The sequence below is a fragment of the Lathyrus oleraceus genome, chromosome 7 (genome assembly GCF_024323335.1).
Source record: "Lathyrus oleraceus cultivar Zhongwan6 chromosome 7, CAAS_Psat_ZW6_1.0, whole genome shotgun sequence".
NCBI lineage: Eukaryota > Viridiplantae > Streptophyta > Magnoliopsida > Fabales > Fabaceae > Lathyrus > Lathyrus oleraceus.
Genome location: NC_066585.1, coordinates 505483016 through 505555104, shown reverse-complemented (window position 1 = coordinate 505555104; position 72089 = coordinate 505483016). Strand labels below are relative to the sequence as shown.

Sequence of the window (72089 nt, the reverse complement as noted above, 5' to 3'; positions counted from 1 at the left end):
TATAATTAAATTATTATACAATTAGAAAAAAATAAAGAAATAATAACTATTTTGGGAGTTGTCAGTGAACGTGAAAAGTTGGAGAAAGAGTCTTGGAGAGCTAGGGCTAGGAAGAGAAGACCTTAGAGGCTGATTTCTTGTGTTTTTTCTTAATTCATAAGGTAAGACGGGAGATTATTCATTTAAGAGTGTCTTAATCATGAAAGGGTAGAGATGTTTCCCTTAACCTCCAATAGGATATTTCTTCCTTTCCTTTGATTTTGTCGTCGACGAATTATATGAAATGCAATGTTGTTTTATGATGTGATTTGATTGCAAATTCGTGATCTATAATTGTGGTGATTGTTGCATATGTTAATTATTCATAAACACGAAGTTTGATGTGAAATTAAGGGTTTTAAAGCATTAATGATATTCTGAATTTTATGATGAATTAATGAAATAAACATGTTAGATTAATATGAAAAAAACATGCTTATACATATTAATCACGTAAGTATCAATTCTAGATAGTTTGAGAATGTTTGGGATTGAATTGAAGGGATTTTGGAGGTTCTGCAGAGGCAAAATCAGGTTTTAATTTTTACAGGTCTGAATGATCTCGCTTAGCGAGGATGAGTTTGCTTAACGAGTTACTATGTTCGCTGAAGCGAGCGTGACATGGTGAGAGTTCTGGGTTTTGTGAGTCTCGCTTAGCGAGCGATTCGTCTCTCAGCAAGCAGAGGCCTTGCTTAGTAAGATTGACAGTGCATAAAAGTATTCATTTGATACTCCCTTTGGCACGACGTCCTTTTCGTTCCCGGTTGAATAAATTTACTTGTTCGATCATAGTTTAGAAATATCACTATCACTATCACCAATCATGTTGTGTTCGTAGCTTAAGACTTTTTTATCAATAAATAACCTCGTCATCTCTATCACAATGTCCGCATGACTTGATGATGAAGATTTTGAATCAGTTTCACTACAAAGTGAAGAAATGTCGCCATAAACTTCCTAACGGATTTGATCGAATTCTACTTGACCCAGATGGCCCTCACATTATTTCATGCATTCGTCCTAGAGCTTACTTCTCTTTCAGGTCTTGAGGGAAATTGCTACATTTCCCGAATCATCTCACTCACATATTATAACTATAGTAAAAGAAATAAGTAGGACCAAGTAGAGCAAAGAAGCAATACCCGAGATTCGTGCTTGCAAGTAACTAGTAGAAAGCACAAAAAGATAGACAAAAATCTTAAAGAAAATGAGGGTCGAGAATGATTAACAGAGAAACAACGAAATTTGGGGTTTTATGGAAAGAAATTTTAAACAATTCGGAAACCTTATTTTCAAGACTCGTGATGGCAATTAGTTTCCCCATAGAAGTCATCATGACAAGGAGAGAGAAGGGATATGATAAGACAGACATCATCATTACTCTTAAAAACTCACTACCGTATGCTAAACATTTCACAAGGTAACTGTTGGATTAAGCCAATCTAGATGGAAGTAATACCATTCAATAAGAGAGGATTTCGAGTTCTCTGTACGAACACTTCACCTATTTTGGGTCTTGTTATCAGGGGCTTATGTAAACCCCAAAAATTCTAAAAAGATGAGTTATCAGTCATTATGATTGATTTTCTATACCGATATTTATGAAAAGTAAATTATTATCAAGTTGTTACATGTGATACAAATAGGAGCTCGAGTTGTATGGTTCCTAGAGGGACAATGATGTGTGTGGTTGGCGTAACGACTATGGGGCAGTTCCATGGTTGCAAGGATGTTACAGAAGGTGATAAAGAATACGTACATGACAATGATGATGATGACGGGAGTTATCATCATCATTTAATGAGGAAAGTTGTAAGGATACTGTCGCATCCGCGAAAAACAACCGGCGGGCTGAAACAAAAACAACACAGAGCCGCCACCGTGCGTTATTTATCCCAAAGAGGGAAAGGAAACGCTCGAAGTAAACCTGGGAAAAGCATGGTCTCGCGACCAAAGAGAATGGGATCCGGAGTCGGTTATGCGTAGGGAAGGTATTAGCACCCCTACGCATCCGTCGTACTCGACGGGATCCACGCTCAAAAGATAGGTTAAGGTTGCTAAAACAAACATCACACACACACACTGAAGACAACACAGGTGGAGGAAAAGGGGAGAGGGCTCGCTAGGACATCGCATCTTATGCCTACGTATCTCGTCTGGAACGAGAATCAGAGCTGCCGTAGTTCGGCTCACGCACGCCAAACAAGACACACACAAACACGGGCAAACATGGAACCCGAACGCCAATCGCTGGACTTACATCGGCTTCCGAATCAAACAAACACACTCAGGATACAGACAGCCAATCGCTGGTCTTACATCCATATCCCGACACACAAGAGGGAACAAGCAAACAAGTTACTAAGGAGTCAGGCACTCGAGCCTAGCAACTGTCAAGCAAACACACACAAAAAGGAAAAAAAGAGCCCAGAGAGACCTCGCACGGTCTCCTGCCTACGTACCTCATCTGGTATGAGGATCAGGGCGACGTAGTTCCCCTGAACGGGAAAGAAATTCTAACCAGATACAAAGGGAGACACACTACTAGGGAGTTGGACTCGAGCCTAGATGTTATCATGCATCATTGCCCTATATTATGGTTTCTATCCTAACTTGCACAGGCAGCAAGATAATCCTAAACAGGCAAAGCAATCAAAGCAAACAATCACAAATAGCACACACTATATCCAAACAGAGGTGGCTCAAACAAGGGTTAGACTGGCAAAGCAAGTCAACTGTATCAGGGTGATGTTAGCTCTTAACCCTGACATTGAGAGTCAGGGTGAAGCCAGATGAAAGGTGAGTGAGGGGTGTGCCTCACAGCTCTTATCCCTGGCCAGGGAGAGCTTCAGACAAAGGAAGTGTGGGTCCAGAAAGTGGGAACCCTTCTACACTTATGACACTGACTCAACTGTACAACTGTACATGGATCTTGGGTTAGGGTCCACAAGGCATCAACATGTAATGTGAGCCAAGGGACGACTCAACAGATTAGCAGGAGGTGGATTACACACCTCTTGTGTCTGCCAATTGCCTTAACAAAGGTCTTTTCCTGCTTGGGGACAAAAATAAACAAGCACAAACATTGCCTCTTAAGGAGGACTTCAGACAAGTGCTTGGCCAAGTAACAGGCCAGGTCTTCCAGACTACATGGAGAAAAGCAATTCTACCTCAATTGGTTTATACAACCAGGCAACAGCACAAAGCGAGTTCACAAAGAACTATAGCAACTAAGGTACCTGAAATCAATCTAATATAGTCAGTACTCAGCTCAAACAGTCGAACAAACAATTACAAGTTAAACAGTTAACTGTACACGAGCAATGCATCAAGCAAAGCATAAGCCAATGCTCAACACAAATGAATTAGAAACCACCTACAAAACAAAATTAATGTTAATCAACATCATTCACATGAGCAACTCAAACCAAGTGCATTAATTCCTCCATGCCATTTGCCTTTTGTCCTGAAAACACAACTCAATCATGAGAAGCAAACCCCTAGGACAAAGCCTAGGGTCCAACAGGGATCAAAAATTCAAAACAGGACATGAAAATTATCAAAAATCAAGTTCAATCAATTTAGAATCATGTCCAATTGGTCTCATGTTCAAATCATCAATCATTATCATTTCATGAAAGAAATAGTGCAAAGCATGTCACTTAGAAGCTCATTGGACCAAACAGAATGCATCAATCCAAACTCAATCCAAAACAATTCAATAAATCTCCAAAAAATGCACAGCTAAACAGCATTCATTACATGTCAATCACACCAAATTTCAGATCAATTGGACAATGGGAAGAAAGTCAATTAAATTCATCAAGTTAAAGCATGCTCATGCAAGTCCAAACAAGGCACAATATCATGTATCAACTTCAAACAAGCATAAAACAGTGTAGGAACATGATAAATGCACCAAACCAAAACCATGACAAACTTTAATGTGTCTATAATCACTCCACAAAATTTCAAGTCCATCCAATGCATATCCAGAATTTCACAAAACATTTAAAAACATGACTCACAAAAGGTCCACATTTGGTTAAACAGAAAGGAAATTCTCAATCAAATTGAAAACACATCCTAAAATTCCAGAAATATTCACATGTGAACCTAACATCCAGAAGTATCCTCATGCAAAATTTCAGCTCATTTCAAGTCCATATGGCATGGTAACAAAATTCATGAAGTCCAGCAAAACATGGTGTGACACAAATTGTCACACCTCTAATGATCATGTCATATCTCTCAATCCAGGAACTCAAAAATCACAAACCATACACCAAAATGTCCATTAAGGTCTCTAGAATAAGAATGAAAAATTTCAAGAATTTCTAATTAGGCATCATCATTTCATGAGCAAAATACCAAGCAAGGTGCAAGCAAACACATGTTCATATAAACCCTAGGCCATTCCAGAAATTACACGTGCACAATTTCCACAAAAATCACAAAAAAAACTAGAGATTACCAGGATCATGGCACAAAAAATTTCATGCAATTTGGACAATTATTGAATGAGTTATGAATTTATTAACATGGAAAAAAATTAAAAAAATGATGAACAAGGCAAGGTGGAACAAGTAAGCATGTGGAAATAAAATACAAATGCCAAAATGGAGATGTCTCCATCCGGAATCGAAGCCAGGTCCATTTTAAACATCCTGCGCGCGCTAACACGCTGCCTCATGAACAGTAAACGAAATTTGGATCTAACTCATGTTTTTGGCAATTTTTCAAGTGTTCTTCATGTTCTTCATGTGTTCATAGGCTCAAGAACAAATGTTCACCAAATTGGACAAACTTTATATCAACGGAAAAGTCTTTCAACATACATCATGAATCCATAATTATTTTGTCCTAATTCTCACTAAATAAAAAAAATCAAATCAAAACATAAACATGCATGAAACTTCAAATCAACATAACTCTCTCATTTCTCAACCAAATTTAGTGAAACGAATTGCAGAATTTTCTACTAAGAAAGATCTATCCAAATCATCAATCAATTTCAAGAATTATTGGATTCGAAAAATCACCTTAATTTGAGGACAGTTGCTAAATCGCGCGTTTTAGGCCTTGAAATGCCAAAACAGATCTTCTATGATGCTTGTATAGGTGAATGGAACAAGTCTTGTTGCTCAATTACGCACGATCTTGATGAAATCTTGAATTGCCATTGTTGCACCTCACTTTAACAGTCCAAAATTTGGCTTGGAAATGAAGAAATCTTGCTTCAATTAGCTTCAATAATGCATGTAGATGATGAAACAATGAAGATCTAAGCAAAGTTTTTGAAGAAATTGCAAAAAAAATGAAGATGAAAAGTTGAGAGAATTGTGCAATTTTGGATCTAGATCTGAAATTCTGTTATGGTTATGGTGAAAACAATTACAATTATCCTTTTATATGTGATGTTAATCATGATTCTAATCCTAATTAGTGCTAATGAAATGGATTAGTGAAAATGCATTTTCATGCTAAATGGCAATTTGGTCAATTCACCCACACAAGTGCAATGCAATGTAACAGTGGAATTTCTTTGTTGCAGCAAATTTCAAATGGCATTTGTGAGCTAGTGCAAAAGGAATCATGTGAAAACAAGACTTATTTCTCAAAATGCACTTTTTCCCTCCATTTTTCAAAATTGGTTCACTTGAAAAATGGACTTTTTATGTGATGAGTTTTGATGAAATGTAATGATGGATTATGATAGCTCATGTCAAATGAATTTTGCTCAAAGAAACTTCACTCAATTTGGCCTTGTGAATCAAAAGTTATGCCACTTTGAAATTCCACTTTTTTGGACAATAATCAATCCATAACTTGCCAACCACACATGAGAAATTCATGTTCTTGGACTTTTTGGAAAGGTGAGAGCAAGATCTACAACTTTAATGTTGAACAAATTTTCATTTGAAACATTTTTGGACACGTAATTTTGAGGAGAAAAACTTTCCATTTTTAGCAATTTTCAATTACAAGTCACTTTCTATTTTTGGAAAGTTTCCATCTGACTTTATTTTCTTCATTCTTGATGTTTGAAATGTCAAATGAAACTTGTTTAGACATGAATGAAGTGTCTCTAACCCTCTCCCACCTCCAAATCCATCAGTTCAGGCACAGTTGACCACAGTTGACTTTTTTTGACTGATAGATGAATTTCAGCTTGACTGATCAAATTGAACCTCAAACTCCTGATGAAATGGCTCAATGATGAAACCCTAGATTCCATAAGCTCAATATAATCATATGATGATCCCCATATCCATTAAAAACCTCATCTTCTTCACAAGCCCTGATTGGCACAATGCAGATGATTAGGGTTGACCAGAGGTCAAAACCCTAATCTCAAGGTATCTGATCAAGCAATGAATCTCCTGGTGATGACAAAACCATGATGATGATGATGTACCATTTCAACCAAGATGAAGCTCAATCTCCTTGACAACCAAGAAACCCTAATTTGAATCATACATCCTCAGATGATTAATGATCAGTCCATGAAACCTTAGCTTGCATCTTAACCTCTTTATCTTCTGATCAAGACTTAGGAGGATGACTTGCTCAATGTTGCCATATGATATGCAAATATGCAATGCCTAATGACCTACAAAATGATATGCAATATGCTCAGCTGGTCCCAAGAGAGGAGGGCAAATTTTGAGGTGTTACAGATACTTCTTAAATGATCTTTGGAAATGAGACATATATAAAAAGGACTCCCCAGTAAGGAGAAAAGATAGCGAAGAACACCAAATTGACAGTATATTTGTGGTCTCACCTGACTAGCCTCGGGGAGACTATCCAAAAAGTGTTTATCGGGAATAAGAAAGTTTGATACCTAGAACAGTGTCTCCCTCGTGGGACGCCTTTAAGCATTTCTCATTGTCTTCATTGAAATACGATTATTTTAGATTTCTCCCCGAGGTTTGGTCTTTCTCATCCTATTCTTTGTTCAACATGTTGAAGCAACTTTTTTTGGTCGTTCTTTGAACAAAAGGATCCTTCATTTGAGGTTGAATCTTCCAAAGATCGTTCAACTATTGAATATGTTATTTTTAAGGATTGTGTAGGAGTTGCATAATAGGAGTAAGATGAGTATGATGGTTCTTCAATTTGGATTCCTTCATCTTTTGAGTAGTTGAACTGGTTCATTCATCTTCTATATAATTTCCTTCTTTATTGATTTTTCCTGAAATTTATGAAGGCTCCTATCTATTTATTTAAGAGTTGGATTGAACTTCCAATTCTTAATTCTAAGATATTTGTTAGTAACATGGTTTCCAACAAACTTTCCAATGCTTGTAAAATTTGAAAAATAACCAATATTATCTTCTTTGCCATGTATGTTTATCTTCTCTTGTTTAATACTTGGAGAATATCCATATATCAGTTTAAGAGTATCCCTCATTTCCTTGGCGGTTTTGCAAAGATGAACATAGTGAGAAATTGTGTTATTTAAAAACATAAATCATTTGAAAAATATTTCAAATTACCTCTTTCCCTCTTTGGTCCAAAGAAAATTGGGTTTATCTACTATTTCATCATTTATTTGATTGTTGTTCTTATTGGATTAACCCTTTCGATTGACTTCATTTTAGAAAAACAACAACTTGGAGAAGTGTCCAAGTATTCAAGATTGGTCTAGCTTGCTAAAGCTGTATAAAGCTATATAAAGGACACATGTTAGGCACCATGCTCCAGCATGTTGGTACAACATCTGGGCCTTATGCAACAAGCGCCAAAATTTTATGTTTTAGAGTGTGTTCTATAGAATATTTGTTAAAGATTTTATTGTTATTGATTTAACAATATGTCTGGGTGATCTGTTTGACAACTGGATGAAGTTTAATTCAGATTTATATGAATATTTAAATTTGAATTTGAATTAAAATAAATCATATCTTGTTTGAGATATTCAATGAGAAAGTCAAATATCCAACATACTTTGCATTAATTCTAGACTAATTCAAAGATATTATCCAAGGAGAAAAGCCCAAAGTTAAATTGCTATATAACAAGCTCAAACCTACATTGGAAAGTAAGCACTCCCATTAAAGATCTTAGAGTATTAGGTTTTGTGACGTGTATACATGCTAATACCCTAATAGGATTAATGTAGGATATTTATATACACCTCTATGTTTTAGTAACATGACATAGAAGGTTTGTCTAGTTGATTTGTAATCAATTTTTTTATGTAAACCTCTATGTTTCAGTAACTTGGCATAAAAGGTTTATCTAGTTGAGTTGTATTATTCAAAATTCTTTCATATTGTGAAAATTGAAGTTGATCAGTAGGGTTTAATGGTTGTTTTTCCCTGTCATTGGAATTGTGGCAGAGAAGAAAGTGAGTAGGTTCTCATATTTAAGGGGAGACTCTAAATAGAAAGTCATTGGGTAGTGTTAGGAAGAGGAATTGAATAACATAGGGTTTCTTGTTGCTTGTAAGTCTAACTATACTAAACTACTAATAATGAATTTCTTTTCTTGGGTTATGGACTTAGCCCCTCCTGCATAGGTGTAGTTTCACCGAACTGGGTAAATAATTGATTGTGTTCTTTATTGCTTTTCTGATTCATCATATATTCCTTGTTAGCATAATGGTTCTGGTGTAACTTTTGAACCTGTTGTCGAAGCATCGAGTTCGACATTTGTACCCTGAGGAACATAATTTTAATTTGATGAGTAGGGAAAACCAGACCATTGACTAATGTTTTCCAAAATTCATGATTTTAATTTTTGAAGAAACCTTTTGAATCTAGTTTGTCAAAAATTAAAACTGCTATTTTCAAAAAGTGGCGATGTTTAAAATATCTCTTGTTGGAAGTCATCTTTCTCTTGAGACGATTAGTCCTTAAACAGAAGTTAGACTTTGATGGCACTTGTTGGACTTGATACTTCACACACAAGAGATGGGGTGAATTGTATGGCTTGAAAAAAAATTAGTTTTGAAAATCTTTGTGAAATAAAATTAAAGTTTAAACTATTTAAAAAACTAAGTCGCGGAAAATAAAGTGCGGAAAATAAATTTTGGAAATAAAAGGAGTTGCGGGAAAAGAGAAACACCAAAGTTATAGAGGTCCGGTAAAAAAAAGACCTATTCTTATCCCCAAGAATTCATCTTGAGAGTTTCCATTAAAAATTGAGAGCTTTTAGTAGGAAAGAATCACAAACCTCCTTATATAAGGAAATGGTGATTGATCTTCAATCACAGTATACAAGACGATGGATGTGGGCGTTTGCATCTTTTTTTCATAGTAAGCTTGAGACTAAAGGGGTCAATCTTCCTTCCCAAACAGTGAATTGAAGAGGTTAGTCTTCTATCCATAAACACAAACCTTGGATTGGTTAGTCTACAAGTTTTATAACTTTTGAGCTTAATACCTCGGTTTTAATCGGGCTAACAAAAAACCGATGAGATTTTAACATCGGGCTGATCTCGAACCTGTGGAGCTTTTAGATACTAGGCCACGCTTCAATATATCTTGATTTAATACCGGGATGACCAAAAACTTAGGAGATTTTAACACAGACTAGTCTCCAACCTAAACTAGGACTGACATACTCAATTCCAAACAAAAGCATTTTATGGGTTTAGATTTAATCCATACAAATCCCTAATTGGACAGTATTCAAACAATGTATACAGAAAAGGTTCCCTTGATGAATTTTACAATTGTACCCATTTCAGAATTACAAAATAATCTCACTCACAAAAGAACTTTTCTCACAAAAACACTTAGGCTAAAAACAAAGTGAGAGAAAGTTAAAGAAATTTTTAGAGAGGGTGTGTGAGAGATGAAAGCATCAAAACACAATACTGAATGCTTTGAAATAAAAAATAGAACCTCTATTTATAGTTATGAGATTGGCTCAAAAAGGAATTTGAAATAAATGCATTTTGTTGTTATCTAGTCGATTAACATTTATTTCTAATCGATTAGAAGTTGAAAATACTTGTTTGAAATTCTCAAAAAGTAAGTTTAAGATATCTAGTCGTTACATAGAATTTAGGCACCTCGAAGATAGCTTGTGCCTTAAGTTTGCGCATTTCTAATCGATTAGACAAATGTTCTAATTGATTAGAAAAGTAAAAACTTCGTCTCTAGCTATTTTGGATGCTCTTGATTCATCTGACATAACTTCCACATGTTTTTCAAAGTATTTTCCTTTGGTAAAGTATTTTGAAAAGGATTTAGTGTGTGTGTGTGTGTGTGCGCGCGTGTGCGTGCTTAAGCCTCATACTTTTACGAAAAAGTCCTTTTGCTTTTACAAATGTTCACTCATTACTAAAATAGGAGATCACTAATGCTAAGTTAGGAGATAATCAAATATTGCTTTAAGCCTTTGTGAGATACTTCTCTGTATATTGGCACATGCTTGAGTGGCTTTAAGACGAGCCTTTAGATTATTCTTTGTTTGCCATCATCAGATCGTCAAGTTTATCAAACCCTAAAGATAAGTTTTCATCTTTATCTATTTAATCATTCATGCTTGACTTATCATAATACTTTAGTTGTCATAATCAAAAGTTGATATCCTTGTTAAAAGCATATCACCTACAAAATAAGGTTCCACAAAGTCGACCACCCAACAATACAATATAAAACAGGGTGTTAAAAGTTGGATTTTACAGTTGAGATCTCTTGGGATCGTAAGGATGACAATCTTCAATTATTAAAAACATTCTGAAAGAAGTGGGACTCCTTCTTGATTGTTGGGCTGGGTAGATATGGTGTACCAATAAAGATCAGGGATTGATCTAGTCGCCTGAAAGAGTTTATATAAAAAAAAACAACAAAATTTAGAAACAGTGTTTAAAAAAATAAATGAAATGAATTTTTATATGTTTATGAATGAATAAAGATATTATAGAATCCATTAGGGGTGGCAAAACAGGTCGTGGTCCACTGGGCTAGCCCGCGCACACGCCAAAGAATGGCGGATTGGGTTAGAGTTTTGTGTCTGCCTACCTGCTCAGTTCACCCCGCTTTAAGCACGTCCCGCCTTAAGTCCGCCCAAAAAAGGGACAGGTTGGCCCACCAGCCCGCTAACCTAGTTATCAAGCACTCAAAATATTTATTTTGATTGGTTGGAGGTTAATACTTAAACTATAGTTTTGAAATACTTGTTGGTGATTCTATTTTATATATTTATTTAGAAATATATGCAATATTTTTTAAAGTAAAATTTGTTAAAAAGATGCTTTATAAAAAATTGCTCTGAAAAATCTTATTGAAATTTAAAATTAAGCATATTAATCTATTAAAAGAATGAAGAATAAAAATAGGCAGGAAAGCTCGTTGCCGCCAACGCGCCATCTTAGCGGAGCATATTAGATTTTAAAGCTCAATTTCATTTGACAGGCTTGTCCGCCCCGCCTCCTTTTCTGACAGATTTAATGTAGGATGGGACGGGCAACCCATTTTGCCACCCTTAAAATCCATATTACCCAAAATTTAAATAATAAAATTCTCAATATATTCGATTTGTCATAATATTTAGATTTCTTTTTAAAATTACCACATTTTTCAATTAAAATTCTAAAATAACTTATTTTTTAAAAAAATTACGGAAATAACCACATTTCAGGAAGCATGCTCCAGTTGGACTGGCGCATCTGTTTTTCATTGAACATAAGCGTTGATGGCTTGGGCACATGCATGTGAAGGCGCCACATGCAATGACTCGTGCATGTGAAAGCGCCACATGCAATGACACATGCAGGTATAGCCATGTATGTACGCCACAAGCAATGGCACATGCATGTAGCCATGTGTGTACGCCAATGCTCCATCACTCATCTATTATAAATACATCATCTTGTTGTACCCCAAATTTTCCCTCCACTTTTTCATATTCCCATCCAACCACTTGACTTGGAGAACAATTGTATACATTAGCAACTCATTTATATGCATCATTCATTAGTGGATCATCATAGATTCAAAACTCTTGGCTTGTGGAGCTAGGATTTGTCTGTGGAATCATTTCAAAAATGTGACTTGGACTTGCATTAAAGTTTAGGGAATATAAAACCCTAATTTCTTGATGATGGAGGTATAGATTCAACAAGGTGTTGTCTCATCAATCTTCAGGGGTATCCAAAACCCTAATCATTGGTGATATGGAGAGAGGATCCTTTAAAGCTTCTTTGGGCCTTGTGTAGGCTATTTAGACCCTAGTAAGGGCTTATATACTGAAAGACTTGTTTGTGAAGCATCTGGTTGGATTCAAAAGGGCTTGATTGGGGAAGTAGGCCTTACCAAAAACCTAATCAAGGAAGGATTAATCTTGATGGACTTTATGGCTTGACTTTCCATCTGGTGATATCTGAAACCCTAACTCCATCCACCTTTCACCCATTGAATGATTAGTGCCCACCTTGATCCTTGTCCTTTTATCTTGGCTCAAGCCTTGGTGTCACAGTTCCCATGCTTGACTCCATCCATTCCATTTCATCTGGTCACCTCAAGTACTTGGCCCATCCTTGGCTTGTTTGCATTTTTGGTCATTAGTCTTGAATTTAATCTATGTTTTGTTGGTGGTGCATTCATGGCCTTGTCTATTCAAAACACTAAAGCCTATTGTATTACAATCCAAATGGTGATCAAGTCTATGGATTCATGTTCAAACCTTAGTCTTATTTCATCAAGTCACAGCTAAGTTCTTGAGCGATGTAATATGATCATGCCATGTTACAAGTCATGTCATGTTCATGTTATGTCAAAAGCAAGCATACATGTACGAAAAGAAAACCATTTTCAATCCATCTCAAACTAATTTGAAATCAATTTCAATCCACTTTAGGTCATTACAATCCATCACATTAGTCGTTACATGAAAATACTCATTTTTAAAACTTTGACTAAGGGTTGACTTTGGTCAACAATTGACTTTTTGGTCAACTTTGACCAAAGTCAACTCAACCCCTTTTTCCCTAAGGGTCCTAAAAATATAAATCCATATCCTAATTACATTCCTAATCTTGAATTTTTGATCTTTGATCTTGGAGTTTGCCTTTTGCACATGATAATTCAAATTCAAATTTTGATGTCTTGTTGCCTTGTCCAACCACACTCCATGTGCACATGACCTACAAGAAAAGGTATTAAGCCATGACCAAGAAACTTAGCAAAACATGAATCAAAACCATGACTTACATGAACTAAAGGCAAAGTCAAAGCAAGGCATAATAATGGACATAAACAAGTCAGAATTCAAGGCAATAAACCAAAGCCAGAGTTGCAAAAAATTTACCTACAGCAGAATAAGAAATGCAAATCTGCTACATCAGTCAGGAACAAGCAATGCACATCTTTCATCATGTTGTAATACACAAGCTAATGAACCATGATTCCATGCTGCTTAAGCCAAGATCACAATCAGAATGGATGCCATGAACCATATCCAATTCAAAATTGCATATGGATATGAGTACACCTCACCCTACAACAACATTGCAGCAACCACACAAGCAATTCATGAGCCAAAACAAATCACCTAAGTCAGGACTCATATAAGCCATTATGCAGTATGCAAACAAGGCAGTAAACCATGCAGCAAGCCATAAACAGGGCTCATGACAAACTAAGCCAAAATAATGCTGAACCGTAGGCAGAATGAATCCATGCTCACCTGTTGCACAAGTCATGATAGTACACAATGCTACACTATGAGGTATAATATGTCAGACTGCATACTTATTGCTGGTTGCATACCTGGTGCAAAACAAGGCCATGAGCAAATATCAGGGCATGAAAAACCAAGTCAGAACCCATAACATATTATGCCAAGTCAGAATTGCAAGGAGCAGGAGACAAGCTAATGAATATACCCGCATCAATCTTATTCACCAATTAACTATCTTAACCAATAACATTGACCTAATAACAATCAGCACCAAGCAACTTACATTGCAAGCAAGTACTCAACAAGGCAATGGCAGTATGATGTCTGCAGTATGTAGCAACCCATATGAGTTACATGAACATTATCACATTGCCTATTTTCTAAAATGGCAAACCCCTACAACCATTCTGCAAGGCACATGAGGCAGCATCCTGGCAAAAGCACAAGAGTACAACCTGCAGCAATTTGGACAGACTGCAATCAATGGGGAACATGCTATTCAAACTGCCATGACAGCATCACCAGGACAACAGTTAGCATCACAAATCGAATAATCAAACACCATTGTTCAGTTATGATAATAATTAGAATCCAAACATCATCTTGACATGAGTACTAAGCAATATTCAATATACATATTCCAAGATAACTTCAAGTGCATGACTCAATTCTTGGCATTACTAATCCAAACAGATGGCAGTGCACGATTCATAAGACAACAAATGACTAACAAGTGCAAGCAGAACATGTCATAGTTCAAGCTTTCCATAGTTTCATGTGTTAAATATGGTAGAGGCAATGCATATTAGTATTCCCTAATATCATGATCAGGTAACACCATGATAACACTTGGATTCCTATTTTCACTTTCCTAACATCCTATCTCATTCATGGTCCATTAACCCCATAATTCATAACAACATGTCAAAAAGTTGCAGTGCATAAAAATAATTCATAAGCATTAACACAATTCAATCATTTCATAGCATTATCAATCACAACATCCAGGACATTTAAAGGAGACATAGCACAAGAGCAAGGGCATAATCCAAACACATGCATCATGAACATACCTTAGCCATGCCATGACAATTCAATGTGAGTATCAAAGAAACAATTCAAACACATCCACAAATAAGCCTTAGCATATAAAGAACTCAAACCAAACCCAATTGCCAGTGTCATTCATTGCTTATGACAGTTGGTTCCATCACATTTACCAATCACTTTGTAACTAATTTTCCAATCACCTTAACTAACTAACTGAAGTGTAAACTTAAAAAAACAGAAATTTCAACTAATATCAACTAAAACTATTGGTTAACCCTAACTAACTTGCAAGCTAACATTAACTGAATTGGGTAGCTGACCTAACTCTAACTAAGCTACCCAATCTTCCCAAGTTAGTTACGATTCTAAAACTATATAAATCACATTGGTGCATCTCCATTCTTCACCAACAATCATTTGGCAAATAAAACTCAGCAACCAACTTCATCTTACTGCACTCTCTTAGCTCAATCTCTCTCCCTCTCTCACTCAGAACTCTTCTCAAACTCCATTGAAGCTTCAAGAAGAGTGAGCTTAACCTTGCATTACTCACAATTCAACGGTATCACCAAAATTCAAAAGAAGAAGTTTGATTAGAAGAAGCAGTGAAGGCATAAAAAGGGAGATACAAGGTTGTACCTTTTGATCAAGTGATTTTCCTCCATTTATTTTGTCTTCCCCGGTTCAACATCTTGCCAGAGCGATCCTCAGCTTCGGAGGTAGGTTCTTTTTCACCCTCTCGCTACAACCGTGTTATCATTTTGAAGCATAACTTAAGGCAACTCAAAGCCCTAACAATTAGGACTTTGAATCCTATACATCACTGTTTAATTTGCATTCATGCCTATAGGGTTCTTGAATCCTAGAGTTAGATTTGTAATGATGGACTTGGTTCTGATCGAATTAGAGAATGGATTCGGTTTGAGGAGGTGGAGGTGATTCGGTTGGAGTATTTGGTTCGTGTTTTGGTGTCCACCACCGTCGGAAGCGATGTCCGGCGCGGTGGTCTGCGGTGGTCTGCGACGACCTTTGGTCGGAGATGGTGGGAAATGAAGGCGCGCATTCAAAAGCGTTCAAATCCAATTTTTGTTAAAGGCGCGTTTTGGAGTCTTTCAGGCAATGGTGTTTGGGCTTGCAATTCAGGCCTAACCAACTCTTCCTTTCAGCATCACCCCAGCGAATCCATACACCCCCAGCTGCTGCATACATTGGACTTTTTTTGTTTGTTGGCAGGAAGGTTCTTGGGCCTAAGGCCCATTCGCTAACCACACATCCAGTTCCAGAACTACACCCCTAATACTTATGTGATTTTAATTACATTTAATGCTTTTTAGATTTAAGTAGGATTACATTTTGTTAATCATAATTACTTAGTTTAATCAAGTTTAGAGTTAGATTCTTAGGATTTAATTAGAATTTAGGATTAATTAGCATAGAATTTTTAATTAGAAGAAAATTTAGGTTTAATTAGTTTCTAATTGATTTTTAGGACTTAGTTTAGTTTCCAACATTAGGTTAATATCATTTTTAGAACTTAATTCATATTAGGCTCTAGTTATAATTTTAACTAAAATTTAATTTGTGTTCAAATTGATACTTTTGTGATATGACTGTTTTACCCTTTAGCGGTTATTTTGTCATATTTGACCATTGAATTGCATGTTTCCTTAGAATTCTTTTGACATAGATATTAATCAAACCTTTACTAACTATAACATGAGCTCTTAGGAATAGCCTTTGAAGTTAATTCTGACCATTAGATTAGGATTAATCATAGATTACAATTTATTTCAGACCCTCCGATTCAAATTGATCAAAAACAATTTTGATCAATTAACCTTTTTTCACCTCTCCACAAAGCATCATGCAGCAAACAAATGACTCAGTGTTCATCGTATTCACTTCCATTCATAGACTTTAGCACAATTCTAATCATACGATTGACAAGTTTCTCTCTCCATAAAGCATCATGCAGCAAACAAATGACTATATCAACAACGTATCAATCATGATTCAAGTTGTGTGACACGAGCCTTAAGCAATGGAGAAGGAATGAGACTAGACAATTCCTACCCCGATTCTGAATATCTTTGGGTATGGGACGAATGACTCAGTCGCTCATCGTATTCACATCTATTCATGGACTTTAGCATAATTCAAATCATACGATTGACAAGTCTCTCTCTCTCTCTCTCTCTCTCTCTCTCTCTCTCTCTCTCTCTCTTAATCATACGGGTGTCATACCCCAAAATTTGTCCTACTTTTTTTAATTAATCAATTCCCCTAGATTATAGTTTTGTTCATTTGCATCCTCGGTTTCTATTTGATCATGCATTTATCGACATTTGCATATGGTAACAAATATAGGCCAAAGGTTCGATGATAATAGATTTAATCGATTTAAGTGGATTTTCGAGGTGAATATTATTGGTTAATTATTCGGGGTTATTTCCCGTATTACTTGTAGTGTGAATCATGTCTTTATTTGAGATTCATGGTTATTTCACAGGTTTGCTTGGATTCAAAAAAATTGGCAAAGTTGGAATAAAATGAAGATTTCATTCATTTATTGGAAAACATCACTTCTCAAAAGTACTAAAAGTCATGGGTTAAGACACTAAAAAATCAAGCCAAAAGTGGTAGAAAAATCAAAGCAAATTCATGAAAATTCAAGTTCAATTACGAGTGATTATTTGCCTTACATCCTAACTTGGTACTTTTGCTAAACTCCAACATCATTGGTCTTTAACTATCCTTAACTACCTATTTCTCCACAAGCCATCCACTTACATAATTACCCTTAACTACCAGAACTTCCAAACTAACACAAAACTTCTAAACAAACATAAATCTCAACTTCCATTTTTTCAATCAATCCTAGTCATTCTTAACATTTAATCTTATGGTCGAAATTGGTGATCCGCAACTAAGGATTAAATTAACTCTTAACCGTTGATAAACCAATTGCTTGGATCATAATCGAATGGTGATCATTCACCTTCCAATTCTATATAAACATGTTATTTTTCATATTTTATGGGTTAACTAACCTAACTTGGATAATTCACAATTAATAATTATTTTTCCACTACTTTTTCTTCTCAATTTTTCTCTCAATATTCATCTTCTCCCTCATCCTCACTAAAGTTCATCTTCTCCCTCATCCTCACTAAAGTTCATCTTCATCACCATTTAGAATTTCACATTGAAGTTCTAAAATAGTGGAACTTAGTCATCAACAATTCAAGTATTATCATCAAAAAAATCATTCATCAATAATTTCTATATTATCATCAACAATCATCATCTAAAGTTTATCAAGATTTATCAACAATCATCATCAAAGATTCATCAATTCAAGTTTATTCATCAATATTCTTCATTCATGATTCATCTTCTACATTCATTTATCATCAAGAATAATTATCAAAATTTTGAAGTTAATTGAATTAATGGAGCTTATTCTTAAAGTATTCCGGGTATCTTTCGGCACTCCAATTTTCAATGCTAATCGGAGAAAATCTCCGCTCCGTCGGTAATCATTTATCTCTTCCACACGCTTCTCACAAATTATTGGATATTTGTTGGTTGATTTAGCTTAAGCTACTGTTTTGGATTTGCTTATTGAATAATCACTTATTTTTGCATAAGACATAAACTTGAAAATAATGATTTTTTAATTATTAACTATTAATAGTATGCGAATATATCATTTGAATCAATTTTTCGCGTTGGTCGTGAATATATAACTATTTTTTTTGTTCCGATGCATATTTTAGCCGAACAAACTCATTCTTTAATCAAAGTTTTCGCTCACTTTTTACTTTTTTCGATATAATTATTAGCTTGTTTCATAATTTAAAGTATATATTTGATTTCTTTATGAAATTCTGATTCCAACAAGAGATTAATTGAAATACACTGTAAGTGTAAAAAGGTTTTACACCATCAGTTAATTATAGACGTTGGATATTAAAAGAAGTTTGACTTTTAGTTTAAAAATTTATAAAGTAATACAAACGGGTGATGGTGATGAACCGACGGTGTAAAACTTTTTACACTGACAGTGTATAGTAATTAATCTCAACAAGAGATTAACTCATCGAATTCGATTTCATTGACCATTACCCGAAACTTGTTGAAAGTTGATATTTTTTCCCTTTTTCTGATAAGTATTTCTTCTATACTGAATAGTACTACACATAATCACTACTATATCATTATTATATATTATTATTTTTCTTTAAGTACTGCTATATTGTTTATAGTATCTATATGATAACTAGTTACCAAAATAAAAAATAAAAAAAATTCTAAACTATAATTTTTCATAATAAACCTTCATAAGTAAATCAACGTTTGATTATAAAATTGATGAAAATGAGAATTTCTAATCTATTCGACTTGATTATTTTAATTTCGCATAAGCTCAATTCGTAGTGATTGGTTCTATATCTCATTGTCTATGTTAATTGTTACTTCACTCTGCTATTTTTTTTTACTATACTATGTTGACATTTATTGCATAGAATCACTTTTCTTTTATCGTATCATGTTTTCCTAATTATTACTACTAGTTTACTCTTATTTATTTGATTCAGTTTAAAGCTTCATATATGTCCAATTTAATTAATAAAATAATACCACATGTCATTTTTAGATTAGTAAATAGAATAGAGTTTTAGAAATAATTCTATATATACAAATTTATCATAGTTAATCTAGGGCAAGTTTGTTTTAGCTTTAAAAAAATAATTTTTTTTTATATTTTTGAAAATGGATTTTACAAAAATGTTTCTCAAAATATTACAAGTTTTTCTAAATTTATTTTTTATAAATTAAAAGATTGAATTGTTCATTGTATAACATAAATATACATTATTGAAAATCAAAATATAGTCAAAATCATAAATTTTAGAAAAAATTGTATCTCAAAAATGATTTTTAGGAAAAGCTATTTGAAATAACTTCAAAATTAAGTGATTTTTTAAAATTTTGATATCCAAAAAAAGTTTTGATAAAATGATAAAATACCTAAAATAACATTTTAAGAATAACTATTCAAACAAAATTTTCATTTGAAGCTTTTATGAAAAGTTTCTTTGTAAATTTTTTTTACACTAAAATATATAACACTATAAAAATCATTTTTTTAAAAAAGCAAAACGGACCCCTAGTTTTGTAATAAAAATATGATTTTAATTCCCTTAATTAATTAAGATTAGATTAATTAGGATCTAAGAATTGCTTAGATCTAATTAGGATTTTTGATTTAGTTTAAATTAAATAAAAATTGATTAGATTTGATTAGAATTTTAAATGTTAATTAGTTTAAAGAGGATAATATAATTTTAGAAATGTTAGAAATAATTAGGATTAATTAGTAATTAGATCCTAAGCCTTAGTTAATTAGATCTATTAGAGAAATTGGAATTAGGGATGACAATGACTAGGGTTTGGACAAGATACTATATTATTCATCCTCATACCCGCGATATGAAAAAATCCCCGGTGCCCGAGCCCATACCTTCTTGGGTGCCAAAGTTAGCACCCGTACCCGTGACCCGCATTCCTATTAAAAATAAATAGATCAATTATAAAATATCATATAATTTTAAGTTTTTAAAAATATTAAAAAGTTTTCAAACAATTTATTGTTGAAATAAATGAGCATTCATATTAAATACGTAATTGTTTAACATTGATATACGTTTTATAATTGATAGATATAAATTTTAATATAATAATATAAATTAAAATATATAAATATAAATAAGAATACATAAATATATAGTGTGTGCGTACGTGGGTACCAAGGTGCTCATACCCGCATCCGTACCCGCTTATTTTTATGGGTAATTACCTGAGCTCATGCCCGAACCCATTTGTACGGGTTTTTACCCTACCCGTTGTGGGTAAATTTGCAGGTGCCCATTAAGGATGAATCAAATTGCCATCCCTAATTAGAATTTAGTGATTAAGACCTAATTCTTGATTAGTGACAACTAATTAGATTTTTTTGGAAATTTATTTTGATTAGTTAGATTTAGAAAATTATGAGTTTATTAGAATTAGATAATTTTCTAGAATAATTAGATTTGTTTAGGATTTAATTGATCTTAAGTGATTTTCATGAATAAATTTAATTCAATATCCATAGATTTATGAAATGATTATTTTGCCCCTTAAGGATTTGTTTTACTATTTTAGCCATATAACATGCTCCCTTAGGAATTCTAACATAAAATTTTAATCAAGTTTTTGACTAACTATTACCCGATCCTTTAGAATAATTTGTAAATTCAATTCTAACCATTATATTAGGTTCTAATCTATTTCTCAAAAATTAATTCAAACCTTTCGATTCAAGTTGATCAAGCAATTTTGATCAATTAAATCCTTTGATATTGTATAATTCCACGGTCTAATTTGAGTGACCAAAAGACCCTTGACCACTTAATGAGACTTTTTCTGTAATTTATGGAGCTCGAGGCATCAAGTCAGATTCTCAATCAAGGCATCCTAAGTCATACTATGTAGTGGATAATACAAGACATTTTAAAGGTGGCATCTTCAAGAGCTTGTCAAATCAAAATTAGAGTTGTGTGACATGAGCCTTAAGCAATAGAGAATGAATGAGACTAAAGAATTCCTACCCCCATTCTGAATATCTTTGGGTATGGGAGGAAAGACCGAATCTCTCATCGTATTCACCTCTATTCATAGACTTTAGCACAATTCAAACCATACGATTGACAAGTCTCTCTCTTCACAAAGTATCATGCAACAAGAACTTCACCAACAACTTATCAATCATGATTCAAGTTGTGCGAGACGAGCCTTAAGCAATGGAGAAGGAATTAGACTGGAGAATTCCTGCCCCCATTATGAATATCTTTGGGTACGAGACGCTTGACCCAATCGCTCATCGTATTCACCTATATTCATAAACTTTAGCATAATTCAAATTATACAATTGGAAAGTCTCTCTCTTCACAAAGTATCATGCAACAAGTAAAGGACTTCACCAACAACTTATCAATCATGATTCAAGTTGTGCGATACGAGCCTTAAGCAATGGAGAAGGAATGAGACTGGAGAATTCCTACCCCCATTTTGAATATCTTTGGGTACGAGACGCTTGACCCAGTTGCTCATTGTATTCACCTCCATTCATAAACTCAAGTGCAATTTGAATCAAGCGATTGATGAAGTCTTCATCATTACAAGAAACAACAACAAAGATTCTCCTCCATCAACTTGAAAGTTAATATGAGAATTACTTATCACGATCCTTAAGTAGTAAAGAAGGAATGAGACTGGAGCTTTCCTACCCTCATTCTGGATATCTTTGGGTGCAGGACATTTGCCCCGTTGCCCATCGTATCCACCTTTACTAATAGACTTTAGTGTGGTTCTTACAAAATAACTATCAAGTCTATTCCATTCTTCATTCATTCCTCTTGCCTCATAAATTACCTTGTCTTCAGCCCTAGTAGGATGAACTACGAAAGCTCTGATTTCCTTATTGCACTATAAGGATACGTAGGCAGGAGAACTCAATTTCTTCGCGAGCTACCCTATTTATTAATCAATCATTCTCCATTCATCAATTAATACCATATTTTTGAGATCTACCATACTTCTCCTTGGACTCCTTGTACATCCTTTTAAGACGATATAGTGGTCGTCCACCTCATCAATCGAGGGTTGTTTGGGTCATACCCCTAAACATTTAATTCAGTCTTTTTGAGTTTAAACACCACTTTACTCTTTGATTCAGAGTCTATCTCTTTCATGGGTACAAGATATTATCCTTCTTTGATCTCGAACTGTTTGTTCCCTATCTAGTGATATATTATTCCTTGTATACAACAATACTTTCTCTTAGGCCCCGCATATACCCTTTTAGGATGATGTAACGGCAGTCCGTCTTGTGAATCAAGAGTTGTTTGGTAGGCACCCAGACACTTGATTCAGTCTTTGGTTTTGGCTTTACCCTATAGCGGCAACCATGCTAGCCCACATTCCATCCATTTGTGGGTTCCCTTAATACCATTTTGTTAGTACCAGTTATACTTTTCATCACTTTCCTATCTCTTTGTTCTCGTGGTTCCACGAACTACAATTGCTCTGACTTTCTCATTACACAATAAAAATACGTAGGCACGAGGATGCGAATCCTTAGCGAGCATACTCCTAATTATTCCTCCTTCTGCCTTAAGGCATCATTCATATCTTACATGATCCATTATCTACATTCGATCATAAACCGTTCACTTAGTGACATACTATTCCTTTGACATCGAAATACACTTTCTTTGAAATTCCATATATACACCATTTTAGGACTCATAGCAAAAAGTCCTCATTTCTACCTAGAGTTGTTTGGCTTATACCCAGACATTTAATTTCTTCTTTTTTGGCTAAATGTTATAGTGGCAACCATGTTATTCCACATATTGTTTAACGTTGTTTCCGTCTATGGTACAAGTCTCATTTCTCTTATGGATTCCAATACACTTTCACCTTTCGGTTTCAAACTACATTTCTTCGGTCACTTGTTACCAAATATTCAATTCTGTGACTTTGGTCACTTCATTCCGTTCATCTCCATGATGCATCTGCATTCTATCTTCATTCACTTTATGTGATATACTTATTCTTTGAGACAAATGCACTACCTCTTTGAGCTCCATATTGAACCTCTTTGTGAACCAAGAGTCAATTTGTTTGTATTGTCAGACCTTGTAGCTTAGACAAATATCTCCTTACTTACTTTGCATCCGTATACAAGCAACTTTTCTTTTCGCTCATTCCAATACAGTGATACCATGTCTTAGACCCCTCACTTGTTGGTTCACACCAGTTTTACTTTTGGGTTCACACTTTCACCCCTTGTTGGAGTTCAAACAACGCAATCTTTTGGTTTAGACCATACTTTGATCACAACTTCTTTTCACCTCTCACCACTAGTTCTTTGAATTATAGAGCTCTGAATTCCTCATCACACTATGAGGATACATAGGCATAAGGACCCCAATTCTCACCGAGCACCGTATCTATTTCATTTTCCTTTTTCCCATTCTTTTCCAAGTAATCTCTAGATATTACCTATTCAAGCGAGAACAATCAAAATGGTTCCCATGGAGTATCATGGATGTCAGTGATGTTAATACCTCCCCCTTGCATAGCCGACTTCCTTACCCAACATATCTCTTTCCCCTGGGTTTTATCGATGTTTTCCCTTTCCTTCGGGAATAAATAAAGTTCATCGGTGACTCTGTTGTATGTTCGAGTGTGCAATGCATTCAGGTATATTTCCGCTAGCTTCAGCTGGCAACTCTGTTGAGGATGCTTCGTTGCTTGGAGTACTTCCTAGTCGCTAAAAGGAGTCGAGTCTAGTTTTGACTGCTTTTCTGTTTGTTGTTGGGTGTTTACCTTTATGCATTTGCTCGCTTTATTTATCACATTTCTTATTGCTTTATATTATGTATATTATCTATTATACTCTCTATTGGGTTAGGGGTTGATACTACATGAGTGAAGCTCTATACCTGAGCTTAGTATACACATATGATAAACTCATGGATAGTCGTATACACCTACGTTTCACGCGTTGGGTTGTCATGAGAACCACACACAAACTAGATTCACTTGAAAGTACTTTTGGCCTATGAGCGTTCACTGCGGCTTGGTATTTTCATTTTGAGTCGATGACTCTGGGATACCTTCTAGGGACCACCTTGGAGCATAGTCCATACCTACGAGGGGGATATGGGTTTTTTATACAGGAAACCATAGCCTTTATATACCTTTATTCTCATGGATATCGAACCTTTGATCCTACATCAGGCAGTATACACAGATTATCCAAATTATTGGTACTATTAACCTATGTTATTGCATTGTTGTACATATGTTGGAGCTTTGAACCTGGGTTATTATATCATCAAGGCTTTGAATATATGGATGTGGCATGATCATCTGCATTACATCTCCAACATATGCATTCATTCATTTACATTTCATGCATGTTAACAAGAAAACTCACCTTATTCATTCCTTCGTCAGAAAGACAATGATTCGCCAACACCAATCATCCAAGGATCATGGAAGATACTAAGAGCATTGACAGAGTTGACGAGGTTTTGGGTATATTCTTGGATAGCATGACAACAGACTGCCAAAATCAGGTTATGATTGATGACCAAGTTGAAGAAAGCCTGAAGAAAGATAACAAACAGAAGGTGGTTGTAGGCATCCTGCCATTTCTTCATCAAGAGAAGTGTTTGCTACCACATCAGAGGCCTGCTCAAAGCAACCAAAAATTGAAGCAGAAGCAAATCAGTCAGAAGAACAACGATCAAGAAAGGAGACGTCCTTGCAATGATCCAATTCCTATGGGTTACGCATAACTGCTACCTATACTAGTTAACGATGGGGCAATTATGCCTAAACAAATCGAGCCTGCTAGATTTTCCTACAGTCGTAAGCATGACCCTCATGCCATATGTGGATATCATACCGGACATGTAGGTCATTCTATAAAGAATTGTTACCCTTTCAAGGCCAAAGTTCAAGAGCTCATTAATCAGAAGTTATTGTGTATCACGTCTGTCACTGCTGAGCACCTGTTGAGAAAAGGTTTGAATACAAGGGCCCTCCAATTCATGTGCAAGTACATCCACTTGTGGTCCAACCTATTATGCAGTATCTGAATCAAGGATACGACCCTGGAATGTTGTTGGCATATCCTAGGACATCATCTTCTATTATAGTTACACCTTAATATGCCTGTACTAGGGCACCATACGACCCATTTGGGATTCATTATGATCAGACTTCTCATCAGATAGTCAATCCTGGCTTGGTGCATTCTGCTCAAATGTTCTAACCAATGGTTATTACTTAGATTCATTCTCAGTCTCAGATATCTTTGATGCCTATGCCATGCTACCCATTCCCACATGGTATTACGCCCCAATATCAGTAGCCTCCTCCGGCTCAAATTCTGAAAAGTCAACAAATTGTGCCATGTAACCATCAAGGCCAAAGGCATACCAAATGTCTTAACAAGAAGCATCCTTAACGTGATCAGATCCCTATGACATATACTCAGTTGCTACCTTATCTTGTCCAACAAGGACTCATTATGCCGAAGGTAATACCACCTGTTGTTTATCCATATGGCCCGAAGTATAATCCTAAGGTCTCTTATGCGTTCCATGTCGGATACGTAGAACACTCGACCGAAGATTGTGGTTTGTTCGAGGCCAGAGTACAAGACCTTATTGATCAAAAGATCTTGTCCTTCTCTGGTGTAAGGCCCAATGTCAAGATTGAGGAGGGTGAGTGCAGTCATTGATGAAGAATACTCAAAAACCGAGGTTGTGTCTGCAGAAGAATAATGAGGCCAATTATGCCAACGATCATGTTGTTTTTCAATCTTTTCATTTGTAACTCTTTTCTTGTATGTAAATGTATTGTTAATTTGTGAACTTATTTGTTTTGAATAATGATCATAATGATCATATTTTATTATATGAGTATCAAATTATTTGTCAAATAAAATCAAAAGAGAATGATGCAATTAGAATATGCAAGATTGTTGCCTGTATGCTTTTGAATAAGACCGTGCTGATTATGTAAGGCATTGTTCAAATCCCTAAACACCGGAAATATAAGGAAGGTAATCCTTAGTCAACCCCTTTGGGCTTTGAAGTATAAGTTTCTTTCTTTAACACAAAAAACCCTCATGTTTAACCAGGGGCAGGGTAGTCTTCAATTAGTTTGAATGGTTAACCCATCAAGTGATCAATCATATCATATCCCTCCAAATAGGACGGAATCACAAATCCAAAATGGTTAACCCTTACCCACAAAAGGAGTGAGATAGTCATGAACCTTGCAACAAACCGAGAAAACGGATGTCACGGGATTTGCTCTAATACAAAAGAAAAGATGAAATAAAAAAAATCAAAATCCCTCTAAGTCAAAAGCTTGAAAACAAGATTGACTTAGGAAAAAGTTAGAGCATCCCGGTGGGCTGCAGACCCAAAGGATCAGCCCAGGAAAAAATAAGGGAAATTAAAACAAAAGAAACAGGAGAGTCAATATAAAAATCCTCAGCAAGAGAAAATCTTTGTGACTGCAAACAAAAGCAAAACATGAGTGATTGTCACTCCAAACTCTCATTGGGTTCCTTTATTTCTAAAACCGTGAACCAGATCACGTTACAACCCTCAAAAGACCTAATTGAAACATGATTTATTTCAAAAGCATGCTATGGTAAGATCGCGTTAAACTGACTCCTAAAGATTTGCTTGTCATCTATATTGATATTGATATGACATTTTAATCAGTGATCCGTTCACTATATGTCATAATCCTAGTGAACACACTTGAGTTTCAAAACTTGCATGAGTATGACATTACAATTATCATTTTCAAAATGAGCATTTTTACCTGTGAATAGGCACTTGACATCAAGAAAGCTTACATAATGGGAAGATTGAACATTTCTTATGATATCCCATAGCTCAGATCTCTTCAAGAGTCAGTCAATATGGGGCAACCACGTCGAGATTCTACAAATCTCTATAAATCAGTCTAATAGGGGAAAAGTTACTTCAAGACTCGTATTGGGGCAGGCCACCTCAAGAGCATGATAAGTCACTACTCCTAGGAATGGTTACTCAAGAGAATATAGTTTCAAGACACTGGGGCAAGATAGTTTGAGATCTTCAGATGATGAGACTACTCTATAACTTGCAATTGGGGCAGTTGATGCAAATATTAAGAATATTGAGGCAGAGGCAGGCTACGCACATACAAGCTCTCTCCATGTTTCAGATACAATCCAGATGTGTGACAACAACTGTTTAGCTTGAAGTAGGTGTCGGAGAATCACATTTGAATGATCCCTTATCCTAGCCCAAAATTCTCACCTCCCTGTATATGAGCATCTGGTAACCATTGCATAAATCATTATCATGCATAAATCACGTCGTTTCACTCATGCATATCATTCATATAACATAAGATGAAGCCTTGCAAATGAGAAAAGCCAAAAGTCCAGTTCTTATTAGCATGTTAAAAATCCAGTTCTTATTGGCACGCCCAAAACCCAATCTTTGCTTGGCAAATCACAAAACTCAACTTTACGTGAATCATACATAAAGTAATCCTCATTGCATTAGCATTGCATCTCTAAAATCGCGTGATATATCCATCCAGATGGAATACTACGTCAATATATATATATATATATATATATATATATATATATATATATATATATATATATATATATATATATATATATATATATATATAATAATAATAATAATAATAATAATAATAATAATAATAAGTCATACATCACATTTGACATACATATAAGATTTCCCTTTGCAACTGATCTATTTCCTCAATAGGATATTTCAATAAATCCCCAGGAGATAAAACTACAAAAACATATTTGGGCAAATTTTCAGATATTCTTGTATTGAATTCTCTTTTACATTGAATGCCCAAAAAGCTTTCGCAATTCGCGCATTCAGGTTTAAGATGATTAAATAGGGTTAAACTGTCATACCCCAAAATTTGTCATACTTTTTTTATTAATCAATTCCCCTAGATTATGGTTTTATTCATTTGCATCCTTGGTTTCTATTTGATCATGCATTCATCGACATTTGCACATGGTAACAAATTTAGACTAAAAGTTCGATGACAATAGATTTAATCGGTTTAAGTGGATTTTTGAGGTGAATATTATTGGGTAATTATTCGGGGTTATTTCCCGTATCACTTGTGGTGGGGATCATCTCTTTATATGAGATTCATGATTATTTCAGAGGTTTGTTTGGATTCAAAAAAATGAGCAAAGGTGAAATAAAATGAAGATTTCATTCATTTATTGGAAAATATCACTTCTCAAAAGTACTAAAAGTCATGGATTAGGCCACTCAAAATTCAAGTCAAAAGTGGTAGAAAAATCAAGGCAAATGCATGAAAATTCAAGTTCAATTACTAGTGACTATTTGCCTTACATCCTAACTCGGTACTTTTGCTAAACTCCAAAACTATTGGTCTTTAACTACCCTTAACTACCTATCTATACACAAACCATCCATTTACCTAATTACCCTTAACTACCACAACTTTCAAACTAACACAAAACTTCAAAACAAACACAAATCTCAACTTCCATTTTTTCACTCAATCCTAACCACTCTTAACATTTAATCATATGGTCGAAATTGGTGATCCGCAACTAAGGATTAAATTAACTCCTAACCGTTGATAAACCAATTACTTGGATCATAATCCAAGGGTGATCATTCACCTATCAATTCTATATAAACATGTTATTTTTCATATTTTGGGGTTAACTAACCTAACTTGGAAAATTCACAATTAATAATTATTTTTCCACTATTTTTTCTTCTCAATTTCTCTCTCAATATTCATCTTCTCCCTCACCCTTGCTAAAGTTCATCTTCATCACCATTTAGAATTTCACATTGAAGTTCTAAAATACTGGAACTTAACCATCAACAATTTCTATATTATCATCAATAATTCGAGCATTATCATCAAAAAAATCATCCATCAACAATTTCTACATTATCATCAACAATCATAATTTAAAGTTTATCAAGATTTATCAACAATCATCATCTAAAGTTTATCCAGATTTATCAACAATCATCATCCAAGATTCACCAATTCAAGCTTATTCATCAATATTCTTCATCTTCTACGTTCATTCATTATCAAGAATAATGATCAAAGTTTGGAAGTTAATTGGATTAATGGAGCTTATTCTTGAAGTATTCCGAGTATCTTTTCGGCAATCCGATTTTCAACGCTAACCAGAGCAAATCTCTGCTCCGTCGATAATCCTTTATCTCTTCCAATCTATTCGACTTGATTATTTTAATTTCGCATAAGCTTAATTCTTAGTGATTGATGCTATATCTCATTGTCTATGTTAATTGCTACTTCACTCTGCTATTTTTTGTTGTTTTTCTAACCTATGCAACATTGCATAGGAAAAAGATAATTAATACACCACTTTCTTCAAACATATACAATAAATACAATGTTAATAAGGGGAGAGAAGAAAATAAAAATTACATTAAAATGGCTTATTAATTGGGTGAGAGAGAGGAAAAATAAAAAAAAAAGCATTTTTTAAGAAAAAAATAATTAATATAATAATTTATGTTGAAGAAAATGGTGTATTAATTGCCCCTATCCTATGCAATGTTGCATAGGAAAACCCATAAAAATATTATATTTTATATCATTAATATATTTTCTTTTATTTTAATTTAGTTTATAGAGTTACATTTCTTGCATAAATTATGTGAAATTATTTATATTTGTTGAATAATTTTTATGGTATAAATTCTATATACATAAATTGTAATAAAATATATTAATGTGAATTATAAATTATGTTATTATTAGTAAAATTTAGAAATTTTTGATACATATAACAAAATTATAATTTAATCGTATATCATCGATTTTTATAAATATATATTATAATAGTTATATTTTAGTAAAGTCTTAATAAAACATATTCTCAATGGACATTTAAAAAAAATATTATAAATAAAATGATTATGAATATCTATTAAATTAATATAAAAATTTCATATTAATTCTGTATTCGTAAAATATATATACCATATGACTCGTATGGTAACTGAAATTGAGTAAATAGAGGAAGAAAAAAATACAATATAAATAAAAAGCAAACACTAACAAAACGGACCCAGTAGCTCTCCATTGAGAAAACGAAATGCTACCGCTGTCACCTCGCGCCATTGCATGAGCGACACTCCCTCTGAACTCAACCCACCGGAGTCTATCATCGTTCGCCATCAACACGCCTATAGTCCGTACACAGGTATCTCTATCTCCTTTCTCGATTTTTCCGATTTCTCCAGACACACTCATTCATGTATTTATGTGTACTCTCTTTGATTTCCATGTATTTGCTTTTATTTTGAAATTTTGAATGAATTTTACAACAATTCTACAAGCATAAATTTAGGGCTTTCATGCCAACATTTGATAGGTTGAAGAATATATGAAATCATTTGGTTGAGTGTTTGTTTCTTTTCCGATACGTATTTGGAATTGGTACATTCACCAATTCCACGCATATTTTGGTTATTTTAAAAACGATACATAGATTTTGAAATCTGGACCGCGATCCAACGACTATCTATTTGGGGTTTGTCAAGGTTTCCAAACTTGCAACTACGAATCATGCTCTATAGGTAACAAATATCAGAGTTACGTGTTTTAGCGGTTTCCAAACTCGCAACTATGAATCATGCTCTATAAATAACATATAATAGAGTTATGTGTTTTAGCGGTTTGCAAACTCGCAATTACGAATCATGCTCTATAAGTAACAAATAATAGAGTTAGAGGGTTTCCAAACTCGCAACTATGAATCATGCTCTATAAGTAACAAATAGTAGAGTTATGTGTTTCAGCGGTTTCCAAAATCGCAACTACGAACCATGCTCTATAATTAAGTAACAAATAGTAGAGTTGTGTTTTAGCGGTTTCCAAACTCACAATTACGAATCATGCTCTATAAGTAACAAATAATAGAGTCACATGTTTTAGCAGTTTCCAAACTCACAACTATGAATCATGCTCTATAAGTAACAAATAATAGTTATGTGTTTTAGCGGTTTCCAAACTTGCAACTTCGAATCTTGTTCTATTAGTTCTTTGAAATATTGAGATTTTGAGTTTTATGTCTGTTGCTCGTTTAATTTATGTTTATGCAACTTTTATTTGTGTGCAACATGCTCTATTTTATATACAATTTATTTATATTTCAACCGCTTTATGCTTCATGTCTTCCGCTATTTACTTGCTACGCTATCCCCTGTATTTCGTATTGGGTTTTTGGCTATCCTCTAATTTGTGTGATCCGCTATTAATAACACTGAGTGATGTTTTTATATTCTTATAGGCTTTATTTGTCAAAAAAATCATTTTGAGGATTACATGTTGATATAGTAATCTTCAAAGGATCAAGCTAAATTTTTATAATTATTATTATTTTACCTATTTGGTATTCGAACGTAACTATCATATGAAATGTCTCTCAATTTGCAACCTGATTTTACTCGTTCACTAATTGATTCAACTTGGTTTAAGTCACTTTTCCTCAGTTAGAGCTCTCAATGGTTGTATAACACTTCTCTTGTGTATCAAGGTTTTGTATTTGTGAATTGGAAGTTTAGACGTGCCTTTGTTCAAAATGTCTGACCTTCCATTTCAAGTCGGGGAATTGATCGAGTCACAATCCTTTATAAATGGTTTTCGTGGTGCATGGTTCAGGTGCAAGGTATACATTATGTCATCCTTGATTTTTTTTTCCAGATAAGAATATTGATTACGTTAACATTATGTGCATATAAGCTAATGTATTAATTATTTTACTGTTGTTTTGTTGTTCTTTCAATCAATTTGATTGTTCATGTTTTTTAGAATACTATTTATATTTCAACGATGTTATAATAGTGTTTCCATATGATAGGTGTTACTTGTTAATTGACTTTGTCATTAGTCTTTTATTAGCTCTTGGTGTAATGGTTAGAGTAGCTATCATATGTCTATGAGAGTTATTTCTTTGAGTTGCAGAATTAGTTTCTTGCAAATATATCGTAACATTGCTTGTAATAAACTTATGGGTCCAAACTCCATGTTTGGCCTTTTTACCAATGGATTAGATTGCGGTCTAATACCATGCAGAATAATGATTTTCATTGGTTTTCAATTCTTACAAAGGGTGAATAAATAAGATAACAAAACTGAGCCTGTAGTTCAATCTAATCCTAAAATAAGGGGCCATAATCTCCTCAGAATCCACATCTATATGCTAAAAAAGGGAAAAGAAATAATACAATTAATAGTATTAAAACCAATAATTACGAATATGCAGTCATCAACACAGGGTCTTTCTGCATTGTAAGTTTTATCAAGTAAAACTTGTTATCTTCAAAATAACTCCTTGTAGAATTCTTCAGCTTTCTGTCAAACTGTTTGTGCTATTGGCCTTTTCAAAATCATGTTTTTATTGGGATGCTCAACTATTGTCCAGTCTCTTCTTTGGACCTGTTTACCAATCTAAAATTTCATATTTGGTGTCCTTAATATTTTATATTATTATTTCAGATCTTAAAGATTGTGGAGAGATATGGTGCGATATTCTATCTATTGGAGTATCCCGACTACCCTGATCAAAGTATGTTCTTTCTTCTAGTTATAACTAAATCTAGAGTTACTAGTTTGTTGAATGAAGCTTTTTTATTTATTTTAAAGTTGTTGATTTATAAATATTAACAACTTATTTACATTAATACATAAATATAAATAAATGACGCCGCCAAGGATCGAACTTTGGACCAACAACTTACACTTATTTAACTCAATTAGCACATATTTGTTGAGCTACCCCACCCACCATTTGAATTAAGCTATTTGAAAGTTCATACACAGTTTGGTTCCTTAATGCAATTTGTTGCACTGAACATTTAAGTTTTAATTTGGTGTTATACATTGCGTCACATACAAAGTTTTTGTTCATCATCGGCGAAAAAAAGTATTCAAAACAAGTTAAAATTGGAGATGGAGAATTTTAACTTGTTTGGAATCCAAGTTTCCCGCGTCTACAATGTTCCACCCCCCACTACGAACGACTTTGGGCAGGGCAATTTTGATAATGATTATTGTTTCTCCTTTTTTGGCTTATGTCAACCAACTCTTGCATTTGAAAAAGTTGAAGTTATATTTAGTGCGTGATGAACCAACTTCCACTCCGCCTTGCTGTCATGCATTTTCCTATCATAGCATCCAACCAAGTGTTGTTGCCAACAAATAGAAATCTTTCCCCAACACCTAAGAGGCAAGTTCAGCTTGGTAGTAACATTGGTGATCATTTAGGTTAGCGCATAAAAGGTTTGCAAAAATAGGAGTAAAACCACCTGTATTATGAACTGGGCTCGAAGAGCTTTGAGTTAGGGCCAACACAGCATGACCTCTAATTAGATTAACTAAGTTCCTTTTTGCCTAAACCCCTAAACTATCATCCAATTGGGCCAGGCCCATAAGGTTTAGAATGAGAACCACTACAGAATTTATGCGTTTTTCCTCCATATCTTCCTCAGACAAAATCAAGTCTTCGAAGGTATGCTCCCATGGTGAATCGTTCAACCTTGACTCACAAAATGAAATGGAGGCCGACTGTTCTTTTAGTGTTGGAGTTTCTGTTAATGGACTTGTGTCGGGTGGATCCCGTTGTTATAGGGCTGTCTCAAGAGAACTTATATCCAGAGGCTTCAATGGTGGTGCTCGCTTGAGGCGTTAGTTCATCCTCATATGCAAAAAGGTATTTTACGGTTCCCGTGGAAGTGGGAGTTCGACTAGTCTCAGCAAAAACAATAATTTCATCTATGGTATTAACTCATTTGCCCATGAGATCAAATACAAATGCTTCTAGGTGGTGGGGAGAGGGTTCGACAACTCTAGGGGTGGTGGAGGCATGTCAATGCACAATGCATTTACTGATATAAATTATTACGATTTATGTAAAAATAAATTCCAACTAAGAAGTTTCAATAGAAGTTTGGGAACTTGCAAGACACAATCTTTGAAAATGGATGATGTCTAGATTGGTCCTTGCTTTTTCTCATGCGACCTACTTGCATTAAACAACAATTTTTTTTTACCACCTTGGATTCTTCATTTGTATCTTTTTTTTTTCATTCTTGACTTTGTTTTTTGTTTCTACTCCCTCCTCTCCATCTAATTTCTTGTTTAGAGAGCCCTCTTTGGCCATTGTAGGCTTGATCCTGGTTGTAAATTCAAACATGACCTCCTTGATTTTAGCTAGTGTATTTTTTATCTTGTCATTTTCATGTATGTTCTTCCATCTTGACTGTATGTTCATGCATCTTGGTTGCGTGTTTGCTGACCAACAACTCCAATGTTACCACCCAATGTAGGAGATTAGATTTAGTGACTCTAACCAATGTCAGTGATTGCACTTAACCAGATCTCCATGGAGGCAACTAGATCTTTCTTCTTACCTTTTCTCTTTTATTACACTTCTAGTTATATATTGTTAAGAGTCCCATATCGGATAATATATGGGCTGAACATGTTTATAAGTGAGGGAAATTCTCACCATACAAGCTAGTTTTGTATGGATGAGTTAGGCCGAATCTAAATTTCTGAGATGATATTAGAGCCTCGTTTTAGATCCGGTGGGCCACCTGCTATCAGATTTCTGCTATCGGACCACCCACCATTTTATTTTCACGCTCCAGATGTCCAATCTTAAGCGTGAGGGGGTGTGTTAAGAGTCCTAATCAGACAATATATAGTCTGAACATGTTTATAAGTGGGGACAATCTTCACTTTACAAGTCGGTTTTATAGGGATGAGTTAAGCTCAACCCAAATTCTAAGATATATGCATCCAAGTTCAATGCTAGAGACTCATCCATATTGTTTGGAATCCAAGTTTCTCATGTTTACAATGTTCCACCCGCCACTGCGGACGACTTTGAGTATGACAATTTTGATGATGATTATTGTTTCTCCTTTTTCTGGTTATGTCAACCAATTCGGGCTTTTTGAAAAAAAAACCAGTTGCATATCCACCTTTTTTGACTTATACCTTAATATCGACAATTTGGTTATGATCCTATTCCATCTTTGTATTTGATTATTGCATCTCAAATGGCTTCCTTTACTGCCCCTCAGAGAGCTTTTCCATGTCTCTTTTCTCAACCAATGAGCATGTCTTGTCATCTATCTTTTTACCGCTTGTCATCTATCTTTTTACCGAAGAATGGGTCTTGCTACCGCACTCACAATTGGGTTATGATCCTATTCCATCTTTGTATTTGGTTTTTACATCTTTGGTGACCTCCTCTATTGCACCTTGGAGAGCTTTTCCATGTCTCAACTCAACCCAATGGGCTTGTCCAGACACCCATCTTTTTTATGACACCCATCTTATTTATGAAGAATGGGTTGAAGGAGAAGAGCGATCCATAACGCAGGGGAATTTAAAATTTCTCCTTTAGTAATCCTTACGAATGAGCATGATCATTGATAGAATCGTTACCTCTTGTGGCGATTGTAACCTTTGATGCAGATCTACGGAGCGATCACGAACGTTGAACGATGACAGCGCATTTACTCAGTCCACACGCACAGATTCCTTCAATCTCAGTGCTAGCTGCTACGAATGAAGACTTTGAGTGAGAGGGAGAGAGAAACGAAATTGCAACTGCACAAATGCTTCTACACAAGGGTTCTATTTATAGAAACACTTGTGTGGGCTGCAAGCTAAAAAAACCCACTCAAGTGTATGTGGCCCATATCTTATAATATGCCAAAATCACTTAAGCGCGTGGTACCTTACCATATTTCGTATTCTACTTAAGTACACCGTACCTTACGATGTTCTACAATTCACTTAAGTGCACCGTACATTACGGTATTCCTTAGTTACTCTATCTCTCATCAATCCGTCCTTTTGTGTGTGACCCTGTAGGTTTTCGCGGCATTGACAATTATATTAAATCACGTATTTAACATAATAAACAGTGAGCGGTATCTAGCAACACATCACTGCTACCCAAGACACGAAAATGTTATGTGATCATCCTTCTGTGATAATACTTATGTGTATAATTACCCTTTTGCCCGTATGTCTATATTGAACACAAGGCATAAACCGTCTCATTCTTGTCCAGTTCAATATTGGGCCCATGGACATTTATCCTGTTACGCAGGATGGACAAATTCCGTCTAGGTCACTCATGTCCCTTAGCATGCTTCGTGGAGTACCCATCAACTGTCTTTATGGTCATCCAGTTACGGACAATTTTGATCAGCAATAAGGCACTCGACTCTACATCTAGGGTCCATAGTGGTTTCAGGTTGAAGGGTGGTGGTATACACCATTATCACCATGAGAATAACTGCTATGAATGAAGGCTTTGAGTGAGAGAGAGAGAAACGAAATTGCAACTGCACAAATGCTTCTACACAAGGGTTCTATTTATAGAACCACTTGTGTGGGCTGCAAGCTAAAAAAACCCACTCAAGTGTATGTGGCCCATATCTTATAATATGTCAAAATCACTTAAGCGCGTGGTAACTTACCATATTTCGTATTCTACTTAAGTACACCGTACCTTACGATGTTTTACAATTCACTTAAGTGCACCGTACATTACGGTATTCTTTAGTTACTCTATCTCTCATCAATCTGTCCTTTTGTGTGTGACCCTGTAGGTTTTCGCGGCATTGACAATTATATTAAATCACATATTTAACATAATAAATAGTGAGCGGTATCTAGCAACACATCACTGCTATCCAAGACACGAAAATGTCATGTGATCTGACAAATCCTTTTGTGATAATACTTATGTGTATAATTACCCTTTTGCCCTTATGTCTATATTGAACACAATGCATAGACCGTGTCATCCTTGTCCAGTTCAATATTGGGTCCATAGACATTTATCCTGTTACGCAGGATGGGCAAATTCCATCTAGGTCACTCATGTCCCTTAACATGCTTCGTGGAGTACCCATCAACTGTCTTTATGGTCATCCAGTTACGGACAATGTTTGATCAGCAATAAGGCACTCGACTCTACATCTAGGGTCCATGGTGGTTTCAGGTCGAAGGGTGGTATACACCATTATCACCATGAGAATAACTTATGACACTTTGCATAACATTCTATATAGTATTCTCATAGCGGGTCAATCCAGTATAAATATTACTCTTAATATTCATACCTATGTTTAAGACTTGATAACTCCTTATCCATGATCCATGAGATGTGATCATCTGTCTATATACATAATAATCTTAATGCTTTAATGTTATCCCACTTCACAATAAAACTCGACTATGGATACTTTAAGAATAGTGTCCTTATGTTTAATGTGATCTCATGATTAAATCACACTTGATACATTAAACGGACTATCTATTCTAGGGACTTTATTAGATAAATATAATAAAGAAAAAACCTTTTATTATTAATAAATAATTCGATACAAGTACCAAAAGTATTGGCCTCTAGGGCTTACACCAACATGGGTTTCACTACCATACTGCGACTCATCACTAGTGTTTATTTTCTAATTAATTCTATCAAGAACTCGCGCAAAAGTCCCTCCTTATCCTTGTTTTTGCATTGAATGGCCAAAAGTAATCTCAAACTTATCAATTTTTCCTAGGTAGGTTTTGATCTCATTAAGCCCATCCAATTTTAGTCTTGATTTGAGGCTATTGAGATCCAAGTCTGGTGGAATTTCATCGATATTTTAAGTTAGTGATTCCATATATATTTTAATACTCTGCCGTGTATCTATGGAATTTCATCTCCCTACGGTCTTCTTTCTTAAAAGATTCTATCCTTTTCCCGTCATCTTGAATCTACAAAGTGATTTGTGGAAAACTGTTGGGATTCTTTAACATTAATTCAAAGAAATGGAGAGCTCGAGTTCATTGTCTCTGTAAGATCATTTAGTCCGTATCCTACTTTTGACAACTCGTCCTCTCTCTCTCTCTATGCTCAACATTTGTCTTAATAAAGAGGAAACCCTTAAAAGTTATGTTTCTCCCCATATTAATCTTTGGAAGGTTTTCCTTCATTAATATATTGAAAATAAAAATTTAAAGAATGGAAAGAAGAAATAGTAATTATAGTAAGGGATATGATGGAAAAATAAACATTAATGCTTAATTGAAATTGTAAAATGACTTTTAATTTGGGATAATATTTTTTATAAAGCCGCTTATAATTTGGAATGGAGGAAGTATTTTCAACAAATTTTTGCCTAAAAAATCTAGTCACTAATTTCTTCTCATGAAAATTAAGGATCAAATTGGCGATGAATGAACCTTTGAAAGACTAATTTATGTGTAACTTTTCTGATTAACTTGATGGTTTACTTAAAATTCTTTACTTAACTCAAAAGAAAAATGCTTCATATAATTGAGGACTTGAGGTATAATGTCAAATAACTACTATTTCTCGTTGTCGATGAACAAAAACTTTGTATTACAACTTGCAATGATAGTTGATCATTTGAAGATAATAAGAGGGTGCGTTTGATTTGCTAAAAAACAAGGGACTGGACAACTCTAGTTGTCCAGCGTTTGATTTGAAAATTGTTTATTAGACAGGACAAAAATTAGAAGTAGGGACCGGACAAAAACTGAAATTTGTGTCCCTCACAAAACCACGCGACAACTTTTTGTCCCTATTACAAGTTATTAAAAATACGAAAAAAAAACTTTTATTTTCTACTAATCTCTCTCACACGCGCGCGCGCACACCCACGCACTTATATAAGGTATTATAGTAAATGTTACTTTTTTTTATTTGTCCATTAAATATCGTACAAGATAGAAAGTTGTCCAATATTTTAAAGGTTTGTACTGTTCTGTCCAGGACTTACCCTTTGCAAATTAACCACATTGTAATTGTGATACTACTTGTTTGTAGAGAGTACTCAAATCAAGGTGTATCAGAAAGCCCCTCATATTAACAAGTCAAAGCGACTCAACAAGGTATTGATGGTGCGACCTCGCTTTCCTACCATATATCGTGAAAGTGAAAAACTTGATGTAAATGCCATCTCAGAAGGGGTCGTTATTGTCGATGACGCATGGAAGATTGGGGATTTGGTAGAATGGTTTTCTGATGGTTGCTATTGGTGCGGAAAAGTGACTGAACTATTTGGAACTGACAAAGTTCAGGTAATATTTGAGACATGATTTTAGAATATTTTTGAAGTCTTATCCTATTTGGACAATGACTTTGCATTTTTCATTTTCTCTTTAATTCATTGACTCCTTTAATCTTTTTACTTATGACTTAGTATTCCACAGTGCTAAATGTACAATATCTTGGGAAATTATGGGAGACTATATTAAGACTTATTTACCAAGAACACAAACAATGTCGTATTAATCCTCCCGAGCAACAAGTTTGGACATATTTGAAGTGGAGTTGAGTGTGAAGAGTTAAGTGAAGGTGTGTTGAGACTTGGGGAATAGGGTATTAGTGAGTTATTAACAAACGGAGACCTGGGAGAATTGGGTACAGGTGAGGCTAAGAAGTCATAAGTAACTGTGTTTAAAGTAGTACTGAGATTAACTTGCCTAGAACCTAAGAAACATTGTTGGTAATAGGTGAAGTTTCCATGGAAGAAATGGCAGAAGAAAAAAAATGATGTGCTAGGTTCAAGGGAGGGTGTTGGTATGGGAACAAGCATTGATTTCGGTACAATGGTAGGTGGTGGGTGATTGGTTGGAAACAAAAGAAGATAGAGAAATATGATCACATTGAAGATGACATTCTTTGAGATGTAAATTTTTCCATCAATACTTTTAACATTTATAGCAGTAAATAAGGGTGCCAAGGTTTTGAATTCACCTCCACCATCAATTTGCACTGTTTTAAGCTTAGTGCTAAACTCAACCTCTAGCATAGTGATAAATTGTGTGAAACTGACACCTACATTAGATAAAGTTCTAAACCGAACCTCACGCCCAATATTTTGTAGCTGACTTAATTTAGAGAAGAAAAATAAGCCCTTCTCTCTCCTAATTCCCCCTCCTAGACATACCCTTAATAAATGATTTGTAATTAAAATTTCAATGCCACCACTTGAGAAAAATGGATTTTTTAAATGAAAAAACACAGGTAAATTCTTTTTCCATGCATGAGGCTATTGATTATTTAAATATGAATTATAGACAATTGAATAGTTCATCTTTTTTCAATTTCTTCCCTGCTTCATTTTTTCAAGCATCTAATTTGAGGCATAGTAGTTATGGTAATTTATTTTGTCGCCAGCTCTACATAGATATGGGCAAATGATACATATGGATTTGTAAGGTTAGTGGATTTATAATGTTAGTTTTCTTTCTAGATTGATTTGCTACCTCCTCCGCATGGTGAAGGGTGTTCATATGAAGCTTTAACTAAGGACCTGCGCCCTTCCTTGGACTGGTGTCCGCAGAATGGCTGGACTGTGCCTATGCCTACGGTGTGTACTTGTAATCCCTTAATTTTGGCTTATCTTTCTAATTTTGTTTTTTCTTGTTAACTTTTCGATCAAAACTATCTATTAATAAATTATGACATTTTCTTCTAATAAGGCTTACATTGTCTATTTTTATTTTTCAAATTTAGTGTATTCCTTGTATTTGATAAATCTGATTAAACATTCCATCGACTGTCTGAAATGAAAAATGGATTTCACCTTTAAAAGTTTGTGTTTCTTATTAATGTCATTTTGTCAATTCTGTTTGATTCATGTTTTGTAAACGAGGAAGTGGATTTCTGTTTGGATAAAGTAAACTATAATAAGAATATGAGAAATTTGAATTTAGCGATATATAGTAGTTTTCTGCAATAGCCTCAGGTATGTTGTTCTCTTGAAAGGTATCTGATTACCTTAACATAATAGCGTAATTGTGAACTAATTTAATGTAACTATCACTCTTTGTACATACAATATTTGTTCGTACATATAATTATAGCTCTTGAAAGGTATCTGATTACCTTATCATAATAGGTATGTTGTTTTCTTGAAATGTATCTGATTGCCTTAACATCTCTGATTTTCGCCCGCATCCTTCTATTTTCTTTTCTATTTCTATGCTCTAAACCACTTGTACACCCCAAGGGGCAAGAAAATGTTGTGTAAACCAGACACGAGTCCATCACTTGCCTCCCTTCTCTTTTCCTTCTCAAAAAGAATCTTCTTTTCTGTAAATCTTTATCCATATTTGTTGGTGTGTAATTCAAACACAGATTCCATCACATGTCTTGTCTCTTTTCCTTTTCAACAATTGCAAGAATTTTTACCTAAATAATATTGGAAATGGTGTGGACGAATCCTGTAAAACTTCAATACTTGCAGCAGTTAAAAATTTTAACAGTAAAAGTCTACTTGTTGTGTTAGCCATTGATGGGTTCTTATATGAATATAGGGATGAACATCGAATATATGTATATGAATAGAATAATAAAAGAATGCCGTAATTGTATTATTGTGGATGAACAATTACAGTGAAATAGTGATAATGAAAATAACAAATTGATAGTGAATACCTATTAGCCTCTAAGCACACAGTGCTTCCCTCACTAAGATGATGATCCTTAATCTTAATAGAATACCTAAATATCTTATTCTCTCACTTCCTTTTTCTATTTTATAAACTCAAAATTAGATGATTATTCTCTCTCTCTTCCTTTCCTATTTTATCGTAACAAACTCCTATAATTATAGTAACTAACTCTTAATTATTGTAACAAACTTCTATAATTATTTCCTCTGTTCCTTTATTCCTTGAGATCTATTTGGATGAGCTCATCGTAAAGGAATAGATGTGATAATTATAGGAATTTGTTACAATAATTATAGAAGTTAGTTAGTATAATTATAAGAGTTTGTTATGACAAAATAGGGAAGGAAGAAAGAGAATAATCATCTAAATTTGTGTCTATAAAATAGTAAAAGGAAGGGAAGGAACAAGGTATCTAGGTATTCTGTTAGGATTAAGGATCACCATCTTGGTGAGGGAAGCAATGTATGTTTAGGGGCGGATAAATATTCACTCTACCATCTTAGTGAGGGAAGCAATGTGTGTTTAGGGGCGTATAGATTTTCACTATCACTTTGTTATTTTCATTATTACTATTTCTCTATAATTGGTCATCCACAAGAATAGAATTACCACATTTTTTTACTATTCTATTCATATATTCACTGCTCATCCATATTCATATAAGAACCCATCAATTGGTCCGGCCTGCCGGATCAATACACCCTTGGAACCAGTGATCATAGATGCCAAGGAAACCCAAAATGGGTGATCGGGTTGAAGCTTTGGAGACATAGATGGAGAATGTGACAACAACTTTGCAAGAGCTTGCTCTACAAATGCAACAACACGCTCAACAGATGCAACAACAGAGTTTGGTTTTAACTAAACTCAGCAAGCAGATATGTCAGAAGGGAGTGACTAAGGAGGGTGAGATCTCTGTTGGTGATTCGTCACAGAGCGAGTCTCGTCTTGCCGGAAAGAAGGTGAAGCTTCCGGTGTTTGAAGGTGAGGACCCTGTTGTGTGGATTACGCGCACGTAGATTTACTTCGGATGAGATGCGTGTGAAGCTATCCCGTTTGAGCATGGAGGGTTCATCAATACATTGGTTTAACTTGTTGCTGGAAACAGAGGATGGCCTCTCTTGGGAAAAATTTAAGAAGGCTCTGATTGCGAGACATAGAAGTAGAGATTGAAGACTCCGTCTGAGGAGTTGTCTACGCTTCGTCAAACCGGAGGGGTGGAGGAGTTTGTGGAAGCGTTTGAGTTGCTATCATCACAAGTGGGACGTTTACCGGAGGAGCAATACCTGGGATATTTCATGAGTGGCTTGAAGCAGAAAATTTAGCGAAGAGTAAGAGCTTTGAACCCACAGAACCAGATGCAACTTATGAGAATGGCCAAAGATGTAGAAGATGAGCTAAAGGAAGAACATGATGAAGGAGAACGAAACTATGGGAAAAATCGTATGGGCCGTAACGAGTCAAATAGCATGTGGTCTAAAACTCGAAATGGGTTAAATCCGGCCCATAAAGATTTTACCCAATCTAACATGAGTTGGAGCAACCCAATCCAAAAAACGGGTTCCACCGGGTCAAATTCAATTTCCACGTCATCAATGAATTCTACGGGACGAAAAGCTAATAACTACTGTCGTACGACGTCATCGGAACGGTGGAAAGGAGTTCGAAGCATTCATAATGATGAAATGGAAGAACGAAGAGCGAAGGGGTTGTGCTTTAAGTGTGGAGGGAAATTTCGTCCTACTCTCCACAAGTGTCCTGAAGGTTCGATGAGTGTCCTTATCTTAGGTGAAGGTGAAAGGTCGAACGGTGAGGGTGAGATTATATCTCTTGAAGCCAATGAGACTGAGGAAGACGAAGAAGAGATAGAGGCCGTGTTCAAGCTGATTGGAGTATTGAGGAATATGAGGGAGTACCGCATGATGAAGATTTGTGGGAAGATTGCTAGCATTGATGTGGTGGTCTAAATTGACAGTGGAGCTAGTCATAATTTCATATCACCAAAAATCACTACAGTACTAGGATTGTCTGTTACCAAGGTTGTCAAGATCGGGATCTTACATAAGATCGGAAGACAATAGCAAGATCATAAAATATAAAATCGTAGCTATGATCGGAAGATCCTACCCAATTATTTTTGTAAAATCGAGAGGGGGTAACAAGATTGTAAAACATAAGATCGCAACAAAAATCGTAAGATCCTACTAAAATGAAAAAATAATAGTATATATTTAAAGTATTTTTACATGATATATGTTAGTACGCAAGTGTATTCATGAGAAAATGACTCTTTTTCATATTCTTTAGAAATGTATAATAGAGTTTTTATACTAAATTATTACCACATGCAACATTTGTTAGACATTAGGATTTATTTGGTCAATTACTAGGATTATCATAAGCCAATTTGTTAAAAAAATCCTACCAGTGTTCTCTAAACCCTAAGTCTAAAACTTCATCATTTCAAAAGCAACACATTCATCCCCGCCAAACTGTAATTGTTGTGCCTCTGCATGTTGTCATCCCTTTCACCTTTTAATGGCGGTGGCCAAAAAACGACCAATCATGGCCAAAATTGGCAAAGGTCGCACAAAATCAATGATTATATGATTTTTTTTTCACAATTTGGTTCAACACACGATTCTACTTAAGATCCGGATCATTGGGGATGAGTGTAATCATAAAATCGTAAGGTTTTAAGATCTAGATCTAGATCTTGAAAACCATGCCTGTTGCTCCTATGACAACTAAGAACATCAAATTGGGTGTTGGTCATAAGATTCTTTCCCTGGGAATCTGGAAAGGGGTTAGAATTGATTTGGGGTCTCATGTTTATGATGTGGATGCTTTGGTGTTGGAGTTATGGGGTTAGATGTGGTGCTTGGACTGGGAGTGTCATGGTTAAGCACGTTGGGGAAGGTGGTGATGGATTGGAAGGATCTCTCAATGCAATTTCTGCAGGGAGGGAATGATTAATTTGCAAGCTCAGGGTAGAATTTAAGAGAAACAAAGTTGCTTACACTTTTTCTTAGAGGATAAGCATAGAAGGGGAGGTGAAGACTCGTGATGGAATCATCATGAAGATGTGGAGATTGCTCAAGTAGCAAAAGGAATTAACCAAGTTACTAACACAATTTTCTGGAGTGTTTCAAGAGAAAATTACTCTACCTCCTGAAAGAAGTCAAGTGCATCAAATTAAGTTAATTCTAGAGCATGGTGCATGGTCCTGTCAATGTAAGGCCATATAGATACCCTCATCATCAAAAGGAGAAGATTGAAAGCCAAGTAGCAGAGTTGTTAGTTGCAGGAGTAATTAAGTCCAACATGAGTGCTTTCTCTAGCCCTGTTATCCTAGTAAAAAAGAAAAATAATTCTTGGAGAATGTGTGTGGACTATAGAGCCTTGAACAAAGCCACAATCCCAGATAAGTATCCTATTCCCATTGTGGATGAATTTTATGGAGCAATTACTTTTTCTAAAATGATATTCAGAAGACTGCTTTTAGAACTCTCTATGAGTAGCTTGTGATGCCTTTTGGTTTGATGAATGCACCAACTACTTTTCAGGCCACAATGAATGACATTTTTAGACCTTTTCTTAGAAATTGTGTTCGTATTTTTTTTGTGATGATATCCTAGTTAATAAAAAAACTGAAACTGAACACTTGGAGCACTTGAAAGTGGTTTTGTCTGTTTTGTAGTCACATTCTTTTGTGGCGAACAAGATGAAATGTAAGTTTGGCTGCAAGCAGGTAGATTATTTTGGTCATGTCATATCTGGAAATGGTGTGGCAGTAAACCCAGACAAGATTAGATGTGTTTTGGAGTGGCCTGCGCCTAAAAATGTTAAAGGAGTCCGTGGATTTTTAGGGCTTACTAGATACTACAGAAAATTCTTTAAGAATTATGGCAAGATTGCCAAACCTTTAATTGAATTGACTAAGAAGGACAATTTTCTGTGGGGAAAAGAAGTCTTAGATGCTTTCAATCTACTCAAGAAGATTATGACTACACCTCCAGTGTTAGTGTTACCAGATTTTGCCGTGGCTTTTGAAGTGGAATGTGATGCTGCACGGAGACTCGGAGAGGGATTGGTGCAGTTTTGATGCAAAAGAGGAAACCAAGAACCTTCTTCAACAAGGCTTTGTCTGACAAGAAACTTAACTAAATCTGTGTATGAGAAAGATCTTATGGCCTTGGTGCTTGCTATTTAACATTGGAGGCATTATCTCTTAGGCAAACCTTTTGTGGTCTATACATATCATAAGAGCTTGAAACATTTTTTGCAGCAAAGAATCTCTTCCCCTGACCAACAATGTTGGTTAGCTAAACTGTTGGGTTACCAATTTGAAGTTAAATATAAGCCTGACTTGGAGAACAAAGCAGCTGAAGCCTTGTCTAGATATTATGATGAAGGAGAGATGAAGACTATGATATCTTATCCTCAGTGGGTTGGTAGAAAGAAATTATTGGATGAAATAGCTAATGATACACACATACAAAAGATGAGTATGAAGATGTTAGAAAATCCATATGCAAAACCTGGATTTTATGTGAAACAAGGAGTCTTATTCTTCAGCCATGGTATGATAGTTAGTCTCTATACTCAACTTTGGAATGAAGATTAGGAATAAAATGATTTCCTTTTATGACAAGCAATGGGCAAGTCAAGAGAGGACTTGAGAAGTGAAGTAGGGGGTAATTAGAGCAAAGGCTGAATCATCCGGATCAATAAGACTTTGTTGGTCTACAATCACAAATTCCAGTTTCTTTCAGGAGATCTTGAATATATTTTTGTTAGGAAACGAGGATTCCCTTCTTTGATCGGACAACCTTCATAACCAAGAAAGTATCTTAAAGATCGTAATTCTTTGATTTCAAACCTGATAGCTAATTTCTCTTTTACTCTAGCCATCTCATCTATATCATCTACATAAACTATTAGTGTAGTAATTTTTCCTTTTTGGGATAACTTTGTGAACAATGTGGGTCAACTTGGTCTTGAATGTAATATTGTTTTCATGGATTTGGTGAAATTTTCAAACCAAGCTCTAAGAGACTGATTTAGCCCATACAAGGACTTCTCCAGTTTGCATACATTAGAGGTGTATCTGTAATATACTTCTTCATCCATGTTGCCATTGAAAAATGCATTGTTCAACTTTGCAACAGTAGAAAATGTCTCTGAGTAATCTATACTATATGTTCGAGTGAAACCTTTAGCAACTAACTAGGCTTTATATCTTTCAGTTGACCCATGAGAATTGTATTTTACGGTAAACACCCATATGCATTCCACAATCTTACCATCTGGAAGTGTCATAACATTCAGAGTCTTGTTCTTTTCAAGTGCTCTCATCTCCTTAAGTACAACTTCCCCCCACTTCGGAACTTCTAGTGCAAGACCTGTCAGGTTTTCTAATAGTTATTGGTTCATCAATATTAGGATAGATGATACAACTGTCATACACTGAAATATATTTACCTTCATTTTTCTTAGGAGATTGATCATTCTCCGGTTCAGATTCATGACACCGTTAGGATGTGGACTAGTCACTCTCCTTGTGATTTTTCCTCACAAAGTCTTTTCCTTTCCAAATCTCATTGCCTGCCTCAAATCTATTTTCTACAAGTGTTTCATCATTACCATCATATTTACTATTCTCATTGTTGTTTTCATGAGAAAATGTAGGCTCATACTCATGAAGTTCCATACTCATAGCAGGAGTAGGTTCAAAATTTGTTGTTGGTGGTGAAGTGCAAGTCTCAAAATTTTTGATATTGACAAAGATAAATTAGCAAATCTTATGTCAGTTTGAAAGGAGTCTTATTTTTAGTGCTCAGCAATATGAGGTGTATTGGAAAAAACTCTAGTTGCACATAGATGTCATAAAACCTAAATATAGATTTATATGTGAGAGAAATTCTCATCTTACAGGTCAATTTTGTAAGGTTAGATTAAGTTCAACTCAAATTCTTGTACTCATTAAGGCTCCCGACCTCAATTTTGTAAGGTTAATTAAGTTCCACTCAAATTCTTGTACTCACCGTGGCTCCCGACCTTCTAGATTTGAGGCTAAGCATTCAAACAAAACCGTTAATTTTGATCATTCTCTTTAACATATCAAATGATTTTCGATTGATGTTAAATTTTATAGACATGATCTATATGATAATAGCTTTCGATCAAACAATAGATTTTGTTATATGGATATCCAGTTATTAGAAATCTATGAGAGAGAATTAAGTTTCCTCGTAACTGTTTTCACTTTACTGCAAAGGTAATATCAGGTCTAGTGATGGTGGCATATTGGAGTGCCCTAACCACTGACTTGTACATGTAGGGATTAGAGAGGGCAAGAGAGCCTATCTTAGTGAGCTTACATGTTGACTGCATATGGGTGTTTACAGGGGCAGCCTCAATCATATTTGTTCTTTGAAGGAGATCCCTTAGATACTTGGATTGAGTAAGTAAGAGAGGCCTATGAGCAGTGTTTGACTTCAATTCCAAGGAAGTAGTCAAGTGTGCCAAGAAGCTTGAGGGAAAAAGAAGTATTGAGTTTGGTGATTATGTCCTGCAGAAGAGAGGTAGAACTCCCTGTGATGATAATCTCATCAACATAGACAAGAAGATAGATAGTGTGACCTTGAGATACTAGAGTGAACAGAGAGGGATCACACTTGCTGGTATGAAACTGCAATTTGAACAAAGTGGTCTGAAGTTTATCAAACCATTGCCTAGGAGCTTGCTTGAGGCCATACAAGGCCTTGTTGAGTTTACGCACGAGAAGAATCAGTGTGAACAAACCCTTGAGGTTGTTCCATGAAAACTTCTTCGTCAAGTAACCCAATTTAAAAATACATTATTGACATCAAGTTGCTGAATGGGCCAATTATGGGTGATGGTTATGGTAAGAATAATTCTGATGGTGATTGGCTTCACAACTGGAGAGAATGTTTCATTGAAGTCAAAACCATGTCTTTGATGGAAGCCTTTGGCCACTAACATGGTCTTAAACTTGTTAACAATGCCATCAGGGTTTTCTTTAATTCTAAAGACCCACTTGCAACCAATGGCCTGTTTATGAGGTGGTAAGGGTATCAGAGACCATGTTTGATTCTTTATTAAAGCATCAGACTCACTTTGCATGGCAACTTTCCATTGTGGATCAGCAAGAGCTTGTTTGGGACTTTTTGGTTCAACATGGGTGAGCAACAGTTTGGGTTGTAGTCTTGGTTGAGCAAAACCAGACTTAGCTCTGGTTTACATGGGGTGCAAGTTGTCAGGTTTAGAAAGGACAGGGATAGCTAATGGGGGGATGATTGTAGGGGATTCTGTGGAAGGACTGTGAGAAGGTGTGGAGGAATTGGAAGAGGATTGAGAGGGAGATATGAAGTTTGAGCAAGAAGTTGAAGGAGCAACATCAGATGAAGTGGGAGAGTAGCCTCAGAAGAAGCTCTAGATGGAGTATTAGCTTCAGGGTTTGGGAAAGATGAGTTTTCAGATGTGGAAGTGGAACTGTTTTGGGAAGGGAAAGTAGAAGAACTTGAGGGGAGAAGTGGAGGTCCAAAACTCAGAGGTGCAACAGACACATCCTTAACAGGTGAGAAGATTGGAGTGGAAGTGGGGAATAAGTCAGGATAAGGAAACCTCCCTTCATTGAATAGGACATCTTTGGAAATGTACAGTCTGCCAGTAGGGGCAAGACATCAGTACCCTTTGTGTGAAGTGGAGTAACCCAGAAAAATACACTCCTGAGATCTGAAATCAAGTTTGTGAGTGTTATAAGGGCGAAGTAAAGGGAAACAAGCACATCCAAACACCTTGAGAAACTTGTAGTCAGGTGGTTGATTGAACAGAAGAGTGTAGGGGACCTGAAAGTTGATAGATGAGGTAGGCAACCTATTGATGAGGAATACTGCAGTGGAGAAAGCATAGTCCCAGTAGGTCAATGGCAAAGAGGCCTGACTAAGGAGGGTTAGACCAAGATCCACAATATGCCTATGCTTCCTCTCAACTACCCCATTCTGATGATGAGTATGAGGGCAAATGAGCCTATGAACAATGCCAAGCTCATTTAGAAACTTAGTGAAGGGTCTGAACTGCTTGAAGACATTAAGAGCTTCAGATTTGGCCTTTAGGAGATAAATCTAGGTAAATTTTGTATAAGCATCAACAAATGACATGTAATAATGATACCCTGATGCAGATGTCCTTGGAGAGGGTCCCCACAAATCAGTATAGACAAGTTGTAATGGTTTTGTGTAAGATGTGTGTGAGGTGGAAGGAAGCCTATGAGCTTTTCCCATACAACAAGCAACAAGCAGCACAAAACAATTCATTGTATTTATTAGGAAAAGGAACATTACAATTTTGTAAGACAAGTTTAAGAGTGTGAACATTGGGATGACCCAACCTTAAGTGCCAAACATAGGGCAAACTAGTGTGTACACCAACAGAATTAGCACTAAATACACAATTATTTGCAGAAGGTAAACAAGACAAACTAGATGGTTGGGCAGACTTGGACACATCCAGAGTAGGAAACAGATAGAGTCCATCCAGTTCTACATGCCTTTCAAGTAGAATAGCATCAGAAACCTGGGATTTGACAAGGCATTTATTAGTAGAAAAAATGAAGTACACATTGTTATCCTTAGAAAACTGACTGACACTAAGTAAAATTTTGGTGATTTTGGGCACAAGAAGTAAATTATTGAGAGTAAGGTGTGTGTGTGTGTGTCACAGGGTGCAGAAAAGGTGCCGACTCCAGTAGAGAGAATGTTCAAACTTTAACCATTGCCTACAAAGATTTGATCATGGCCTTCAAATGGAGTAGGCTGCTAAATATTTTTAGCATCATTTGTAACATGAAATGAAGCGCCTGATCAGGAACTAGGAGGCTGAAGTGGAGGATGGAGGTAGAGTATTGGTAACGAAGGTGCTTGGTGGTGGAGATATAATTGTTTGAGGCCAGGAGGATCTAGACCGCACATTTGGAGCTCTTTGACTGTGGAAATTTGGTGCTCCATACCAGGAACCTTGATTGAAGTAAGGACCACCATTACCTTGGTTGAAGTAAGAACCTGCAGTAGCAGGTTGAAACTGAGAATTGAACCTATGCTAGCATGTTAGGGTAGAGTGACCAAACTTTGAGCAAACTTGACATTGAGTGTTGTTATTGTCAGAAGTCGCACCACCACGACTTCTGCCAAACCTGCCACCACGATTGGATTTACCACCACGAAAGGAGTTATAGTCCGGTTCCACATGAGGATGACTAGATTGAGATGATGAAGAATCAGTATTAGTAGCTTGGGATTCATCAACAAGAGTAGAAGGAGGTGGCACACGAGTAAGGTTGAGGGAAACAAGATCTGGAAGAGGCTTCTGAAACTTGGAAAGCTCAAGTTCATGAGCAAGAAGAAGAATCTCCACCTCATCAAGATCCATAAGACCAAACTTACTTTCAACAACTGAAACTACTTGTGCATACTCAGCAGTGAGTCCCTCAAGAATCACATCAATGTGATGAGATGGTGGAATAGGATCTGCAATTGACGCCAATGCATCTACAATCGTACGAATCTTGTGAAGATAATCCTGAACTGAAAGCGGATCAAGAGTAATGGCGTGAAGCTCAAGACGAAGGTGACGAGCACGAGCGCATGTTTGCTTTTGGAAATACGAGAAGAGACTATTCCATAGCTGATGAGCATGGGAGCAACCGAGAACACGCGAAAGGATTTCGCTAGATAACGTGGACTGAAGCCACGAAAGCAGCATCTGATCTTTCTGAATCCAGGCGGAGTACACCGGATTTACTGTGTCGTTGCGGCGAGCTTCATCATCAAGAAATTTTGGTGGAATGCGAATACATACCACGAGATCGGTGAGATCTTGTGCGTTAGATGTATGGTTCCACTTGCTGACGCCAAAGATGAAAGTTCTTTTCATCAAGTTTATGCGCGATCATGAGAGAGAACTGAAGATGACGCAATTCCTCGAAGTGAGACGAAATCACCGGCGTCGAAGAGGTGGTGACTTTCGCAGATGAGGCCGCCGGTGTGGGCGACGCCGGAGGAGAAGTTTCTGCCATGGATCGGCCTAGCTTTCTGATACCATATTAGAAATCTATTAGAGAGAATTAAGTTTCCTCATAACTGTTTTCACTTTACTGCGAAAGTTAGTTACAATGTTCGTTACAACTTGAATTTATATTCTACACTAGATGACCTGCAGTAGTAGCAGGTAATCTTATACAAAATTGACACCTGTCAGTTTTGAGCTACAACACTAGCTCAACTCTAGTTTACATTGAATATCACTAAAGAGTTATCGGAGGTGTCATGTTACTAAGTTTGATACCTTAATGTCATATAAGACTGAGTACAAGAAATATTCGAACCCTACCATAGTACAGAGATTAGATAAAGTCAAAGCAGTAAGGAACATGGAGATGATACCAACACTCCCAAAAAGGACTTAACAGCCAAATACAAGGGCAATAAAGGAAACCAAAACTCCCAACAACCTAGATTATCCAACTAGATGCTCCACAGATAAAGAAAACTAAGGGACAATAGGATAACCTATCTTGCCAGGCTAAAGGTAGGTTCGCCAACCCACTCTAGGAAAGTATGAGGAGATATAAGGGAGTTACCCAGAAACCAATTGTAAGAAGAGAATTTAATTTGATCTACCAATTGTTCCAAATAAATTAACTTATTAGAGAATATAACATCATCCACAGGTCTTTATACTGTTTATGGCTCTTATGTTATGCATTGAGTTTGTTTATGTAATTAAAGATCATTTAGATATCTCGGTTTGAATGATCAATGCTTCATTTTCTTGCAAAATTAACAGGAGGATGGATGTAGGCGCCCTGCTCGGATAATGGATCCAGCAAATTCAGGTAAAACGCTTTTAAAATATACTATTTGGATTTCTTTCATTTGAATGGAATATTAGTTGGCCGACGATATTTATATCTCAAATAGTGTGGATAGCCATGTTTTCTTGATTTGCATATCTGCCTTATATTCCCTTAATAGTATCAAATTTCCTTGTAGCAATTTACTATCTATGTACGCTCGAGATGTGAAAATCGCGAGTTTAACCTCAAACCGCTTTTGCTATGGCAGGGAATATCGTGAACCTAACTGCTGGTACAGATGGAGCCGAGAACGTTGGTCAGCCTTCAAATTCCATGGAGAATAGAGAGCATATGGATATTGAAGTGGCTGACAATAAAAATGGAAGTACTTCCGTTTCAGATATTATTTCAAGCTCACATAATTCTGATGCATCAATTGAGATTCTGGAAAAGACTCCTATAAATAGACATGATGATGAGTATCCTGCTAAGAAGATGAGAACCAGTAGCCTCTGTCTGAATTCCATATCTTCAAATACAACAGACTCAGCAATTCTGGATTTGGAGGAACTTGTTAACAGAGTTAAATGGTTAAGGTGTGTGTTGAAGTGTGAGGTGCCTTTATCAGGTGCTAAACGCCCATCTTGGCAATTTTTGCAGCATCATGCGTCGTGCAAATAGCTCTTCTGTAACAACTGTAAGACCTCAGCATACAGTTGAACAATGCCTTGTCCTCGCGCCTGGTCCGGAAGATACCGGAATTCTTACAACATTTTTTTCTAGTGACATGTGGCAGAAATTGCCTGCATTTTTTAAGACTGTTTTCTTGCACAACTTTTCCTATTAGTTGTTAGTTTGTTACGTTGAAATGTAAGTGAAAAGTACAGTTGAACTTATAAACAACTAAAATTTAATAAGAAATATAGAGGATGGATTGAGAAATTTTGAAATGCTAAGTTTACAAATTGTTGGGTTCTTAAGCAAATGTATACAAAATGCTGGTCCTTTTTTATCCTATGATTAATAAATGTCGTTTTAGTTTTTTAATTATAAATAAGACACTTATAAGAGAATACACTTTAAAAATATTTATTCAATTTTTTTAATAAATTCCCATAATCTTTTTTGTATATTTGAAAAAATAATCGATAAATTTTTATTATTTAATATTTAGATTAGTAGTTACAATTTTTTTAATTTTTTTAAAATAACCATTTTTTTAAAAAAATAAATAAAAAATAACCAATAATTAAAAAAAAAACCAAAATAACCAGGTTTTGAAAATGATGCGTCAGATGAATTGGCGCACCCCCAATGCATTAAGAGGAGGCGCCAATAGCATTGGCGCATGCATTGGGTTCCTCACGAGGAGGCGCAAATGCTATTGGCGCATGCATTGACCCTCATGAGGAGGCGCCAATGCTCCTGGCGCCTAAGTGTTTTTTGTAGTGTGGGCGCCAATTCATCTGGTGCCTGCATGTTCTTTCATGTTGGCGCCAATCTCTCAGGCGCCTGCATGTTATGTACAATTGATGTTCCGTCTCTATAAATACCACACCTTTGATGCAATATTTTTCACTCAAAATCATCTCCTAATACCATAATTTCTCTAGTTCAACCACCATCACCTTCAAGTTTCTCTATTTTAACAATGTCTGCATACATTCAGAAACGAAATGCTGATGTAATATTTTCCGTCGTTGCGGCTCCGATACAGATTCGACTTTGAAACATAGATACGTTTGAACGTCTTAATCGGACGTTGTACAGTTGGTTAGAGGGAGAAATTGGAGAGGGTGAAAGGATTAGAAGAATACAATGACTTGTGTCCACGTTCAACCAAAACGGAGAAGTGCGCGAATGCGTGGATATTAAGACTGACCAAGACGCTCGTAGGATAATGCATTACATGTTCAAAATTGTTTTGATGGTTGTAATTGCATAGTTCTTGTATTGTATTTGTTATAATTATTTGTGTTACTGTTTATGTAATGGTACTTTCGTCACAAACATCTAATTTGAAATAAATTTAGTTTTTCATATATTGCAATAGAGAGGTACATGTAAATTTATCTGATTGTACTCGTTCAAACACTGGGACAGTTATTACGATTGTGACCTGGCTGATGGCATGAACTACATAGTCTAACCATTTTGTTTGCCGTATCCATTCCGGTTCGAATCCGGGTGCTGTTTGGGCGACCCTTTTTCTTCCTTCGCATAACTTCATTGTGCCAGACGATGTCCCCTTGATATTCTGGCCAATAATCCTCTTTTGCCACTACGGAAAAACTAATTTTATAAACATTTGAAAGGCTGGCGACTTTGTAAACTTTAGATAGCAAGTAGGATGGATCTCTTCGAACCTTTGAGCATTCCACAATTACATGGGAGCAGGGGGTACGAAAGGCTTGGAACTTTCCGCAGTCGCACCAACCTCTACCTAGTTTGACTCTGTACTATCCCATCGACATGCCCTCATTGTGATCCATGGACTCAGCAACACTATACCAACCTTTAGTTCGGTCAAAGACCATAACCACGTGTGTGTTTGCTTTGACAACTTCATGTATGATAAATTTCATTGAAGCATCACTGAACAACTGTCCAGATTGTAACACTGAACTCCATTTTGAGCGTCTGGTTTCAAACAGCGCCCCTAGCCTAAAATATGTTGCCTGCACCAAAGCGGTTATAGGTAGGTTACAAATGCCTTTAAAGACATAGTTCATTGATTCCACAAGATTTGTTGTCATGTGGCCCCAACGCTGACCGTTGTCGTATGCCCTAGTCCACTTCTCCAATGGAATACTATCGATCCACCGTACTGCATCTTCGTTTGACAATCTTATTTCCTTGCAGTAGTGTTTTATAAGAAGGTTCTGATAATGCGTAACCTGCATTGACAACCTTCTTCTGCAACGTCTTATCTTTGATTTCCCGCATGAAATTCTGAGCAATATGTCTAATACATAACACATGCGTCGAAGGAGGATTTTACCAGCCGTTATCAATGTTATTGTTGTACCCCAAAATTTGCCCTCCCCTCTCTCACCTATGCATCCAATCACTTGATCAGGAGATGACTTGCATACATTCATAATTCATCCACATGCATCATTCATCATGGATTCAGCAAAAACTTGGGCTCATAAAACTAGGGTTTACATAGATATCAAAGTTCAAGGGCACGGTCTAATCACATTATCAGCACAGGGGATGTGAAACCCTAATGATGGTGGTGAAGGTTTGATTTCAACAAAGGTGTGTCCAAACAATCTAGGGCCTTCAAAGCCCTAATTCCTCAAGGCATGACTTCATGGAGCTTCCCTAGGCCTTATCTTGGTCTCCAAAGCCCTAATCAGAAGATGGGGAATCAAATGAACTTGGCGGTCTCATTGTGCATTCATAACCCTTCTATCTTTACCCTTTGTCATTTTTGCTTGGCCTAACCCTTCTTGGAGCACTAGTCTTGGTCCCAAGTCAATGATTCTATCCATATGGTTGTGGATATGCCTTTGGTCCTGGTCATTTGAACATCCAAATTCCTTGTGTTTCAAGCCATGTGTTGGTCATGCTATTGGTGCATGGACACTATGTTAAAGCCCTAATCTTATGATCTCATTTCATGGCCTTGTTAACATACATTATCAGTCAAGTTATTTTCTTTTCAAAAGTCAAACATTCAAGTCATAAATAAACCAATTGTAAAACCAATTTCCAACCATCTTTTAATCTATTTCAATCCATTTCATGTCATTTTAAACCATTACATTTGATTATACATAAGAAAATACAAAATTTGACATTTTTGACCAATTGTTGACTTTGGTCAACAATTGACTTTTTGGTCAACTTTGACCAAAGTCAACCCAAGACCCTAACACCCTAAATTTCACCATGATCATCAATCCATTGTCCATTTACAAAGAAAATACCAAAAAATGAAGTTTTGACCTATTGTAAACTTTGGTCAACTTTGACCAAAGTCAACCTCCCCATTTTTGACCATCAAAAACCTAACCTAACCTAATTTTCCTTGATTCTTCATCCAATCTTCATGCTTGGTGGTGCTTTCTCTTGATTACTTCATTTGCAAGTAAATGACTTTGTGCACACCATGTTTAGTTTGACATTTTGAATCACTAACCATTGGCCTTGGTCTGTCCCAAACCAGTTCCAAAAAAAACTCACTAACAACATAACATTGTCCCTTGCTTACCCTTCATGGTTCTAACCTAAGATAACCCACCAAGCCAAGGAAATGCATGATTTAATTAGTGGAGAATCCATGGTATAACAATTCTGGCCTTGCTGCAGCAACAAGCCATTCAACATCCTGCAGCACACCATTATCTTGTTTTGTTGCCACCAAACATTGCCATGAGGAACTTGCCAAGGACACTGCAATGGACATCACCACCAGACCTCATCAAGCATGAGCTGAGCCAAAACCTGAGTGGCAGCATGCTGCATGAATGTGCCTATGAGCCATCATCTGTTACCTAAAATCCAAATGAAACCATATCCAAGCAGTGAAGTTGCAAAGTAAAACCTTCTACCATCTACAATCGTCATGCATAAGCATCACAGTCGAGTGAGCCTACAACTGTGCAACCAGTCCAGACCTGCAACATTATCATACCACTACATCATACATGCAAAATCATGGAAAGACACATCTGTAACATGTTCAACAACAGCAGGGAAATGCACTAAGGTAACAAACACCAAACAGTACAGGGTGTGAAATCTTGAAGCCATACACACTTGAAATCACTGGTTGCATGATAAACCTAAATCCTGAGTTGAAAACACCAGCTGCACACACCATCAATCCATGACCAGGCTACAAAATCTGCAAACAACCAAGTCAAAACCAACATGGGCTTTACACAACAAATCAAGCTTCCAACCAACTTACTAAATTAGTCCTGTAACCAAGGCCAATACCAGCCTACTACAATGGTCCTGCTTGACCTGTACCAATCCGCAACACCTAAGCCTACTGCCACCTGAATCATGCTAGTAAAACCACTAGCCATGACAGTGGAAACAAGGTTTGATCTACAAGCCACAAGTATATAATCTAACCTAAATTCCATAAGCCAACCAACCATACACTAGCAACATTTGCAAACTCCCTTTGGCATAAGTATACCACTTACATCAACAAAACTAAACTCATAGCATCCAAATCATCCTATGCAAGTTCTTGCTGCTACACTACCATATCATGTCCACTTCTGCAGAAAATCCAATCCATGAGATGCACATGCCAAAAGAAATGACTTGCAATCAACACCAACATTGCTGAGTTGCAAAACCACTCAAGCAAAGGTAAATCAATGCCAGACTTGCACCAACATGTTGCAATGACAAACCTGCATCAAAACTACACTTGGTTCAAAAAGAATCAAAGAAACAAAGCATGTTGACCTGCCTTCAAGCCACAACAGACCATGATAAATTGTTAGCAAAGCTATCAACATTGGGTTGTCAAGCTATGTGTGTAGCGGGAAATTCATGATCATCAAGCTATTGACAAACTAGAGATCAATTAACAAGAGTCGTCACCGCACTTTTATTGTTTCCAAGGGAAAAGGGAAAAAGGCATCAAATAAAAATGGCCTCATCCAAGCTTATCCATTCCATGATCTTCTTCAGAAATAGCCCATGTAACAGATGAATTCCACAAGTCACAGGTTCAAAATAACAGCTTCACAATGATCATGTTGCAGATGAACTTAGAGAGATCATGAATGATGTATCAGATAAATTTCAAATTTGCAAGCACTTGGTTCTTCTTAAGTTGGCATGGCCAAGTACTTTTAGCTTAGGGAGGTTGCCTAGATTCTAAGTCCATTTGTCCAAGATCAAGCCAACAGTCCACTCAAAAGTTTTTTTTATGGTTTTTGTGGTTATTATGTGCATTAATGGTCAAAGACCACACAAACAAACAAAGTTTATACAAACAAAATATATCACACAATATGGTCCAAATGGACAAAGTGAAAATTGCATTAACATAAACAATTAGAATGATATGTATAATGGAAAATGAAATAAAGTGCAAAAAGTAAATTACATCAAAGTAAAAGCTTGAAATTAAAAGTCAATAATTAGTAGGTTAGAGGTTAGTTTTGTTTTGCTTTGCTTTTCAAGGCATTCATTGGAGAACACTCAACCCACTTATCACAAGCATGGATCCTTGAACCAAAACATCTTCCAAAGGAAGGAAAGAAGGCCAAATTTCCACACAATACCATGAAAGAGGGGATACTTACTGTCGCAGCCTGAAAAAATACAGGAGGTGCGAAAAAACAACCGGCGAAAGAAAATGACAGAAGAGTCGCCACCGTGCGTTATTTATCCCAAAGGAGGGAAAGGAAACGCTCGAAGTAAACCTGAAGAGAAGGAAAGGAAAAGACAAGGTCTCGCAACCAAATCTTGGGTTCGGGAGTCGATTATGCGAAGGGAAGGTATTAGCACCCCTACGCATCCGTAGTACTCTACGGGATCCACTCTTGTTGTTCTTGCCTAAAGGGTGTGTGTTTATCTAATGTACTATTTACTAAAAGGGTCAAGAGAAAAATGACTCGCACGGATGTCGCATCCACTGCATACGTATCTCATCTGGAATGAGAATCAGAGTCTTCGTAGCTCGGCTACCTATGGGCGAAAGAGGAGTGTGCTCGCTAAGACGTCGCGTCTTATGCCTACGTATCTCATCGGGAATGAGAATCAGAGCAAAACGTAGTTCAGCTAACTACAGGAACAAAGGTCTCGATTGCAACTAGGGCAAGAGAAAGGGAAAGTCTCGATCGCAACGAGGGCGAGAGAAAGGATCGCAACGAGGGCGAAAGCAAACAAGGATTAGTTGTTAGTCGTTAGTCAAACTCGGCAAGACATCACGTCTTATGCCTACGTATCTCATCTGAACATGAGAATCAGAGTTGCCGTAGTTCGGCTCACGCACGCCAAACAAAACAAAACACAAAAGGCAAACATGGAACCCGAATGCCAATCGCTGGACTTACATCAGCTTCCGAACCAAACAAACCCATACTGGAAACCAGATGCCACTTGATGGACTTATACCGGACTCCAAGCACTCAACAATAGGATACGGAATGCCAACCGCTGGGCTTACATCCATATCCTAACACACACAAGAAGAAACAAGCAACAAGTTACTAAGGAGTCGGGAACTCGAGCCTAGCAACTGTAAAGTAAACACACACAAAAAAGGAAAAGGGTGCCCGGAGAGATCTCGCACGATCTCCTGCCTACGTACCTCATCTGGTATGAGAATCAGGGCGACGTAGTTCCCCTTCATAGGGGAAAGGATGAACACACAAACTAATAGGGAGTCTGGAACTCGGACCTAATAGCTGGCACACAAACAAAAAGAGACGCTGAGACGTCAAAAGAAACACAAGGTTGAAAAAGAAAAAAGGGCGACAACAAACTAATAGGGAGTCTGGAACTCGGACCTAATAGTTGTCAAACAAACAAGAAGAGACGCTGAGACGTCAAAAGAAACAAAAGAGTTGACACACACAAACTCAAAAAAGAAAAAAGGTTGCCCGGAGAGATCTCGCACGATCTCCTGCCTACGTACCTCATCTGGTATGAGGATCAGAGCAACGTAGTTCCCCTACATAGGGGAAAGGATGAACACACAAACTAATAGGGAGTCTGGAACTCGGACCTAATAGCTGGCACACAAACAAAAAGAGACGTTGAGACGTCAAAAGAAACACAAGGTTGAAAAAGAAAAAAGGGCGACAACAAACTAATAGGGAGTCTGGAACTCGGACCTAATAGTTGTCAAACAAACAAGAAGAGACGCTGAGACGTCAAAAGAAACAAAAGAGTTGACACACACAAACTCAAAAAAGAAAAAAGGTTTCCCGGAGAGATCTCGCACGATCTCCTGCCTACGTACCTCATCTGGTATGAGGATCAGAGCAACGTAGTTCCCCTACATAGGGATTGCCATCTGAACATGGACTTACAAAGGAGGACACCAGTTGTGTCAAAGGAGAGTGGGCAATGTGTTCACGTCCTAGCAGTAGGTGTCGCAGCTCGCTGAATCGAGTCTTAGGCGGTTACCTCTTTGCAATAGAACAGACTACATGCCGCAAGATCGGAGACGCTCGGAAAGGTCTAGAAGTGGGGAAGCTCTGCCCTAGAGTTGTCATGCAATATGTGCTTAAGTGTTAGGATTTACAAATGGGAACATCTACCTATGTTAGCATACAAAAGGATATGGGAATCCTACCTATGTTATCATGCAAAAGGATATGGGAATCCTACCTATGTTATCACGCAAAAGGATATGGGAATCCTACCTATGTCATCATGCAAAGGGTTCTATCTAATGGGTGCTACCTAATCGGAACAAGAATCGACGAATGGAGCAAGGAGAAGTGTTAGGGATAAGGGTAGATGGCGATGCATGAAGCAATCGACTTACAAGGTTGATGGCGATGCATAAAGCAATCGACTTACAAGGTTGACGGCGATGCATAAAGCAATCGACTTACAAAAGGGTGGATGAATACGTGCTGGTTCTGTTAGGTTTTGAAAAAATGATTACTCGACGTTGGATCGAGGTTTTGATCTTGTTTTGAAATGGTTATCGGGTATTCATTTTATTTCTTGTATTAACAGATGAATAAAGAATGAAAGAATATTATACATTTCATGGGAGAGGGATACATTTGTTATGAATGGGGGTTGACATGGTAATCAAGCAATATAAATATATGCCTCATACACCATACAAGTAGGCAACAGTCAATCAGACAATAAGATATTTAAACAAGTATGTGATCAAATCAAATAATCAAAGAAATGAAATGAATGAGCATTAAACAACGTATGAGTGTAAGTGAAAGGGAACCGGCTCATTGTAAGAAAGCCCAAGAGTAAGCTATGTGAGGTTGATGGCGATGCTTAAAAAGCGATCGACTTACAAGGGTGTAAAAAATGGGCTCGACATTGAATCGAGAAAATATGATTTTTTAATTTTAAAATGGTTTTGAATGGTTTTTTTTATCAATGAGATTGTGATGATTTATCAGGATTGTAACATAACCCACACATAAAGGCAAATAATTTGTACAAATGAAATGAACAAACACAAATATAATAATTCACATAGATCCTAAAAAAAATGAATAATCACATAAAACAATAAAAATGAATAAATGATAGAAACATGTTAATTAAATGGTAAGGCTAGATAATTAAATATGAGAATTAAAGAAAATATGGAAAAAAACAAAAGGTTGAAGAACCAACATTACACCCCTAGGTATTGAACCCAGGACTAAAGGGGAGGTGAACTATCTCCATCTCCACCTGGCCATGAGTTGCCTGATGCTAGGCTTCGGCCAACAAAACCTAAATTCTAAGAGAAAAAAACATTTAATAAATAAATAAATAAAAGAACCGCCGGATTTGGACGGTGGGATAGGGGGATACACTAATGGTTAACTATCAGTAAATGGTGACGGCAATAAAGCTGAACGACTCTCCTTCCTCTCTAAAACCAAACAAAACCTCTCACTGTCTGAGACAAACATCTCTTTCCTCACTCAAAACAGAGACAAACTCAAAGAGAAAACTAAACCATTACCCCTAACCTAAACTAAAATGACCAACATTCGTCTCATCCTATCATCTCCTTCACAACGGAACCGAAATGCACCGACAACAACGATCTAGAAAACGTTAAACCTTCCCTAAAGCAAAAATCAACAGATACAAACAAAAGGTCACACGTCGCGAGGATGTCGAAAGAAATGTGACTATTACCTCCTCGAAACAAGACTCGGCGCGGTTATGATAGTGGGGCGAAGAACTGGTGTGCCCTTTTCAGGTAGCTTGCTTTGCCCTGCTTCTCCCTTTTCTTTTTATCGTTACGATCCTCTTGTTTCCGCCTCCTTCCTTTTCAATACTGTTTTTTTTTTTGATTTGGGATTTAGGTTTCTTTTGGTGGGTTTGGTCCGCCTCCAAGCTTTTTCGTTGTTCTCCCCCTTTACTGATTCAACCTTTCTCTTTATATTTTTTGAATTAGGGTTTCAAAAGGGTCCTTGCTGTTCAAAAGGAGTAACTCTGTGAAGTCTCTTCGGTGTCCAGAAATTGGATTGACCTTTTTGATACTATGTTCGAAACAGTAATCTGAACCTTCGCTTTCTTCCTTGAACTTTATCTCTACTCCAATTTTGGGAATTTTCTGATGTTTTGAAATTTACTGTGGGCTAATTAACCTTTTTAACTGCAGGGAAATAAATGGAACATGGGTTTGATTACAGCACTGTTTTTTGATCATGTATGGTCTTGTTTGATTATTCTCATGTGTTAATAATCTGCTTGATAGGCTCATAACAGGACTGTACAAACCCACGCTTGCAAGTGGCTGAAACTGTATTCTTGGTGGTCCATTTCTTAGTAGCAGGATCAAAGAAATTTTCACCCCAAAGTCTTTCCATCATTTTGGATTCATCAACACCAAACTTGGAGGCATGCATCTTAGCAAAGTTGGTCAAAGTAAAAGCCCAACCATGCAGATCAGCAGAGAGGGCAACTGTGCCTTTCTCAGGATAGACCTGGACATCACCAAGAAGTGGATCTTCATAGGTAGCCATAATGACATTGGCATTCTCAATAACCCTTGAAAAGGTCTGATATGCCTCCTCTCCATCAACTTGGAGCTCAAGAAAGCATCTGTCCATCTTATTAACAGTAAGAACAGGCCTGATCATTTCTCCAAGTGCCTGTCGCAGCACAGTTTCAGTTTGTACACAAACTCCCTCAACACAATCCACCACCACTAGTGCTCCATCAGTAATACGAAGTGCAGCAGTAACCTCAGATGATTTTTACATTGACTGTTATGGTTTGTTAGCATTGCTTTGGTGGTACAAGTTTGTTCAAATGGAATTGCTTCAAATCATTTGCTCTAAGTTCAGTCATCCCGCCATGACTTTATGGAATTCAAGTTTTGATTTGGCAGCTGCAGGACCATGATGACAGGATGCTAGTACAAGGTGTGTCAAGGTGAGTTCAAAATCCATGTGCATTGATTTGCCAAATTAATCATGTATGTACCACGTTTGATCATGTGATTAGGGTATTTGGTTATTGATGAATGCAGGGCCGGTTCAGCAAGGTAAAGATTGGTTGTCAAGGCAAGGGATCCAAGTCATGGTATAATGGTCATGAATATGAAAATGAGCTAAGTTACTTGGAAATGGAGAAACAAGGGAAAACACAACCAACATGGTTGTTGGATGATGAATTAGGGCAAAGTAGCATGGGATTAGGTCCAAGTTTGGGAAATTAGGGCCTTTGTTTGGTTTTGTCATGTAATTTCTGGTTTGATGTAAGTTGGATATGCTTGATGGATAGTTCAGGTCTTGGTGGATGCAATATGGGATTGTGTATGTTAGGTCTGATGTATTGCAGGTTACTTCATGGTGCAGGATTGAATGCTAGTTCATGATCATGACAGGCTACAGGATGTTGGTTTTGGATGCCATGTGTTTATGTTTACAGTTTAACTTTAGGTTGTGTAGAATGCAAGAAGGTCCATTTGTTGCAGACTGATGTTGCTGCAGGTTGTGGACATTGTTGAAGGTTCGATGCATTATAGGACTGGTTTGTCATGGTAGGCAAGGAAAAATGCAAAGCAATGTGTGGCAAGGTAAGGCAAGAATGACCAAGTCATGGCATGGTGACCAAGTTTGCACAATTATGGAATTTCTTGCTTATGAAGAAAGTGTGACAATGGAAGGTTCATGAAATCAATGCAAGGATGCAATGTGATTAATCTTACATTTTGGATTTATTTGATTATTGGTGAATGTAGGGCTGGTTTGCATCTGTTGGTTATGGCAGTGCATCATGTATGTTGGATGGTCTATTTAACATGGCAATTTGGTTTATTGCAGGATCACAACAAGTCTGTTTTGGTCTTAGTATTTGTTGATGATGGCAAGAGTGCATCCTATGGCGAGGTTGTTGCAGCAGTAGGCTCTTATAGATTTGCAACAGGGTTCCACAATGTTTAGCTTGGGCTATACGGCCAGATGTCTTGATGTACAATTTTGGTAATGGTTTTGTTTCTAAACTGTAGCTGAACAAAAATTTACATGATGACATCAATATCCAACACACTGTGTACTTAAGAACTGAAAACTGGTCTCATTGCATCCCCCATGTTTGATTTGTTTAGCTATTAGTATTCACGAATGGCTTTAGTCCAGGCTCATCATATTCCGTCTTGCTGCAGGATGGGCATCAAGTCATGTTACATTGCTTATAACTTGTTGGTATGTGGCAGCGTTCTGTTCATGGCTCGCGGTTCGTGCTTGCAGGTTGAAGACTTTGTAGCAACCTGTTAGTATTTGTTTTCACTTCTCCCCTACCGGCGTCGTAGCATTGCCAACTATCATGAATAGTATAGGAACAATATCCTGTTTTGGTTCGTGCACAGTTCGGGGGGGTTTGTACGTTGCAGTAGGCTTGGTTCCTGGCATGGTTAGGATGCGGATTTGCTGCAAGTTCATGGAATCTTCTGTGGCATATGCAATGTCGTTGCATGTTCTGATGTGTAGGTTGAATACTGCTGCAAATTTCTTTGGGTTAGGCCCTGTTTTGCATTGCAGGTAAAAACTAATTCCCGCTTTGATTTTGGTCCATTGGCTTCATATGGTTCCCGGTTGTGTATTTCGTTCCCCATTAAGTGTAACCCCCTGTTATGCATTGCCTTGGTTTTGATATGACTGTGCATCCGTACTGGCTCACTTCAGGTTGTGGGTTACTTCCTTGTTTTCTTTTGCCGCTCATGCAGGTTATGGCTTCATGTGTTGGACATACAAAGTTTCATGACACCAACAAGAATCATGAAGCATTATGCTTACTTGGCCAATCCAAGATCAAAATGGAATATGGGAGATCAAGGTCAAGATTAGGACAAGGATTTGGGATTTTAGGGTTTTTTAGGATTGGGTTGACTTTGGTCAAAGTTGACCAAAAAGTCAACTGTTGACCAAAGTCAACAATTGGTCAAAAGTGTCAATTTTTTTTGTATTTTTCTTGTATGGAATCATATGTACTGGTTTAAACAACGACATGAAATAAATTGAAATGGATTAACAAATGGTTGAAATCGGTTTCACAATTGGCTTGAATGTTTGACTTTTTGCAAAGAAAAATAACTTGACTGGTAATGTATATGAACAAGACCATGAAATGATACCACAAGACTAGGGTTTTGACAAAGTATCCATGAACCAATAACATGACTAGCAAGTGGCTTGAAACACAAGAAGCATTGTTGTTCAGATGACCCAGACCATAGATGTATTAACAATCACATGAACAACACCATGACTTTGGACCAAGACCAAAAACATAAAAAAATTCAGGACCAAAATTGGGGTATGACAGTTGCCCCTATTTAAGCGTCTTCAACTAGAGAAAATGAAGCAGGACGTTCTTCATATGATCATAGTGGGAGATGGTTAAATACTAAGAAGACCCGGATTTTGATCCTGAATCCCCATGAAATAGTTAACAATGCTTGTCAGAATCGGCAAAGAAGCAATCTCAAAAGAAGAATCCGTCTGGTACGGTGAAAAATCGGCCTGAGTACCGAAAGAGAAAGTTGACCTGGATACCAAAATAAATGGTAACACAGGAATACCCATGGCCTGAACGCCGCACATTAGTCTGAACACTAAGCATCGGAATACAAGAGTATCAATGTTGGTCTGATCACCGGAAATCTGGTCTGAACACCACTTCGATCTGGAAATCGACAACTGGCCTGAATGCCACTTCGGTCTGGATACCGAAAACTGGCCTGAATGCCACAAGTTCTTCGACTTGATTGTCGGAAACTTCTTCGATCTGAAAATCGGAAACTGGCCTGAATGCCACTTCGGTCTGGATACCGGAAACTGGCCTGAATGCCAACTTTGGTCTGAATACCACCTCGGTCTGAACACCGGAAAATTGGCCTGAATGCCATAAGTACATCGACCTGATCGTCGGAAACTTCTTCGATCTGAAAATCGGAAACTGGCCTGAACGCCACTTCGGTCTGAATACCGCCTCGGTCTGAACACCGGAAAATTGGCCTGAATGCCATAAGTACATCGACCTGATCGTCGGAAACTTCTTCGATCTGAAAATCGGAAATTGGCCTGAATGCCACTTCGGTCTGGATACCGGAAACTGACTGAATGCCACTTCGGTCTGGATACCGGAAAAACTGGCATGAATGCCACTTCGGTCTGGATACCGGGAACTGGCCTGAATGCCACTTCGGTCTGGATACCGGAAAAACTGGCCTGAATGCCACTTCGGTCTGGATACCGGGAACTGGCCTGAATGCCACTTCGGTCTGGATACCGGAAAAAACTGGCCTGAATGCCACTTCGGTCTGGATACCGGGAACTGGCCTGAATGCCACTTCGGTCTGGATACCGGAAAATTCTTCATGTCTATCAGCATTGACGAAGATAACAAACAGTGGTACGTGAGCCGGCACGCATGCCAAAGACCCATGTTGGGGATAACAATCGAAAGATTGACCAAAGAGTGCATGAGATATATTATCCATAGCCGTCAAAACGTAGATAATACACTCGCATGGAAGATTATCCATAACCGGGTTGTAGGTTGTTAAATGGATAAACGACCGAAAAGAAAAGCAACGGGGTACCAGACTAGGTATGCAAAAGATGACCAATCAAAAGAGGATAAAGTTGCTTACTTGGAGCAAGTATCCAAGAAGAAGGGGAAGACCCAATGGGGACAATACTGCTTGATCAAGGCAAGTATCCAAAGGGGACAAGACTATCAATACCACAAAGAGGGGATTACATCTACCAGTTTGTAGGCAGAAAACCACAGAAAAGTAACCAGTCATCAACCAGGATGAGCACAAAGGGTTAACTCTGCTAGGGGATGAAAGTGGGATTTTACAACTACCAGTTAGTAGGTAGAAAACCACAAAGATAGGACTTACAACTACCGGTTCGTTGGTAGAAGCCAAAAATTTCGCTGAGGATGAGATGAATGAGTGCCGGTTAGTGAGCAACCATTCATTTATGCCCCAGAGAAGTACAAGAGACAGCGAACAAGAAGCCAATTTAGGATCGATCCAAGAAGGCAAACTGAATCAAGACTCATCCTAATGAGGAAAGAACTCAATAGGGAAAACCCATCCCATTATGGAGGGAACGGAAGCAACCGTCATCCACGAGGATGTATCTCGGTGGGGAGCACAGAAGGAATGGTGGACATTTTCTGCCTAAGGGGTCGACTTTATATGGAGAGATCAGACACGCCCACATATGCTAGGGGAATTGAACCAAGCTTGCAAAATGATGCCAACTTCGGGGAGTAACACTGCTGGGGATACCCACTTAACTAAGGAGTCACTTGTTGGGAAAACACCAACTTCTCAACCATGCTGATGAACCCAATTCTGAAGTCGATCCAATGGCGCGATGCTAAACTCTTTCCAACAACCCAATCTCGGCTGGTCACCACGGCCTAGGGCTAATGGACATGTTTGCAATGTTGATGCATGAGTTTTTTTTGTTTTACACAATGCCCCATGATCATGGAAATGCTATGCACTAATGATGCAATATGCTATGCTTATCTAAATGATGAATGCATAAACACACGTCTCCTCCAGAGACAACACCGGGGAACTCCAGGAACTGTGCTGAGGATCTTATAATCACGTCAACTTCCACCCTGCTGGGGAAAGACAAACCTTGCCGAGGATGCACTCCATCGAACCCGAACTGCTTGGAGATTACCCTGCTAGGGGAGGCAACCCATTCTTATCTCTACTGGGGATGATTTTCTCCGAACCCGATCCGCTTGGGGACCTCGCTGAGGGAAAACCATCAACACAAACCCTACTGGGAAGGCAGTAACCTTTAGGCTCGCTGAGGAGACACTGATCTCAAATCTGTTAGGGAGGTAACCCTCTCACACCCACTGGGGAAATACAGCTTATTGGACACGGAACACCTGTCGAGTCGCCGAACAACGGCATCCATCGTCCACCCACAGTGTCGGCTTTCCTCTTTTGAGAACACCCAGACTCGCCTAGACTCCTCTGATTCATCCCACGAAGATCGAATTCCTGGGATTCATACAAACTTTCCAGTCCTTAGACTTTGAAGATGATTAATCCTCCAGGGTCGCCGTCACAACTCTGTCACGGGCTTTTCACCGTTTGTCTATCCATTGCCCCTGGTCGGGCTCTGCAGGGATCTCTTTTGTCAAAAGGTTTCATACCACTACATGCTAGCGAATGAAGATATCTAACAGTACCTGCACAAGAGATTGTTAGATAAAAGCGTGCCCCAGGCGTGCCAACACTTCAACACCTTGGTCACTCAAACTTTCGAATAAGATTTCCAGATTTCAATCTTATAAGCACGCATCGGAAGGGACCTCTATGTTTCCAAATGCAACTATTCTTATCAAAACGAATGGATGTTTTCGTAATCAAAACGGTAATGAAAACAAAAACAAAATTATTTGACTGAACACGCATTTATTGACTGAAACAAAAAGGACGGCTCAGAACTGAGCGACGCACAGGAGGCAAACCCTGGAAAGAGGTGATTGCACACAAAAGGAAAAAATATCTATCCTAATAGCAATGTGAAACCGTGATCTCATCGGGTTCCAACTCGGTTACACCTCATATGTCCTCAAGACTTTCCGCACTTTCGGCCTTCTGAACAAGACGCTTCTGATTCGATCTCTGTCGGAGATTAGCCGTGATGTCTTAATCAAAGCACAAACGATCATGCCAGACACAGTTGTTCGTTTCATTCCCTCTTTTGCCTGGACCGCCCTTTCGGGTTTCAGTCCACCGGGATACCCCTTTTTTTTTTTGCCCAAGTCGCCCTTGTGGGGTTTTCGACTTGCCGGGTGTACAGTTCTTTTCTTTTATTATCCCTAACTTTTGCCCGAACCTTTTCTCTCTTTTTTTTGGTTCGCCGGGATGCCCTTTTTGCCTGGACTCTTTTATTCTTTTTGTACAGCGGGTCTCTTTCTCACGAAGTATCTTTTAACTGCGTCCGCATTCACAGGGGATGGAAAATCCTCATCATCCGTGGTCGTCAGCAACAAGGCTCTGTTAGAGAAAACCCCTTTTGACCACGAACGGACATTCATAATTGTTTATCCACTTGCCCCACGATCGTCTTGAGGAGGAAGGATCCTTTTCAACACCACATCTCTTCCATGCTACCCACGAGGTCGCACTTCTCGGTCAACAACACGCTTCATTTACTGGGTACAACTGCCCCATGACAAGTAACTGTCAGCCTCTTTTCTCAACCAGGCTCAACGCGTTATACCGAGTCCTCATCCACTCGCCCTTTTCTAACTTCTCATCCATCCGGACTCTTTACAATGAAATCTAGCCTCCAGCAGGCAAGATCACTTCCATCCCATACCGCATGAGGAAGGCGTTGCCCCAGTAGATGCACGTACCAAAGTACGACACTCAGGATACCAGCTTCGTACTCAGCCACTATCATTGGTGCGTTCACATGTTATCGGGGAAGCACTAGCTCACTCTCTTTAAACTCTCCTCATCAGACATCAAAACCCGTTCGGATTCGGTGTCAGGCCCCTCCTCCGGGATCGGTCACTCTCAATCTTTCGATTCGAGTACCTCGAGATGTCCTCATCAGGGACTTCAGACTTCCTTGGTTGACAATCATCAGTGGGCTGCTGGGCGAGATAACCATACAATACCCTCGTCTTGGTTGCTTTCTGGGAGGTATACTGAATATCGTATTCAGTCGACATCACTTGCCCTCTCGCAACCCGTCCGTTCGATGCTAGCTCCTCAAGCACATACTTGATCAGATCCATTTTGGACATCCACAAGGTGGTATGAACCAACATACACTGTCTCAATCGGCGAGCAGCCTATGCCAAAGTACATCAAGTTTTCTCGAGCAGTGAGTGTATTGTTTCACAGTCGATAAACTTTTTGCTTAGGTAAATTGCGTGCTCTTTTCGACAAGACTAGTCATACTGACTCAATACGCACCTCATAGACCCCTTAAGGGCTGTCAAGTACCAGATTAGCAGTCGTTTCTTCCCGGAAGGTATCAGAATCAGAGGTTCCTACTACTCCCTTTTTTTTGTCTTTCCATGCCCCTTGGCAATCCTCATTCCATCTGACCATTTGATTTCTTTCTTTTTTCGTTTGTTTATGGTTCAGGCGTTTCTAGTACTGTTCCTTTTTTTTTTTTTTTTTTTTTTTTTTTGCAGGATCAACCTTGATTCCTCTTTCGTTCGCAACATGCCTCGGCAGCTTGCTGGACAGCACTCCATAAGTGCGCTAATTCGAACTCAACAGTATGAGTTATCTCTACCTGTCAAACAACTTGATCCATCGGATGCCCCTCTTCTGCTTGGGACTTTGCCATCATATCATCAACATGGCATTTGCTTTCACGATGAATCATATCATGAAACAAAGTCACCCCAGACTTCTGATACTTGGCACCAGCCTTCTCGATACTGAACGACATCACCTTATAACCAGAAGGTGCCCCTTGTGTGATGGACATGGTTTACGTCATATCATCTGGCAACAGTTCAATCTGGTCTCGGCCAAGAAGCCATTCGTGAAGATAAACTGAGCATTATAATCAATCCAATACCTCGTTGTGACGTACCGGGAATTCATCTTTCAGATTAGCTCAGCTCACATCTCGACAGTCCACCCACATTCTCATCTTTCAGCACCGGTTTCCGCTTCCCTGGAGGGCAGTCTTCTCTCCATGGTAACTCGTGCCTCCACAACATTGGTATCTTACCTTGGTGTATCTAGATACAACCAGGCGCACATATACCATCCTGTTCTTGACTTGCCTCTGAAGCGGCCTCAATATTCGCTTTCTGACCTCGGCGGTGCTTGGAGCAACAATTCTGAGCACTCCTCATGCGGTTGAATCATCTTCTCCTCTGGTTTCAACGACCCGGCTAATTCCAACAAATCACAATCTTCTTCGCCTTCTCCTTCGGCATGATAGATCGAATTGTCGAAGTCATACAAAGGTGTAACCAAATTGTTATCGATGAGATCAGGAGGGTAATCACTTTTGAGGTTGGAACGAGACAAGTTCAAAAGAAAAACGAAAAACATTGCCATTTTTTTTTTAAA

At 37.1% G+C, this 72089-nt stretch overlaps 2 protein-coding genes and 1 long non-coding RNA gene across 3 annotated transcripts; 1 reads left to right on the top strand and 2 right to left on the bottom strand.

Annotated features, from left to right (window-relative positions):
* Positions 1 to 12822: 12822 nt before the first annotated feature.
* Positions 12823 to 13686, bottom strand: LOC127105947 (uncharacterized). The gene is made up of 2 exons (XR_007795191.1): positions 13309 to 13686; positions 12823 to 13144 (listed from the first exon to the last, which is right to left on the bottom strand). It is a non-coding gene; the product is annotated as an uncharacterized LOC127105947 (long non-coding RNA).
* Positions 13687 to 30475: 16789 nt separating this feature from the next.
* LOC127105946 (uncharacterized) lies at positions 30476 to 53785 on the top strand. Its single transcript, XM_051043163.1, has 7 exons — positions 30476 to 30658; positions 31994 to 32125; positions 32956 to 33025; positions 39329 to 39582; positions 40761 to 40877; positions 52834 to 52882; positions 53112 to 53785. Exons 2-7 carry the CDS (start codon positions 32039 to 32041, stop codon positions 53522 to 53524), a joined length of 990 nt encoding a protein of 329 aa, XP_050899120.1. The 5' UTR covers positions 30476 to 30658; positions 31994 to 32038; the 3' UTR covers positions 53525 to 53785.
* A 9425-nt stretch (positions 53786 to 63210) lies between these two features.
* On the bottom strand, positions 63211 to 63735 carry LOC127104624 (elongation factor 2; the record flags this gene model as incomplete). The annotated part of the gene is made up of 1 exon (XM_051041803.1): positions 63211 to 63735. A coding segment is annotated over one exon (525 nt), but the record flags the coding sequence as incomplete, so codon positions are not given.
* Between the last annotated feature and the right edge of the window lie 8354 nt (positions 63736 to 72089).

Coding starts and splice junctions, on each gene's coding strand:
- LOC127105946 (XM_051043163.1), top strand. CDS start 32,039: ATGTCTGACCTTCCATTTCAAGTCGGGGAATTGATCGAGTCACAATCC. Junction 32,126..32,955: donor GTGCATGGTTCAGGTGCAAG/GTATACATTATG, acceptor TTATTATTTCAG/ATCTTAAAGATTGTGGAGAG. Junction 33,026..39,328: donor TCCCGACTACCCTGATCAAA/GTATGTTCTTTC, acceptor ACTTGTTTGTAG/AGAGTACTCAAATCAAGGTG.